The 72,089-nt window shown below is 37.2% G+C and overlaps 3 protein-coding genes across 3 annotated transcripts; 1 reads left to right on the forward strand and 2 right to left on the reverse strand.

Moving 5' to 3' along the window:
• Positions 1-7,355: 7,355 nt before the first annotated feature.
• On the reverse strand, positions 7,356-10,833 carry LOC143549142 (E3 ubiquitin-protein ligase ORTHRUS 2-like). Its single transcript, XM_077040124.1, has 9 exons — positions 10,326-10,833; positions 9,553-10,085; positions 9,289-9,414; positions 8,947-9,046; positions 8,784-8,845; positions 8,582-8,684; positions 8,319-8,463; positions 8,035-8,252; positions 7,356-7,953 (listed from the first exon to the last, which is right to left on the reverse strand). Exons 1-9 carry the CDS (start codon positions 10,791-10,793, stop codon positions 7,630-7,632), a joined length of 2,079 nt encoding a protein of 692 aa, XP_076896239.1. The 5' UTR covers positions 10,794-10,833; the 3' UTR covers positions 7,356-7,629.
• A 3,477-nt stretch (positions 10,834-14,310) lies between these two features.
• LOC143549143 (E3 ubiquitin-protein ligase ORTHRUS 2-like) lies at positions 14,311-18,609 on the reverse strand. The gene is made up of 9 exons (XM_077040125.1): positions 18,027-18,609; positions 17,020-17,552; positions 16,678-16,803; positions 16,180-16,279; positions 16,017-16,078; positions 15,833-15,935; positions 15,591-15,732; positions 15,231-15,448; positions 14,311-14,896 (listed from the first exon to the last, which is right to left on the reverse strand). The coding sequence occupies exons 1-9, from the start codon at positions 18,501-18,503 to the stop codon at positions 14,660-14,662; spliced, it is 1,998 nt and encodes a 665-aa protein (XP_076896240.1). The 5' UTR covers positions 18,504-18,609; the 3' UTR covers positions 14,311-14,659.
• A 14,783-nt stretch (positions 18,610-33,392) lies between these two features.
• LOC143549148 (uncharacterized) lies at positions 33,393-34,349 on the forward strand. The gene has a single exon (XM_077040128.1). It carries the CDS (start codon positions 33,393-33,395, stop codon positions 34,347-34,349), a length of 957 nt encoding a protein of 318 aa, XP_076896243.1.
• Positions 34,350-72,089: the final 37,740 nt, after the last annotated feature.

The raw sequence follows: 72,089 nt of genomic DNA on the forward strand, positions 1-72,089 counted from the left end.
ATTCAAGATTTATGCCTTAAATAAAACCCACATATTTTCGATAACCAATTCTAAATATTCTATATATATATATATATATTTGAATTCACATTGTAAATTATTATCATTATTATTTTTGGTTTGAATTAGCAAGTAACTAATGTAACCACAAAACATCTTTGTTTCTATTCGTTTGCTTTCTATGGTAATAATGAAGTTATTTGCCCTCCGGTAACTATTTTCTGTTTAATATTACAGTATGACCGGGTAATATTAGCCCGGTAGTTAGCCCAAACAATAATTAATGCATGTGTATAAATTTTAAAAAATTAGCCCGGTGATATTTATGTGTATAATTAGCCTAAAAAATTAAATAATTATGTGTATAATTTTTAGGGATTTATACCATCGAAATGACTGCATATTGCCCGGAGAAGTAACTTTTTTTAATATAGGTATTCAAATTTCGTCAACATTTCAACCAAAACAATCAAACTTTGGTCACCATTTAATTAAATGTATACAAGTATGTTTGTGATGTTAAATTTCCCTTACCTATTGTTATGAACTTAATGATTTATATCGTCACTAAATCTAAATCTAACTGTAATTGCATTTTGACATGCCTTGGAATATTGTAAGATTAATTTATCCAACGATTTATATTGAAATAAAGTTTGTAATGTCTTCATTAGTGCTATTTTCTATGACAATTCGATTTTGAAACATAACATTTTTTTTCTATTGCCTTCATTTGTGATATTTTTATCATTCAAAAGTATATATATATATATGTGTGTGTGTGTGTGTGTGCGCGCGCGTGTTTTTTTATCATAATTACATTTAGTTATGTTTATTTTGTATCACCATATTATAACCATAGTCCTCAAAGTTTTATGTCATTTTAATAATTTTATAAACTTTAAAACTTTAAATTGTAACTAAAAGGTAAATTTTGTAAATCAATGGTCAAACATTTCATAATGTGTAAAATTACTACGATTGAAACTTATTATATTTAAAAAGATTTTTAGTTTTAAATTTTAAACTTTTAAATTTAACTGGTCAAACATTCCATAATGTCTAAATGTATCATGATTAAAAATTCATTATTACTAAAAAGATATCCAATTTTAAATTTTAAATTTTAAAATTTAAAATAACTTAAATATTTTTACAATCTGGTAAAACAATCCATAATAAACCTATTAATGTAATTATGATATTAATTATTTTAATTATTATTAGAATTCAAAAACATACTAAATCATCTCATTTACATTATATAAATCTTAAGGTTGAAAATTCTAACCATTATAATCTCTCTCTCTCTCTCTCTCTCTCTCTCTCTCTGTTTCGGATTACTATCTCCATCATCGCCAATTCCGATAAGGGAGATTAATTTTTTTCCGGTAAGGTTTAATTTGATACTCTAATAGTTCTCATATTATTCATTATTTCATTAACAATTCTTTTTTATTTTCCCTTTCTGTTTGTATTGATTTTAATTATTATATAATTTTCTTATAATCTCTTTAGGGTCCATATCAAAATAAAATTTTCAATGGAGATGTTGAACTATTACGGTTTTCTGGTAAGTTATTATGAAAAATACTATAATACCAGATGGGTTATTAGCATCTTGAGTTGAAGTCATATCAAATTCAAGTCAATATTAGAGTGTATACAAGTTATGGCTCTATGAATCGTTAAACAAGTCATATAAGCCAATTGATGTTTCTAAGTGTTTAGTTATTAGCTATAAAAAAAATTGTTCCTTTTTATATGAATCTTTGACAACAACGAAATGCTACAAATTAAAGTATAAAAGGAAGTATTTAGGGAATTGTAAATATTAAATTTATGACACTTTTGTTAAATAAATAGTTCGATTGTATAGACTTTTGTTCGTGTTTATTTTAAATTACACTTCAATAAGTTCTTCCTACATCTTGTCAAAGTGAAATGTACTTAAACTATCAAAAAAACACGAGGCTCACAGTTGGATGTCAATCATTACATGTTGAAGAGATAAAATAATTTGCGAATTAATTATTGGATATAGGTGAAGGGAATGTTGGGGGTGGGGGTCCAAATGACGACAAATGAATGTACAAATTATCGATGATCTTCTAATTAACAATTCATTATATCCAGTATATGATTTAATAGACTTTGTGTATCCTTCGACTTTAGACAAGTTCAATGAACTTACTTTCAAGAATGGGCGATATTGTCAGTTAAAATGATTTGTGTATATTAGACGAATAATATAATATTCAAATATATAATCAAATTTCTTTACGTGACGAATTTTCTACTTTCCACCAGTGTACTACACGAGTTAGTAACCTAGTTTACACTGAAATAGATTCTCATAAATGAGATTAATTTAAGTATAATAGTTCAAATGTATGTTCGTCTTTAAGAAAATAACCAATGTTTTCTTGCCTAAAGCCTGCGCGTGATTTTGAATTATTCAGTTTTAATTTTCATGTAACCCTAGGCAGTCATTAGGTCCAAAATACTACTTTCACTTAATGAATTTTTTTTAATAGTGCCATTGATTTATTTCTATAATGTTTTGTATTTTATTTTTAACATCTCTACGCTCTGTTCCCGAGTTTCATTTTCATTTGTTGTGGGAAAGGAAAGGAAACAATAAAATGAGTATGTTCCCAAGTTCTTCTTTAGAGAGAAAGGAAAAGAAAGATAATTTTAATGTGTTCTTGAGTTTCATGTAAAGGAATAAAAGAAAGGAAAGAAAAGAAAAGGAAAGTGATGTGTTTTAAAGTGTAAAATGAGATGGATATGTTTCCTTCCTATTTGAAAGGAAGAAGGGAAAAGAAGGAAAGACAAGAGAGAAAAGGAAAATTAAGAAAATGATTCATTTTCTTCTTTTTCCTTTTCTTTTTCTTTGTAAGAATAACTTGTGTTCACGAGTTTCAAAAAGAAAAGAAAGAAGAATGAATGGATGGAAATAATGAGATGTTTGTGTTCTCAAGTTTCATTTAAGGAAAAATTGGAAAGGAATGAAGAATATTTGTGTTTCAGAGTTTCATTAAAAGAAAGAAAACAAAGGAAGGGAAAAGAAAAAGTAGAGAAATAAAGAGTAAAATGGTGGGGTTTGATTTCTTTCCAAATTGGAAAGAATAGAAAGGAAAGAAAGTTTGGGAGAAAGGAAAAATGAGAGAAGAGAAAGGAAAGATAAAACATACACTTTCTTTTCCTTTCTCTTTTAACTTGGGAATCCCTCTAAAATGGGAGGAATTGAGGAAAGAAAGAGAAAGAAAGGAAGATATTTTATTTCTTTTCCTTTTTCTTTTCTCGTTAAATGAACTCAGGAACACAAAGTTATTTCTTGAGTTAAAAGTTCAATGGTTTTAATTTAAACACTACGTTACGTATCAAATACGGCCATGTGGGGTGCGGTCGTGTCATAATAGGATCTTTTAAAGTAAAAACTTCATTTCGCTAAATTAATAGTTACACCAGGGAGAGTAAAAATTATATGGTCGTGTACCAATAAATTCAATGTTCAATATATTCCTTACACAATATGATATTTTGTCAATAAATGTTAAGGTTGAAAATCCTAACCATTATATAAATCTTAAGGTTGAAAATCCTAACCATTATAATCTCTCTCTCTCTCTCTCTCTCTCTCTCTCTCTCTCTCTCTGTTTCGGATTACTATCTCCATCATCGCCAATTCCGATAAGGGAGATTAATTTTTTTCCGGTAAGGTTTAATTTGATACTCTAATAGTTCTCATATTATTCATTATTTCATTAACAATTCTTTTTTATTTTCCCTTTCTGTTTGTATTGATTTTAATTATTATATAATTTTCTTATAATCTCTTTAGGGTCCATATCAAAATAAAATTTTCAATGGAGATGTTGAACTATTACGGTTTTCTGGTAAGTTATTATGAAAAATACTATAATACCAGATGGGTTATTAGCATCTTGAGTTGAAGTCATATCAAATTCAAGTCAATATTAGAGTGTATACAAGTTATGGCTCTATGAATCGTTAAACAAGTCATATAAGCCAATTGATGTTTCTAAATGTTTAGTTATTAGCTATAAAAAAAATTGTTCCTTTTTATATAAATCTTTGACAACAACGAAATGCTACAAATTAAAGTATAAAAGGAAGTATTTAGGGAATTGTAAATATTAAATTTATGACACTTTTGTTAAATAAATAGTTCGATTGTATAGACTTTTGTTCGTGTTTATTTTAAATTACACTTCAATAAGTTCTTCCTACATCTTGTCAAAGTGAAATGTACTTAAACTATCAAAAAAACACGAGGCTCACAGTTGGATGTCAATCCTTACATGTTGAAGAGATAAAATAATTTGCGAATTAATTATTGGATATAGGTGAAGGGAATGTTGGGGGTGGGGGTCCAAATGACGACAAATGAATGTACAAATTATCGATGATCTTCTAATTAACAATTCATTATATCCAGTATATGATTTAATAGACTTTGTGTATCCTTCGACTTTAGACAAGTTCAATGAACTTACTTTCAAGAATGGGCGATATTGTCAGTTAAAATGATTTGTGTATATTAGACGAATAATATAATATTCAAATATATAATCAAATTTCTTTACGTGACGAATTTTCTACTTTCCACCAGTGTACTACACGAGTTAGTAACCTAGTTTACACTGAAATAGATTCTCATAAATGAGATTAATTTAAGTATAATAGTTCAAATGTATGTTCGTCTTTAAGAAAATAACCAATGTTTTCTTGCCTAAAGCCTGCGCGTGATTTTGAATTATTCAGTTTTAATTTTCATGTAACCCTAGGCAGTCATTAGGTCCAAAATACTACTTTCACTTAATGAATTTTTTTAATAGTGCCATTGATTTATTTCTATAATGTTTTGTATTTTATTTTTAACATCTCTACGCTCTGTTCCCGAGTTTCATTTTCATTTGTTGTGGGAAAGGAAAGGAAATGAAGGGAAACAATAAAATGAGTATGTTCCCAAAGTTCTTCTTTAGAGAGAAAGGAAAAGAAAGATAATTTTAATGTGTTCTTGAGTTTCATGTAAAGGAATAAAAGAAGGGAAAGAAAAGAAAAGGAAAAAAGTGATGTGTTTTAAAGTGTAAAATGAGATGGATATGTTTCCTTCCTATTTGAAAGGAAGAATGGAAAAGAAGGAAAGACAAGAGAGAAAAGGAAAATTAAGAAAATGATTCATTTTCTTCTTTTTCCTTTTCTTTTTCTTTGTAAGAATAACTTGTGTTCACGAGTTTCAAAAAGAAAAGAAAGAAGAATGAATGGATGGAAATAATGAGATGTTTGTGTTCTCAAGTTTCATTTAAGAAAAAATAGGAAAGGAATGAAGAATATTTGTGTTTCAGAGTTTCATTAAAAGAAAGAAAACAAAGGAAGGGAAAAGAAAAAGTAGAGAAATAAAGAGTAAAATGGTGGGGTTTGATTTCTTTCCAAATTGGAAAGAATAGAAAGGAAAGAAAGTTTGGGAGAAAAGAAAAATGAGAGAAGAGAAAGGAAAGGAAAGGAAAAACATACACTTTCTTTTCCTTTCTCTCCTTAAGTAAACTTGGGAATCCCTCTAAAATGGGAGGAATTGAGGAAAGAAAGAGAAAGAAAGGAAGATATTTTATTTCTTTTCTCGTTAAATGAACTCAGGAACACAAAGTTATTTCTTGAGTTAAAAGTTGTGTTAATTTAAACACTACGTTACGTATCAAATACGGCCATGTGGTCGTGTCATAATAGGATCTTTTAAAGTAAAAACTTCATTTCGTTAAATTAATAGTTACACCAGGGAGAGTAAAAATTATATGGTCGTGTACCAATAAATTCAATGTTCAATATATTCCTTACACAATATGATATTTTGTCAATAAATGTTAGACGATCATGTACTATAGATTTACTAAATCGCAACGGGTTCAAAAAAGGAACACATTTTTCGTGAATGGCCAAAAGATATTTTGTTTCCAATTCATAGAATGTTAAAAACATAATTCAAAATTAAAATTATTTAGTTGCTTTCGATCTTTATTTTACAAGAGAGTAGTATTTTAGATTCGTTTCAATTGAGAAGGGATAATAGAATTTTAATTAACCATTATTTAGGAAATTATGTTTTGGAGAACTAAAGACAATTATAGTTGTACTTTAAATTTCTTCATTCCAATATTTGAAATTACCTTAACCATTCTGGTGATTGTCGTAATAAAATACAACCAATATTCTTTGCTATTACTGATAAGGGTAATTTATTATCTTCTAAAATTTTATTCAAACGGTTTTATTCTAGATGTCATTATCTACAACTAGAGGTTTTCATCTTTACCCAATATGGGTAGCAACATTCGTTGATGAATAGTTCTTTTGTGATGGTCTTTATGAAGTAATCGTTCTACACTTCTTACATGGTGTAGCTTGTTACATAAATCATGATTTGAAGCTTAGTTTCCGTCAACCTTAGATTGTTGTTGCATATATAACTCTTGTTCTAGCTACATGCAACTATGATATAGAAAACATGATGCAGTATCATTTTCTAACTTTTACCATGAATCAACAAATACATAAAATAAAGGTGCATAAGAGTTGACTTTATATCAATTCAGCAATGTATGAAAACTTGTTCATTCCCGTTAATCATTTCCCATTCTTGACTTTCAAATATGGCAATGTCTTTCATTTACACTCAAACTAAGTTCATTAATAAGCTCGTGATCAAAACACATATATGACTAAGATTTGACTTAACTTATAAATCCAACCCGTGACTAATACTCTTTCAAATACAAGATACCTCGTTAACATTATATTCGATTACTTTTAAAGGTTATGACTATTATGAACAACTTATTAATTGACCGTACTTACTACTTTTACAATTTTATATATAGCTCACAAAACCCAGGGCCAATTGTTACGAACTTGTTAGTTGTGATTCATAAACTCACAGTCACTAATGCATTTCACCTTTTGTTCTTCACATCAATCCTTGGCCAATTCATTTTTTTTATTGCAATCATTGATACATATCCATGTTTCCGCTCTTTGCCAAACCATCTTATTGCATAGGCTCGATATTTGTCATTCTATACATGTGTGTAATTTTATTCACCAATTTTATACCTTCATGAGGCCCCACTATCTGTCGATTTGAACAAGTTACATACTTTTCATGTTTTATTATTGTGTAAATTGCATTTTCTCAAGTACATTTTGCTGGCATTTCAATGAACTCAAGAAAAACAAGGCACCAAATATTTGACAATATTAACTGAAATAGTCATGAGTTTAAAGATTTGGCACCAAATATTTGACAATATCAACTGAAATAGTCATACGAGTTTAATGATTAACAAAATAGCAAGAGAATGCATGGCCTAAACACACCATAAAGTCAACACCACACTAAAATATAGCATTGATTTCCAAAATTGCCACCATCAATCTGCAGCCATTTAAAAATCACTAAAAATTCAAAATTAAAAATAAAAATAAAAATATGGGATGTCCATTGTAAGCCTAAGTTCATACGAAGTCATCAATCACCACCAGTCACCACCCGACTCAAGCTAAGCTTTCTTGCTTCGGGTCGTGCCTCATGCACCCTTTCCCGCTTCATCAACTTTCACTTTCAGTCACACCTGGTTTTACAACTTTATCCGTGACCATGTCATCATCAGTCTCTTGTTGTAGCTTCTTACTAGGGGCGTTATCGTTAACATCCTCAGCTTTCCTTTTCTTGTTAGCTTTAGGTGAAGGTTTTGCAATAGCTTCATTCTCATCGCTTTCCTTAATATCTTCATTAGCCTCAGAATTCACATCTTTAACCTCCTCTTTATCTTCCTCTGCATTCAACATTTCTTCTTCCGAGGCTGCACTTTCCTCCGCCTCTTTGGTCTGCCTCTGAAGTGATTCTATCACACTCATCAACTCTCTATTCACCTGCAACATATAATCTATTAAACGGCGAATCATAATTAATTATTTAATTAACTAAACCTGTATTAGATGATGCAAAATTACCTGTGGATTTTGAAGGTATTCAGAAATGTCATTAGTGCATGATGGGCATTTCATTACATTCTTTTGTGCCCTTAATGTTCGTCTACCTTCACAGTTTCTTTCCTTAATAAAGGTTTGGCCAGCAAAAGCACCCTGCAAACATGACTTGCAGAAATTGTGTGCACATGGAGTAGTAAGCGGCTCAGACATCACTTTGTGACAGATAAGACAGCAGAACTCTGCATCACAAAACGTTATTAGTTGGTAAAACTAAAACTAAATTTTATGTAACTGAAATAACTGACCTTTAAGAAGTCGTTCACTCACAGACATTATGTGTGCCTTACGTCGAACTGTCGTAATTTTTGTGACATCCCCAACATCATTAGTGTGTGCTCGTTTTCTACTATCGGGTGGAGGAATTTTCCACAACCAGCAACCTTTCTCCTCCTGCAGACAAAATTTAAATAAAACGATTCATAAAATGTCATGACCAATTTTAAAAAAGATAATAACATCAAAATTCACAAAGATTGCCAAATCTTTGTATGAGGTTACACAATCTTACATCAAAATCCCAAGATGGAGGACTCTTCCTCTCAGTTACATCAGTTGCTTCGTTCAGCTCTTTAATGACTGGCAATGGTCTCGGGCGATCCCCATTTTCATCACTGCAAAAATTGTGACCAAATGTAAATAATTAAATTCCACTTTAGAGTTTTCAATGCTGGGAAATATCAGAATCATGAAGGTAATGACTAATGACAGACCTTGTCCATGGAGCAGGATCATTGTCACAACGAACAAAAAGATACCGGCATACCTTAAATCCCTATATGAATATATAAACGTGAGCCAAGTGTTATAAAAAATAGTTGTACCAAGTATGCCATCAGTAAGCATCCACTATCAACAAATAGTTTGAAATCTTACTTGAATTCCTGGTTTCCTCCAGCATTTTTCAATCCTATATACCCCATCATAACGAACTCCAGTTTCGGGTGCATAGGCAGAACGTTTTTCTTTGTGGGACCTATCCATTTAGTTAGAAACAAGAGTAAACAATTAAATATGAAAAGCAGGACATTTTAAGAACCATCAAACTAGCAGTCATTCATGTTCTGTAGTTAGCAAACTACAACAAAAATATGTGAGATCATTGATTTTAATTATTTACAACGACATAATTCAGTGAATTATTTGTGAAAATTTATGTCTACAAAGATTAAAATTTGATACAGCGAATTACAATGACATCATGTATTAGCATCATACCTCACTACACGCACTGGATAGCCCTTTTTGCAACTGACCCTTAAAGCTTCATTGGACTTATCAAACTTCTGATCAAACGACTGTGTCTTGTTTGTCCTTTTATTCCCACTCAAATCTCTCCCACCACTGTCGATAACAAATAAAAACATTAAAAATTTATGCAGCAAAAGTTGAAACTTCAAAAAATCAAAATACAACATAAGAATATGCCAACTAAAAACTTAAAAATTTTAACTTTCAATAAAAAAAATGTGCGTAGCATACCTTCCGGTGTACAAAAACCACTCTCCATGGTCCTCATCATCTTCATACCCTCCAGATAAAGCAACAGATTGTGCACCATAATCAGACTGCCCACATATCCCAGCAACATGAGGAAGATGAGCCCCCCATTGCCTACATTCCAAACGATCCTCCCAAGTTTCACCTACCAAAACTCCCATTCCTCTCTCGGGATCATTCTCAGCAAGAATGGGTCCAAAATGATCAGGCGGAACCGTCACAAATATCTTCCCACTGCAAGCATTAGCCTTCCCAGTTTTCTTCGCCCGTTCAGTAGTGTACGCTTTATCTGGCTTATTTTGGTTTAGCACAGAATAGTAAGGCTTAGGTGGCCCAGAACCAGAATTCGATCTAGTCATCTTTGCCATCCTGATTGCAATTACAAGAGACGAGTTGATGCGAGGGTTACTCGCCATTTTAGCAGGAATCGAAGTTCGACAAATGACACACGTTCGTTTCCCCTGACCAACCCATTTCTCAAAACACTTCAAACAAAAGTTGTGACCACATGGCGTCTGAAACATAAACAAACAATCAACTTAAAACACTAAACATAAATAATTTCAAAATCTTGACATATGCAATGCAATTTTCCATAATATTAATAATGTAAACTACTTACGATCTTCTTCAAGCTACTAACTAATAAACAGTTTAGACAAACATTTATTCATAGATAATTTGCTTCTATCAGTCTGTATAAAATTAAAATGTATACAATATAACTTTCATTTAACCTAATAAAATAAAATTACCGTGACAGGTCTTTCAGGTAACTGCATACAAAAGGAGCAGTTAAAACTACCACTAAGAAGCTTCAACACATCATTACCACTACCACCAGCAACCTCCACCGGTTTATCATTATCATCACCGTCGTCAGATCCTTTTCCACTCAACAACTGCTGACGTCGTTTCGCCTTCTCTTGATCGGAAAGTGACGCATCGGACTCAATTGCGCGAATCGCCGCCACAAGCGTGTCAGACGGTTCAGATCCTGTTGCGACGGCGGACGGCGGCGCGTGAGAGGAGACGAGGCTGGTGCAGTCAGGGCAGTCCCATTGTGCGGCGTCGGCTAGGGTTTTGGGGCGAGAAGAGAGGCAGTTGACGTGCCATGGAGTGACGCAGGTTTTGCAGGTGATGGTTTCTTCCGCCGGTGGAGTGAGTTTGCAGATCATGCAGCGGTTGTCGCCGTCGCATGGAAGGTCGGATTGAGTCGCCATGAGTGAGTGAAGAGAGTGATGCTAGGGTTTATTATTATTATTATGATGAAGAAGATGATGATGGAGGATATATTATTATAATAATAAGATAATAAGAATAAGAATTGGTGGTGATCAACTCAACAGTGGATTTGAAGGAATTGGGGGAATTTGAAAAGTGAAAAGGGTTTGGATTTGAATTTGAATTTGAATTTTCCCTCTTCTTCTATGAGGTTCCAAAAATGGTAGTATATATATTTTGAAACTCTAAACCATACTGTTTTTAGATATTGACGAGCCCATCTTATCATCTTTCTTTTTCGAGTATTGAGTCTTGGGTAGCGCGTCTTAGAAGGGAAGCTCGTATATTAGTCTGTTATGCATCATATGTGAGAAAACTCTTTGACCCAATGTTAAACATATGTACTTTTGTCACACGTGGGACTCAAACCCCAAACCTCCACTTTTTAAATGAAGTCTTTGGATGTCTAAGCTTAATTTTTTAAGTTATAATAATAGTTTATATATTCAAATCGTTTTATAACAGTTTTACATTCAAATTATTTTTATATAGACCTATTCAATTTAATACAAACCCTAATGAATATTATTTTAGCTTTGTATACTTACTGTTTGACACGAAAACATAAAAGTGTTTGACCTGTTATTGTCTTATGTTAAAAATTCATATGCTTGATTTATTTGTATTTATATTTGAGCATGATGATAAATTATATGATCTTTTTTATGTTGAATAAATACGTTGGTTGTGCATACAGTTTGTCGGTTCGAATGTTTAGAGCTACACATTTGAACCACACATCTCATTTAAAGCATACTTTTTAACGAGTAATTGATAGATGATGGATGACATTTAAAGAAGTTTCATTTGAAAGATATATGATAACTAACTAGCAAAATGATATGTGTGACTTTTTTATTTAAAACGAAAATTTCAATAGATGACATTAAACTTCGGTTGTTATTAATGACATGACGTATTGTTTAAATAAATAAAAAACGGTTACTAACTATTGATATAGTCAATGTCATGACATAATATTATAAAATAAATTATAAGTTTTACACCGTGCCCACTCTTACGATGAATAGTGGTTCCCATTATCGCATCATCTAGTCTTTCTCATTTTAAGAGACAATATATTGATATGAAAGTTGATAAAATAAAACACTACGCGGTGAAAAGCATAAAACCTATGGATTACTTGTATATAATTTCATACCTTCAAATTATTTTATATATTGGATTTGTTTTAATTCACATTCTTATTAAAAATTACTTAAACTTTGTAAGATCTAACACACAAACCCACTTCCAATACTCTTAGACTAAGTGTAAGGGCATTCACTAATCGCCAAGTCATTGTCACGTAGTCATGGGGACATTCACTAACAATCGTGTATTGGTTTAACTAAAAACACAAATATTATTTATATATTTTTTTATAAAAATGAGAGTGGTGTATTGTGATTGGTTGTATTTGTAACCGGTCCCACCATCTACAACCCCTTGCTCATAATTGCACTAGCGCCCAAAAAGGCGTTTCCTTGTTTGGTTCTTGGGTGGTGTAATGGTTTGGTGCAATTCGGTGGGGATGTGACAAGGATTGGTGCTCCAACATATTTCGTTACATTTGGTCTTATGGTAAAGATTAGTTGTATATACAATTTATTGTTTGAAACGCACGTATTATATAAAACACACATCTTTAATAAAGCACGTTTTTTTGTGTGTGTGTGTGTGAAATTGATCAATGTCACTTAGCATGTTTTCTTTGAAAAATACATAATCATTAATCAGCAAAATTACTTTTGTGATTTTTTGTTAGAGATAAGTGTCATTTTAGTACCTATGGTTTTATCAACTACGCAACTTTAATATTTTTTTTGAATTTTTTGCAACTGGTTACTCCATGTTTCTAAAACTGGCCATTTTAGTACTTTTCTGTAACCCCGTTTAATTTGTCCGTTAAGTCAAGGGTAAACCGGTAAATTTGTTATTTTTCTTTTTTTTTTTTATTTTCTTTTAATCAATATATCTTTCTCCTCTCTTTCAATATTATCTTGCTCTCTCTTTACACCTATACACCAACACCACTTGACCACCATGAACACACAAGATCCATCTTCTTTGTCTCTCCACCCACAAATATAGTCATTGCAAACCACCACCACCACCACTATTGTTATTCATCTATCACCTCCGTTGAACTACCACCAGTTAACCACCACTGCTCCACGCCGCAATTTCCACCACCATTTAACCACCACAACCGCCGCCACCACAGCCGCCGGCAGGCCCGACACCACCACACCCCTCCCATCTCAAATCCGACATAACGAAACTCGGCCACCACGACATCCCTCCCCTTCTCTTCGTCTTCCCCTATTGCTCCTCTTCATCATGCTAACTCAAATTCACCGAATTAGGGCTTTATAGTGTTGATGAAGGTGCATATGCTTTCGTTCCAAAGCCATTGATTTGGGTGGAGTTTGAGGTTTTTTAGGGTTCTTGGAGATTTAACTGAATTTTTTTCTCACCGGGTAAGTCAAATTATGATCAGGCTATGTCAGATCTGAGAACACAAATCGAGCTTAGGATTACGGCTTTCGGTGGATCGACGGCCGGTTCAGGTTATGTCAGATCTGAGAACACAAATCGAGCTTAGGATTACGGGTTTCGGTGGTTCGACGGCCGGTTTAGGGATGTGAGGAGGGGGTGGTGGTGACCGGTGATGTTTAGATCTATGGTTTGAAGATATAAAGGGGTTAGGTAATTAAAGAAAAAAGGAAAAAAATAAATAAAAAATGAAATTACCGGTTTACCCCTGACTTAACGGTGTAAAATAGACGGGGGTTACGAAAAAATACTAAAATGACCAGTTTTTGAAACATGGAGTAGCCAGTTGCAAAAAATTCAAAAAAGTACTAAAATTGCGTAATTTATAAAACCACATGTACTAAAATGACACTTAACTCCTTTTTTTTAACATGATAATTTTAATAGATCACACGGTAAATTTACTTGTTATTAATAAAATAACATACCATTTTAAAAAAGAAAAGACTGTTTTCATTCAAGGACATAACACCTTACTCATAAAAGAAACCTAACCATCCACAATTCATACCATCTTCGTTCGTTAGCAGTGAACATGCATGTCCGATTGTCGCCCTCACATGAATCACACAGTTAATTTGTTTGTTATTAGTGACATGACATATCATTTCAAAATGAAAAGAAGATTACTTTCAAACATCAACAGCATGACGTATTACTCAACAAAAGAAACCCTAACCCGTTACACCGTCTCAGCTCTTTACTGTTAACCTGTGGGTCCCATTGCTGCCCCACATTCAAGTTTTGTCGCTAGGTCGGTTTAATACATCTATTAACAATCTCCAAAAACAGCATACATTATAAATGTTACAAAAGCGCACCTCGAACACCACCACCCACAAACCTAAGACAACTCTTAACATGCTAGCAAACACGCCACGTGCAACCAATTTACACGCGGTGTCCAGGTCATGATTGCTCAATAGCATGTTTCTTAGGGATCAGCGACCCTGGATACCTATTTTAGCACTATATATGCTGGCATTTAGAATTGCAATGCCATACCCATACACCACTTTCAGGATGAAGATGAAAACACACCAAGCAGAAATTAGACAGTCAAAATGTAAGACTTTGCTCAAACACATAAAGTCATAAACTCATATATCATTCATATTTTATGCCATAACAGCATCATAAGATCATCTTGCTAAAATACGCCATATATCCTATAACTCCCCTTACGAAAAAAAAAACAAATTACGCATATATATACATATACATATGTATATATGATCAAGTAAACTCATGCAGTAACACCATCATCAAGCTTCTCTTTCTCGCTACTTGCTTCAACTTTTGCCCCCGATTCATCAACTTCCATATTCAGGTTACTAACCTCAGCTGTCTCCAAATTCTCATCTTTAACATCATCATTTTTCTTATCTGAACTCGACATTTCTTCTCCTGAAACTGCATTTTCCTCCACTTCTTTGTTCTGACTCTGAAGTGATTCTATCACACTCATCAATTCCCTGTTCACCTGTAGAATATTTAATGACGATGCTTATTAAAAACATCCAAATACACTAGATAATGCCTTGTTTTAGCATCTATATTGCGACAAGGATTTTACCAGAAGTAATGATAACCATTTATAAGCGGGTCAGTTTGGCTTAGAATTATAATGATAACAAGTCCGCTAAAATGGAAACAAATCAGGTATGGAAAGTTGCGCAAGCCTCAAAAGTGCATTCAAAATGTATAGAATCTTCTGAAGATTTTTGTTGAAATACATTATATTCTACTTCTAAAAATATAACTTTTTAAATCATATTTAACTGTTATATAACTAGAAAAACCAAAAAAGCGCTTACCTGTGGATTCTGAAGGTATTCAGAAATATCATGAGAGCATGATGGACATTTCATGATGTTTTTCTTGGCTCGCAAAGTACGTCCTCCTTCACACGTTCTAGCCTTCATAAAAGTTTGACCCGCAAAGGCCTCCAGCAAACATGACTTGCAAAAATTGTGTGCACAGGGAGTAGTGAGAGGCTGAGTCATCACATTGTGACAAATAAGGCAGCAGAACTCTGCATTGCAGTACACATCCTTAAAATTCGCATTTTAAGTTTTTAACCAACATATTGAGAATACATGCACAAAAACGGGTATTTTCATGCATCAAGAATCGTAAACTATACCTTTTTAATACAATAAAGAAAAATAGCATACCTTTCAGTAGCCGTTCACTGACAGACATTTGTGTTTTACGACGGGTTTTTCTTGTACTACTTCCATCCTCAGCATCCTCGTTACTTGCATGTTTTCTGCTTTCCGGTGGAGGTACTTTCCACAACCAACAAGCTTTTGGCTCCTACAAACACAAAAACAAATTATGTAAAGCTTAAAATGTAACAAACAATTGCAAGCATTGACATAATTACAAATAGTCACAAAAAATTGCATCATCTCACGTCATAATCCCAAGATGGATTGCCCTTTCTGTCAGTTACATCAGTTGCGTTTTGTAGCTCTTCGATGGCAGGCAGAGGCCTCGGACGGTCACCAATTTCATCGCTGCAAAATTGTGATTAAGTGTAAATAATTCAAATCACAAATCTATCTAAAGATTTCATATGCTAGAAAATAAGGACAAACCTTGTCCATGGAGCGGGAGCATTATCACAACGAACAAAAAGATACCGGCATACTTTGTGACCCTAATAAAATCAAAATATGAGCCAAAATTTAATGGAAAGAATAATATAAGGTATGATGTTAACATTATTATATAATATCAACCAATAGTGGCATATCCTACTTGAATTCCAGGCTTCCTCCAGCATTTTTCAATCCTATAAATCCCATCATAGCGTACGCCTTTCTCAGGCGCATAAGCAGAGCGTTTTTCTTTGTGTGACCTGTTTATATAAATAAAGAAAGTTCACGTAAAAAATAACGAATAAACCTTTCAATAGACCATGATATGCATTTTACCTTAAAGGCCATAGGTTTAATCTGAACTATTAAGCAGTTTCCTTATGAGGATTGACTTATATTAAACAATAAAGTGTGTACATGTATACATATCATAGATTTACACATGAAATGCATAGGGCAATCCTGTATATTCGAAGTAAAACCATACAACATACAAAAATAAAAGTACAAACATTTGAAGACCGTAAATTTATTATTTTTTGCTATTTGAAGAACAAATATTTACAAGAAAATGCGCAATATGTGTGGAGTGATATTTAGTAATTTAATGCACAGACTCAAGATTAAGTCCACATGTAAACGTGTCATGAAACCATACCTAACAACACGAACCGGGTAGCCTTTTTTGCAACTAACCCGTAAAGCTTCATTATATTTCTCAAACTTCTGATCAAAAGATTGAGTCTTGCTTGTCCTCTTATTTCCGCTTAAATCTCTACCACCGCTGTCAATAGCAAATCAAGAAGGATTTATGCACAATAGTCAAAACTTCTATAAAATTTAAAACTTATATAACAAATATAGCTTTTTTTAAAGTAAAATTTTTCAAAAGGTAACATCGTGCAGTAGATGGCAAAAAAATCTTTAACAAAGAACACATCTTGCAGCAAAAAAAATGATTATTCAGCTAAAATTGTTATCAGTTTGGAACATCAAATACCTTCCTGTGTAAAGAAACCACTCTCCATGATCTTCATCATCTTCATATCCACCAGACAACGCCACAGATTGTGCACCGTAATCAGACTGTCCAGATATCCCAGCAACATGAGGAAGATGAGCCCCCCATTGTCTACATTCCATACGATCCTCCCAAGTTTCTCCAACAAGAACTCCTGTTCCTCTCTCAGGATCATTCTCAGCAAGAATCGGACCAAAATGATCAGGTGCGACCGTCACAAATATCTTTCCACTGCATGCATTAGCCTTCCCCGAATACTTAGCCCGTTCAGTGGTGTATGCTTTGTCCGGTCTGTTTTCGTTAATAACAGAATGATAGGGTTTAGCCGGTCCAGAAGCAGCATTTGACTTGGTCATCTTTGCCATTCTAATAGCAGTTACAAGCGACGAGTTGATTCGAGGCTGACTTGCCATTTTAGGAGGAATTGCAGCTCGGCATATGGCACACGTGCGTTTGCCCTGACCAACCCATTTCTCAAAACACTTCAAACAAAAGTTGTGACCACAAGGTGTCTGCAGCATAAACAGATGAACTTTAAGTTAAGAAAATCTTGAAACAAATATATTGAAATTTAGCTAATAAGATCAGTTTTAAAGTTCCTAAACTGGATTTAGCCATTTATAGTTGGTTCCAATTAGAAGTAACTCAACAAGCTTTGTACAACATGAACTATTAGAAAGTTGTCAGAGGATCCAAACAAAACAGTACAAAAAAGTACCCAAAGTCAGACCATGCATACTTGACACATACATTCCATTTCTAGTGATATTTACTGTGACAAAGGACCACCATTTTACCAAATCCTCATACATCATATTTTTAACCAATTTCAGCAAAAAGGACCAAATGTTTCTGTATCAGCAGTACTTAATAAAACACATTCATATACTGCAAATAGATATAAATCACAAACAACAAACTAGGGTTCAGATACAATAAAATGTACAAAATTAACATATTATTTCACAATATAATATAATATATACCGTAACAGGTCTCTCCGGTAACTGCATACAAAAGGAGCAGTTAAAGCTGCCGCTAATAAGCTTCAACACATCGTTATCTCCGCCGCTGTCCTCGATCTCTTTACCGGCGTCTGTCTTATCATCGGATCCTCCGCTCAACAACTGCTGACGTCTCTTAGCCTTTTGCTGATCGGAGAGTGTGGCATCAGACTCAATGGCGCGAATCGCAGCAACAAGCGAATCGGACGGCTCAGATCCCGATGCAACCGCCGTCCACGGCTGCGATTGATCGGAAGCAACGAGAATAGAGCAGTCCGGACACTGCCATTGCGCGGCGTCGGCTAGGGTTTGTGGACGGACGGATAAGCAGTTGAGGTGCCACGGAGTGACGCACGTGTTGCACGTGAGTGTCTCTTCTACCAGCGGCGTGAGTTTGCAGATCATGCAGCGGCCGTCGCCGTCGCACGGGAGGCTGCTGTTGTTGCTATCGTGCGCCATGGAGGAGATGGAGTGAAGGTGAAGTGGTGAAGGATAAAGAGTAAATAACAATCAGCAATAGTAATAGTAAGGGGTTGGTGATTATTATTATTACTTTTTATGAATTGATGATGATGACGATTGTGGAGACAATAAGAATTATATTATAAAAATTGGATATGGTGTTTGTGATATGAAATTGAAATTGGAAGTGGGTTTGAAATTTTTTTCCTTCTTATTATAATTTGTGATTCCATAACCAAAAATGGAAAATGGTGGAGGGAGGTGTCAGTGTCATCTAAACCTCTGTTTTATGCTTCCTCCCAGCCGCTAGATGCTTTCTTTCATTTGTGATATGGTGAGTCTGTATGAAATGGATAAAATCCAATAACCAAAATAAAAAATTTATATAAAATAAATAAAAGCAGCCGATTTGGTTTTATATTTTTGTAAATAAGTTTTCGGTCCGGTTTTTGTTTTGTATGTAAGAAAATCGAACGATATTTAAGATTTTTATTGTTTATTTTTAGTAATGAGTTAAGTGCCATGTTAGTACATATGGTTTGTTTAATTACGCAACTTTAGTACTATTTTTAAATTTATTGCAAATGACTACCTCACATTTCTAAAACTTGCAATTTTAGTACTTTTTTTAACTCCGTTTATTTTTATCCGTTAAGTCAGGGGCACTTTGGTAACTTTATTATTTTATTTTTTTTAAATTAAATTCTTCCTTTTATAGAAAATGTGCATCATCTTCATTCACGATTCCACCCATTTCCCCGTTGCAATAAAATAACAAAGTTACCAAAGTGTCCCTGACTTAATGGATAAAAATAAACGGAGTTATAAAAAAGTACCAATATTTCAAGTTTTAGAAATGTGAGATAGCCATTTGCAATAAATTTAAAAATAGTACTAAAGTTACGTAATTAAACAAACCACATGTACTAAAATGACACTTAACTCTTTAGTAATTTATGTAAGTTTGATAAAATAACGTAAGCTAAATATTTTAGCTCATATATTAATAACCCGTTAGTTTATAAATTATCGACAAAATATAGGCATAAATACTTTATTTTGGCAAATCTTTTCGGATCAAATATATAAGCCCGAATGGTAAAATTCGAACCGAATTCATACGACGACCGAAATGAAAACCAAACGTTTTCAAAACCACAAAAACCTAATTTCGGTTTATTTTTTCATTTTTGATAATTCATAAAAGTTCATAAATTAATGTAACTCAGATATTTTAGCTCATATGTATAATAACACATTCGTTATTAATTAACGAAAAGATATAAGCCGGAATTCATAATTTTAGCAAAATTTTCGGTCCAAAAATATCAAGTCTTAATGACAATAACTGAAACAATTAAAACCAAATCGTTTATCAAAATTTTGATATTTGGTTCGGTTTGATCTCAAAACCGGACCAAACCAACACATAAACACCATTTGATCAATACAGGGTGTTTGAATGTGTTTAAAAGGCATAATCAAAAGCCAATAAAAAAGTGTGGTATAATTGATTATCTTATTAGAGTATTTAATGCATATTAATTATCTTCTTACTTTAACTAATAAAATTAAAAATGGTATATTTAAAGCATCAAAATATATGGATATATATAGTGAAGTGAATAAAAAGAAAATACTAAAATTCGTATAAAGCTAGAGAAATATTGGATCATTAAATAAAGCGGTGACAATATATCACTTCGAGAAAAAAACGTTACAGACACGAATAATGATTTTTTTTTCAGGTTCAACTTTTCCTCTTAGATCATAGGTGTCATCACATGGACATGAGGCGTGGAAAGTGTTATATAAGTGTCACGTTTTTTTTTCATGAGTCTAGATCAGTGTTTTAAAAACCGGCTCAAACCAGCTGGTTGAACCGGTTAAACCGGATTTCACACAGTAGGCCGGTATTTTGAGTCCGGTATTTTTGACCGGTTTGCGTGAATATCGTACCGGAGGTTTTTGTCTAAAATACCGGTTTTTACTGGCAAACCGGTTTTAAGCCCGAGAAATTTTTGATATTTGCGGCCCATATTTTTTGAAAATTATTTTTAATCCAACAATTAACATTCAAATGTGTAACTTTAGGACTATTTTAGTTAAAATTGAGTGCTTTTGCATTATTATTTTAATATGGATTAACTTTTCGATTATTTTTTGTATAGGAATCATTTAGTTTTGGGTTATTTTTTGACTGAAGTTATATTTATAGAAAATTATAAGGTAAACTATTCAGCCGGTTGAACCTCCCGGTATAACCCGGTTCAACCGGTTGTACCATTTTTTAGCCTAATCCGGTACAGGTAAAATACCGGTTTTTAAAACATTGGTCTAGATATGGGATTTAGAAATTGCCATGTCATTTTTATTTTAAAATAAACTAGTGATTTTTCTAGGTCGAGTTTACAAGAAATCGGTCGGTATCGATTACGTTTTTTACGGCATCAGAATTAAACCTAAAAATAAATTCGTTAAATTAACATATAAAAACGTTAAAATATTTTATAATGGTGTTTATTCGGTCGGTAAATCCGGACGTTGCTTGTAAAGCCCGATAAAAAATTTAACATATTTAAAACGACATTTATGTAAGGCCCTGTTACCGGTGCCCTACTTTGGACGTTGGATTTACTCATAAACACATATCTACAAATCAGAGTTTATTAAAACTTTCGCGGAAACATTAACTTTAATCATTCGATACAAAACATTCGATCTTTTCTTTAAAACATAATATACAACATCATATTTAATACATCATTTCTCTTCCATCTTCAGATGCCAACCATTCAATCCATGCCATGTGCCCTCCCCATGCTAGCTCATTAAACATATTTACCTGCGTGCATACTAAAAGTCAGCAACGTTGAGTGAGTTCTAGTTAATCAGGCAACATACATTTCATTCTCATACATTCATTCACGTATCCGAAGATACATATTATTACTTAAACCTTGTATAAATATCCGTAAGAGGAACATCACAAAATATCTATTAAAAGAACCATTACTATTACTCATACTATATATATTCTCTATAGAATGAACACTCTATATACTTTCCATAGAAGGAACGCTCTATATACTTTCCATAGAAGGAACACTGTATGTATTATCCATAGAAGTAAAACTATATTATCCATTGAATGAACACTCTGCTATCCATAGAAGGAACATTATACATTATCCATAGAAGAAACTCTATATTATCAATAGAAGGAACACTGTATATAAGTTATTATTTAATTATCCATGTAAGGAGCTAATCACTTCCCTTGGCAATACGTGCAATATCCAAAGATCATTCACGTATCGTCAAGCAATCATTCATACCTTTCACATAATCACATAAGGCATACACTTATCTCTTAGGATAAATGTATTAACAATCACATCGAGTATGCACACAACCCCAAAAACATAACAAGGAATGGGGCTAGAAACTCACCTGGATTCTGTTCCTTTCTCTGTTTATCGTTATTCATTTCTTTAATTGAGCTCTGCTAACTGTATACAAGTTACATGTATCAATACTTGTCCTATTTGTGCTTCTATCAAAATGGTTAAGTCTGGTGAAATCCATTGGCCTTGTTTTAGATTACAATTACTTAGAATATTCTCATTTACTTTAATATCTATCTTCTTTCTTTCCTTAGTATTAGCTCACATTTACTTAGAATATTTTACCCCAGAACACCCGTCATTCCCGATTACTATTTGTTTGTTTGATTACAATTGTACCCGGGTGTTTCTAAGTGTTAAGGTTTCGGGTATTTTATGTATTCAATTTATGATGTACATGCTCTTTCTTCCTTTGCTTTATTTCTTTGCATTCATTTACTTAGTTCAAGAAAACCTCTCTTTATGTTTAAATGAGACAATTATATAATCAAGTTGGGCATGGTATGCAAGGCATACAATGTAATTGAGTCTAAGATTGTATTCGAGTCCTAGGAGATGTACTCAAGTACCCAAGTAAGCGAGTCTAGGGTATAGTAATCATTGTAAGCGAGTCTTGTGTAATCCAACTCATTGTAAGCGAGTCTTGTATATTTCTAAGTATTGTATGCGAATTTTATGTATGCAATGTCCATTTTAATACTAAATATTGTATGCGAGTCTATATATATTTATCTAAGTATTGTATGCGAGTTGTATGTATGCAATGTTCATTATAATACTAAGTATTGTATGCGAGTCTATATATATTTAGCTAAGTATTGTATGCGAGTTGTATGTATGCAATGTTCATTATAATACTAAGTATTGTATGCGAGTCTATATATTTATCTAAGTATTGTATGCGAGTTGTATGTATGCAATGTTCATTATAATACTAAGTATTATAATACTAAGTATTGTATGCGAATTGTATGTATGCAGTGTCCATTATAATACTAAGTATTGTATGCGAGTCTATATATATATTTATCTAAGTATTGTATGCGAGTTGTAGCAATGTATTCGAGTTCCAAGGGATGTAATCGAGTCCTTGTATGCGCATACACAATGTAAACGAGTCTAGAACCCGTGTAAGCGACGACTTGACCTCTAAGGTTACGGTTTGGCCCTAAACACCATTACCTCGCGCTTAACTTAGCCTTAGCACCTTGTTATAGCTCGATATGGATACACCAACGTTGCACTAATCGTTTCAGACCAAAACTTGGCCCGAAGGATCATAAAGTTTGAACCTTTGAGCTAGAAATGTTCAAAGCTAGATCTAGGGTTTCTTAAACGAGCCGTTCGTGTTCATATGTTCGTTAAGTTCATTTCTAACATCAAGTTTACCACTTTATGTTTCGTTTCTACCCGATCCACCTTATATTTGAGTTTCAAGGCCAACCGTTAATGAAATCGGCATCTTTAAGGATCAAGAACATACCTTTTCGTGTTCGTTTGGTCTCGGTTAGCTTGTTTATGAACCTTAAACCTTGGATCTAACTTGTATATTGAAGATCTATTAATGTTCAAAGTTCGTTTAACCTCGAATCTTCTTCTTTCTCTTGGCCATTTATTTATAGTAAGGAAAGTGTGTGTATGTTCTTGAGTGTGTAGAGACCATGGAAAGATGGAATGAGAGTTAGGGTTTTAGGATGGCTTAAGGAGATATTTATACTCCTTAAGGCCCATGGACCTAAGGCCCATCACCCTATAATCCATCCTAATTTTTCCAAGTCCATGATCTTTTCTTTCATTTAATACTAATTAAATATTAACACACGTTTTTAAATCATAAACTCATTTTATTTGTTATTATAATATTCGGGATGTTACAATTTATTCGGTCGGTAAAACCGGGTGTTGGTACAACTTGAGTGTTGCGTAAAGAATCTATGTGAATTCGATTGGTATCGGTTATGTTCATTACAATACCAAAATTAAACTCGAAAATTAACATATAAAACGGGTTTTCTCAGTAGATAAAACATAGTGTTGGTAAAACTTAGGCGTTGGTAAAACTCAAGCATTGTTGGTGAAAATGTAACACCCAGACTTTGGTAAAAACCCAAGCATTACAACGACAAATTAACACGAAATTGATCGGTATTGGTACTTTTGTTACATTGGTAAAACCCGGGTGTTGGTTAAACTCGAGCGGTGTTGGTAAAGCACAGACATAGGTAAAACACGTGTGTGGAAATTTGACGTCGATAAAATCGAAGTGTTGTTGGTAAATCCCAGGTGTTGGTAAAACCCAAGTGTTACGACAACGTGTCACGCGAATTCAATCGATATTGATTACGTTCGTTACAGTTTAAATGAACCAATAGGAATCTTACGACACCAAACTTTATTATTAATGTTTTGCACTTGTAGAAAACTAGAGAGGAGAGGATGAATAGATTTTCTTGTATACTAGGGTATAGCCCGTGTTACACGCAGGTGGAAAAACATGTCAACAAACATAATAAATTTAAACAACAAATTCAAGCAACACAAAACTTCTTCAAACTTTCGGACCAAAACGTTAAACATTTACATTGCCTAGATATTAAAAGTTAAAAGTTACAATAAGTTAATGTACATCGAACAACCAAAAAACATCAACAAAAGACATATACATGTTCTTTCATATTAAACCATCATCAACTTCTTCAAGCATTCTACAAAAAAAAAAACTCATTTTGCTTCACCACCTGAAAATATGATAAAACAATAGCATCCAAATTAAATATACATAATAACATATTTAATAATGAGTAACATTTGAACATTAATAAAGTTGTTTTTATTAAAATAAAATAACATATAACAACAAACAAAGTAAAATGATAACATAAAACATCTTTCTAACTTAAACCATTAAACAAAAAGATATATCAATAAAAACCTTTTTTGGCCGTCATTTTATAACTAACAAATTTGATACTCTTTTAAAACAACCTGTTTTGAAATATTTTCAAAATAGTTATAAAATATAAAAAAATTGGAATTAGTCAACTTCAAAAAATTATGATTTTTTTTTATTTTTGACCAATATTGCAACAAACTTTTAAATTAATGACATTAATATTTTGTTAAACTTGCAAAACTTAAAAACGTTTTACAATAAATGAATTTTCAAATAACTTTGAAAAGATTAAAAAAATTTATGTTGACTTTGAAAATAATTAAAGGTGAAAAAATATGATACAAAATCAATGAAAACCAATATAAACGTATAAGAAATAAATTATCAAATATTTTTAATATTCTTTGAAAACATTATGAAGACTTAGACTATCAAATTGTTTGGATGTTATAACTAGAATATTTATATTATGTTTAAAAAACTTATTAGTTAAAATGGGTAAAAATATAATACGTGTTTATTATACATTATTGAGAAACTTAGTGACATTAATCTTTGTGAAATGTATATTAATAATTCGTTGAAAAATTACATGGTTGCAGCGAAAATATTGAAATTTAGATGTAGTTATGATGGAATATCTATGAATAATACGATATCGAATGGTAAACTTATAAGTGACAGAAATTTAAGTTTAAATTTGGTCTTTCATGTAAAGAAAAAAATAATTTGAAATATCTTGATTCATGAGAATAATAATATTAATAAATTATGAAAAGTTATCATGTTTAATAATATTCACTAAATCATATGTGCCAAATAATATTTATAAATGATGATAAAACGGTTATTTAATTTATGATATATTAAGTATTGATTATTAGAAATTATGTCAATTTGAATATTATGTTCTAAAATAACGCGGTTATTATTTTAGTATTAATTGATAATTAATATTCATGTAAATTAAAGTAAGATTACATTACAATTATGGCAAGTATTTTTAGTTTGACAATCAGTTTTTTGAATATTAAAATAACTTATTCTAGTTAATGTCAAATCACAAAAATTAAAATCAAATTGGTTATAATTTTACTAATATAACTAATTAATTTAGAAATAATTATAAAAATGAAAATCAAATCGCTTAATTTAAAAACTTCAAAAAATTATGGAAAGATTTTGAAATGAGTTTAAAATTATGGAGAGTATTAAAACCTTTAAAATTTTGTTTAAATATTGGTCAAATTCCGAATTTAAAAGAAGTTTAAATAGGTTAATTATATTTTGTAGTTAAATATATTAATAAATACAAATCAGATCATTTTGTAAATTATGAAAATATGGCTGTTAATAATACAGTCAAAGTTTAAATGTGTAAAGCTTATTTTTGTAAAGTTATTATTACTCAATTATTTTTGTAAAGTTAAATATTAATATAAAAGGAATTACCAGAATTAAAAATAGTAGTAAGAAAAGTACTATAAATATGTAAATGTTATTTAATATTTAAAACGATTTACCTTAATGAATGGTCAAAAACGATTTAATAAAAATGATCAAATAGTAAATGAGGTCGGAAATGTGGTTAATTTTTTCAATCGATTTCTTTATAAAATAAGGAAAGTCAAAGTATATAAAATGTAATAATGGGATAATTAAACTATATTAATTACAATATATATGTAAATGTAATTTAAAACTAAAAACTTATTTTTAGAAATGGTCGGAAAACTTATTAACTTGGAAAGTTAATTAAGTTGTTAATTAGTTATTTAAACAAATAAGGATAGTCAAACTCAATAAATTGTATTAATGAGATACTTAAATGTGTAATTTATGTATACTAAGGCACGCCGGAAAAAAAATATATACATAAAGGTATATCCGATATAGATCAATATATTATTTTATCTACAAATAATGAATATAATTAAATATTCAAAATAGAAATATAAATCAATATAAAAAATATATCTTATAAAGTAATGTTTAATCCATGAAAATTAGCTTGTATCAGTCGGGACATTAACCTGAAACTATAAAGTAGAATATTAATGTTGATATTATGAAAAATTTGATATTTAATTTATAATTGGAAAAATTGAATGTCTTACTGGAAAAAAATATAATGATAATAACCATGGTATCTCGGATTTAGATTTAGAAGGTAAACTAAAATATTCCGTAAATCAATCGGGTAAATAATCTGAAATAATAAAGTTTTGTTATAACAACCGGGTAATTTAAATGTGTCTTCCAGGAAAAAACGAAATAACGATATTGCTCATGGATGAAGCTGATTTTTAGTTAAAACCTAGAAGAACAACATATAAAACACACAAACAGGAAAGAAAAATATAAAACTTCAAATAAATATAAAATAACCATTGTTATAGGTATAACATATAACCGGAAAAACTTAACGGAAAAAGTTACCGGAAAAACGTAAACACGTCCACATATTAGCTTCATCGCCATTTTTTATTTACAACCTAAATCGATTTTAATAAAATCAGTTAACAATGAAAATAAAGATAAAAAGGTTAGAGGAAACAATAACCGGAAGAAAATATAATGTTGCCGGAAATACATATATCAAAAATCAGAAGTTTATTATAAAATATAAACTTACCGGAAAACGATTAATACAACTCTAGATCTAGATTAGCCGGAATATATGAGAGGAAAGAAAAATATAAAACTTCAAATAAATATAAAACAACCATTGTTACAGGTATAACACATAACCGAAAAAACTTAACGGAAAACGTAAATACGTCCACATATTAGCTTCATCGTCGTTTTTATTTACAACCTAAGTCAGTTAACAATGAAAATAAAGATAAAAAGGTTAGAAGAAACAATAAACGGGAGAAAATATAATGTTGCCGGAAATACATATATCAACAATCGGAAGTTTATTATAAAATATAAACTTACCGGAAAACGATTAACACAAATCTAGATCTAGATTAGCTGGAATATATGAGAGGGTGAAAGGAGATCCGGCTAATAGAGAAAGAGAGAAAAATATGTTTAGGGTAAAAATTGTGAATTGTTAAGTTTAAATATAGGGTGATTATATCAATGGCATCATAGGTGGACAATTTGTAAATGAAAACTTGATGACTGGGCTGCATATGTGGACAGCCTAGTTGAGTGACTTGTGGACCATGTGTTTTGCTTTAATAGTATTGTTAGATTATTTAAGTTTTTTAAAAGTAAAATAAATAAGTTTATTGATGACTTCTTATTGAAAGTGTAAAGTTTTATTGATTTTCTCGATGTATACTCGATAAGTGAATTGTTATTTAAGGCTGATTTAATTTGAGAATCCATATTAGTTTCAAGCAATTGAAAATTAATTATGTGGATGACACTAAGTCACATTATAAGTCCATTAAAAAATAAAAAAAAGGTATTATAGTAAACTGTTTTTCCTCTCATTCTAAAAAGTCAACCATGAATTATATGTTCATTCGGTTTTTCATATCTAATCAAAATCGTATAAGAATTTTTATGATGAGCATGCCTCTCACCAACAATTCAAAAGGAAAAGTTTGTTTTCAAAAATTACTTTTTAATAATGGATATACCAAAGGGATTTGTTTTTCCAAGGTGAACAACGTGTAATTATAAAAAATTATTATTATATTTTTAGTGTGCTATAGACATCCTTAAATTTTCAAAGTTATCTATTTAATTAATTCTTTTAGTTTTTAAAATTCTCTCTTCTTATACTCTCGTGTTTCCTGGCTTGAAATTTAAGCGCCTGCATATTATGTTATTTTCTTGTATTTTTGGAATTGGAACATAATGTATAGAATACACTTAAATCCATTTCTAATTCTTTTTATAAATTCATGATTTTTGAAAGTCAAATTTAAGTTGTTTTATGTTAATTTTTATAAAAAAATATGGGATGTAATTATGTATATGTGTTATTTTCAAAATTTTATTAATATATTTGTATTCTTTGTAATAAGATATTACATTTGTATTATCTTCTTTTAATTTGTAAAATTAACCTTTCTTATGTAATGTTATGACATAACCTGTGTAAATGCTATTATATTAGTTACACTGTATGTTTTAAGTAACGTAGATATTTTTTTAACGAAATGTAACTTGTGTAACTGCAACTAATGTAAATGTATTTTTAACGAAATGTAACTTGTGTAAATGTAACTTATGTAAATGTTATTACATAAGTTGTCACAAATTTTCTTTCCATGTAACTGTGACTAGGATGATATATAACTTATGTAAATATAACTCATGTAAATGTTATTGCGTATGTTATCATAGTTTTTTTTAAAAGGGCAAATTGGATTTTAATAATCCCAACTTAATGCAGTTAGCCGATAATAATCTCAACTTTAAAAATAGCTGCCACTGGTCCCAACTTTCACACTATTTGTTTTCTTTGGACATCTGTTAAAAAAAAAACTTAACGACATTAACTTATTTCCAAATTCAAACTGATGTTTTAAGGATTTTGATCGGAATGAGAATACGAGTCGATTGATGTAAAACTTACGTTCGAATGATGGTCCAAACGACCGAAGGTTGCTTCAATTCCGGTGCTTAAACTTTTAATTAACAAAAAACAAGTCGTTTGAAGCGTCGTTTCGAGTTAAGTTTTACATCAATCGATTCATATTCTCATTCCGATCAAAAACCCTAAAACATCAATTTGAAATTTGGAAAAAACTTAACGTCGTTTAAAATTTTTTTAACGGAGGTCCAATGAAAACAAATAGTGTGAAAGTTGGGACCAGTAACAACTATTTTCAAAGTTGGGATTATTATCGACCAATTGCGTTAAATTAAGATTATTAAAATCCAATTTTCCTTTTAAAAGAGATGTAACTTATGTAAATGTTATTACATAAGTTATCACAAAGAAATGTAACTTGTGGAATGTATGCAATTATAAAAAGTCTACTTTGGTTTGAAAAATTAGTTTTTTTTTTATAAAAAATTGATTTGGTTAAAAACAATAATTAAATATGAAAAACAATGAAAGATAACATGAATCGATGATTTTGTCCTTTTTGTGTGCATTTTGCTTAAATAACTCTTTACAATTTAATAATATTAATTCTCTATTTCTTTAAATTTATGTTACAATTTAATTTAGAAACACAAATTCTTACGTAATTAATTAAACATATGGTCCATATTTAGTTTCTCAAAGTTCTTACAACTAAACAAAATTTTAAATTATATCTCCCTTTGTTATCCATTGATTATAATTGAACGCATGTTTAATTATGAGATTTGAAAATTTGTATGTATACATAAAATTCTTTAATCATCAAAACTTTATTACACACAAAGTGTATTATTCAAAAAATGTACTTATTTTTCAGCATCAGGTACAATGTGTATTTTTAAGCAGCTTAATAATGGTTATTGTGTTGTTTCTTCTTCAAAATCAGTTGTATATTTGGATGCTCTGGCTTTCTTTAGTTGCTATTCACACTTGATCCCAAATCATACGTTAGTTTTGTTGATTTTTTCCATTTGTTGGTTTAGGTACTCATTGTAGTTACCCCTTGTTGAATGTCTTTAGTTTTCCATTTAAACCCACATCAATTATACATTTCAAATTTCTTGTTGTTAAACCCAAGTCTTTGCATTACAAATATGTTGTTGTAGGTTTGATTTAAAAAACAAACCCAATTCTTAATACTCAATTCATACATTATCATTTTCTTGGTTTGCCTTACTTTTAATGACTTGCCTTTTCATTTATGTTTATAATTGTCAGTGGGTTCTTTGTATACATGTAGTAATTGTTGAGATGGTGAAACGTTAGCAATATACTATAATTCAAGCCAATTGTTTGCTTATATGGTATAGAGGTAGGGTACCAAAAAGACCCAAATACTTTTAAGGACTACCCGTGGGTTAATCAGAAGTCCCTCATAAGTCACCCGCGGGACATATAAACCATCTGCATAATCATCTGAGGAAGGAACACCCTCATAGCGCATGCGGAAACACCACAGCACCCTCAAAGGTCATTTGCGGGAAGAGCCATCCTTCCGCGTAAATAACCACGAGGTAAATGCTCTGGGACAGCTGTCAACACATGATTGCCTTCTAGAAGATTTACCAAGATGCTTTCTTGGGCAATACGTGAGCCCCCGGCCAGTCAATTGATGACAAGTGGCAAGGACGTTATAACCGTGCACATGGCCAATATTCCCCCATTAGTCAATGGGAAAAAGACACGTGTCCAGGTTGTTATGCATGCACATGCAACGTATAGGATGAACCTATCACATAAGGACATGTGTCCAGACGGTTATGCAGACATCTTCTTAAATGACAGCTGGCCCCAATCACCTTCTCACAACCTTCGGCTATAAATACTCTCTCAACCATCATGAGGTATTCATTCACTCTCACTGTACTCTCTCGATTTACTTAAGTGCTTATCTTCTACAGAACAATACTTATTCTCACGCCGGAGGGTGGTTACGGGAAGACCCCTCCTCTTGTCCTTCCCGTAATGAGTTCACGGTGTCTGTTTTGCAGGTGTTCGTCACTGGACTTTAGGCAATTAGGTTCATATCGTTTGGTAGTTAACCGTATCCTACCCTGTTGACTCATCGGATCCAGGACCCATACCCGGGGAGAGGATCCGTGTTTCTTCATTGGCGTCATCTGTGTTTTTGTTAGAACAACAAATTTTGTTTTCGAAGTCACGATATGAATCAAATTCCTAAAGGGCCGACGGGGACCTCAGAACAAATCCCACGTGTTACTAACCTAGAAACACGTGAGAGAGCAACGTCATTGTTCGCTCAGAATCTTACTCCAGATGAGTAAGATGATGTCGTGACACCTGGAGGTTTTACTTTGGGTGGTGCATCAACTCGAAAGCATCGTACCCCATTGGCAGACGCTGCTCCAGTGGGTACAAGAAATGTAGTAACACCAGCTGGTACCCCGCCCAACGATTTGGGAGGGGTTACAGCTCAGAGAGGTTCCAATTTGGGAGATCTTGAGCGAACTATGAGAGAAAGTCGCCGGACCCACCCAGAATTGGACCTCGAAGAAAATTCAGGTGACTCAGCCCTGAGGAAAACTCATACAACAAGCCACAGATCTGAGGAACTCTTGTCTCCGGATGAGTGGTTCCGTATTCAACAAGAGAGTCTAGCCGCTGAATATGGACGAAGGGTACGGAATGAGCGACTTCACACGCGTACCCTAAGTTATGATGACCCTCCTAGGAGATCTATTTCTCCTCCAATAAGAGGAAGTCATATTCAGTACAGTCATCCAGAAGAGCAATACCAGAAGGAAATCCCGAGGTTACGTCCTCGTCCCCGCATAAATATGCGAGTACCGTCTTACGAAGAAGAACTAGACGGACACGACTCAACATATCATCCAGGAGGTAGTTATTACAGCGGAGACAGCCGTTTTCTTCCATTCGGAGAGGCTAGTTACCCGCGATCGGCTATTTGCCACGCAGAGTATTACAGCAATGCGGAACACGACTTCTCCAAACCATACCGCCCAGAGTCATTAGCAGAAAAATCCAAGTTCATTCCGGCCATCGCGACAGCTTTATTCCCGATAAACGCGAAAATACCAACATCCGTTGGGACATATAACGGGATGACGGACCCCAGTGATCACTTGCTAAGGTTCGAAGCGGTTGGAGGAGTCAGTGGTTGGAATCTTCCGTATTGGTGCCATATGTTCGCATTGACGTTTACTGGAGCTGCGCGAGAATGGTTTGAAAAATTGCCTTGCGGACACATTAAGAGTTGGAAAGACTTCGTAGCAAAGTTTTCCCAACACTTTAGTCAACAAAAGAAACACACTCGTGACCCGTCTGAAATACTTGATGTAGTAAGGCGAAATAACGAATCCATTGAGGATTTCATTACTCGTTTCAATAATGAGAGCCTTAATATTGGCGGAGTCAGTGAAGACATACTGAGAGGAGCATTCCGAAAGAATGTAAATAGTGACACCCTGATTCGTACTCTAACCGGAAGAGATGGTATGCCCAAATATTGGGACGAAATCATGACGTCAGCCAAGCTATTCGCAAGAACTGAGAAAACCTTGGGATCCGGTACTCAAAAACAAGTGCCAAGAGTCGAATTCCAAACCCCAAGACCAAATAGACAGGCCAAGGGGCCAATTTGGTCTAGACTGCAACCAAGTACAGAAGCACCAAAGCAGTTTGATGCGAGATAATTGATTAGCAATAAGAACAAAAGCAACTTTCCCGCACGTTCTTCCAGTAACAGTTGGACTCAGCTGTCAAAATCTCCATCAGAAATCCTCACGACCGAGAACCTAACCTTCCGCAAACCTCAACCAATATCGAGGAAGTCATTTCTCGACAAAAACAAACACTGCTCATATCATGAAGACATTGGACACAACACAAATGAATGTGTAGCCTTAAGAAATGAAATTGAGGCAGCAGTGAGAAATGGAAAATTGGAACACTTGGTAAAATGCGCAAAGGCAGGGGGTGGCAAACCTCCCGAAAAGGATAACCAGGGCCCGTCAAAAAGGCAAATAAAGGATCTGAACGTTCATATGATTCACGGAGTTCAGCAGACCAGCGGGAAGAGAAAAGAATTTGAGGACGAAGAGTGGAAAAATGAGCCAGTCATTTTTCCTCGTATCAAAGGAGGACCATGTAACAAGAACCCTTTGATAATTACTGCCTTGTTCGGACACTACCGGTCGCAATATGTGTTCTTCGACACCGGTAGTACATCCGACATTATGTATGAACAGTGCTTTGAACAGCTTGAAGAAGAGGATAAAGAACGATTACGACCTATTCACGCACCCGTCTCTGGGTTTGGTGGGGAAATAATGCACTCGCGGGGTGTCATTACTTTCCCGGTTACACTTAGTGATGGAATTCACTCACGAACCGAAGAGGTTGAATTCTTAGTTTTACCGGCAAGGTCCAAGCATGATATTATCCTCGGACGGGAGGCAATTGGTGACTTCAATGCACATCCGTCCACAGCTCATGGAGCAGTAGGTGTCCCAACCTGCACTGGCGTAGCAATAATCCATGTTAACCGACATTGCTACACAGCTGAAAGTTCAAGACCGAGCAAAGTTTCCAAACAAAGCCAGAGGACTGAACCGGAGAAGTGGATCCTCAACAAGAAATTTCCCGACCAAACCGTAGTAATTGGTCCGGCTATCTCTGAAATCGTCCGAACTTTTCTGCAACAATTATTGACAAAGAATATCGACATTTTCGCATGGCAACCCGCGGACATGGCTGGTGTCCCGCGGAACATTTCAGAACACAAATTGAAGGTGAATCCGTTAACTACCCCAATTGTGCAGAAGAAGCGAAAAATGGGTCCCGAACAGACAAAAGCCATGAACGAGCAAGTACAAGACCTTATTCACGCCGGAATCATCCGAGAAATCAAGTACCAAACATGGATGGATAACCCGGTGATGGTCCCACAAAGATCTAAACAAGGCACGTCCGAAAGATTGTTACCCACTTCCGGAAATTGACTTAAAGGTAGATGCGGTAGCCCCATTCAAATTCAAGTGCTTCCTTGATGCCTACAAATGGTATCACCAGATTCATATGGCGGCTGGTGACGAAGACAAGACAGCGTTCCGCACCGACCAAGGCACATTCTGCTACAAAATGATGCCTTTCGGATTAAAAAACGCGGGGGCCACGTATAAAAGGCTGATGGATCAAGCCTTCAAAGGTCAGATAAGTCGAAATCTTGAAGTTTACATGGACGATTTAGTAATCAAAAGCATCGAAGAAGATCAAATGCTGAGGGACATAGAGGAAACTTTCGAAACACTGAGAAGTATCAACATGAAACTCAATCCGGCAAAGTGTTCCTTCGGAATGGAGGAAGGGAAGTTCCTCGGGGTAATCGTTACAGGCACGGGTTTCAAAGCTAATCCAGACAAGATACAAGCAGTAGCCCGCATGCCATCCCCCGCATCCCTCAAAGAGGTCCAAACACTTAACGGGAGATTAGTAGCATTAAATAGGTTTCAGGCAAACCACGCTGCTAAATCTTATCCGTTCATTTCAACTCTGAGAAATTGCCTTAAAAAGGCACAGTTCAGATGGACCCCGGAAGCCGAGCAAGCATTCCAAGAAGTCAAGAAGTGTTTAATAGAATTACCCACGTTAACTGCTCCACACGCGGGTGAACCATTAACACTATACTTGTCGGCATCTGACATGGCTGTGGGGGCTGTTCTATTAACAGATAGGAAAAATGTCCAAACTCCAATCTATTACGTTAGTAGAACATTATCGGACCCGGAAACAAGATATTCAATGTTGGAAAAACTGGTATTGGCGCTGATCTATGTAGCCAGACGACTCCGCAGATATTTCCAGGGTCACCCTATAAATGTGTTAACCGGGCACAAACTCAAGAACGTGTTGAGTAAGCCTGAATTGTCCGGTTGGCTGGCAAAGTGGGCCATTGAATTAGGTGAATATTCAATCGAGTGTAAACCAAGACCGACAATCAAGGGGAAAGTGCTGGCGGACTTCGTCACAGAAGTTCCGCAACACAAAGAACAAGAATGTATGGTCGAACAACAACCCCAAGCACCTCCGGAACAAGGACAAGTCTGGTCATTGTTTACGGACGGAGCTTCAAGCAGTGAAGGATCGGGCGCAAGCTTAAGGCTGGTCAACCCCGAGGGGCATGAAATTACATACGCCATCAAGTTGGACTTTAAAAGCACCAACAATGAGGCAGAGTATGAAGCCTTCTTGGCAGGCCTGCGGATAGCGAAAAAGCTCGGGGCAAAACATTTGGAAGCGCGGGTGGATTCCATGCTAATTGCGGGACAAATAAATGGAAAATATGAAGCCAAGAACGACGTTATAGCCTCCTATTTGTCCCAAGCAAAGGTCTTGATCCGCCAATTCAACTCTTTCAATGTTGTTCACATTAAGAGGAGCGAAAACAAATCGGCGGACGCCCTTAGCAAACTAGCTTCAACGAATGTCGAGCATTTCGCTAAAGATATTCAGGTAGAAGTCTTGGATTATCCATCCGTTCACCAAAATCAAGTCCTGGTAATCCAGACCGGTGTCGAGTCCTGGATGACACCCATCAAAGCTTACTTATCTTCCGGAGCACTCCCAGCAGGAAAAGCTGAGGCTCGGAAGATCAAGCACAAAGCTTTAAACTACCAGATGACTGATGGCATTTTGTACCGGAGATCATTCCTTGGCCTACTGTTACGATGTGTAGACGCAGAGGATGCAAATTACCTAATTCGAGAAATTCACGAGGGTATCTGCGGACTACACGCGGGGCCAAGAATGACAGTTGCGAAAATTATGAACGCGGGATACTATTGGCCCGGCATGCATTTGGACGCTGTACAAGAAATCAGAAAGTGCGATTCCTGCCAACGCCATGCCCCCAATACCTTGCGTCCTAAAAACGAATTGATCCCGGTCACTTCTGCCTGGCCGTTTCAAAAATGGGCTATTGATATTATGGGACCTTTCCCAGAAGCCCTGGGACGAGTCAAGTTCTTGATAGTGGCCATTGATTACTTCACCAAGTGGGTAGAAGCCAAACCATTCGCCTCAATAACGGCATCAAATGTTAAGAAATTCCTGTGGGAATTCATCATTTGTCGGTTTGGCCTCCCGCAACAGTTGGTAAGTGACAATGGGACCCAATTTGCTGATAGCGGACTACAAGAATGGTTAAGAGAACTTCAGGTAACCCAAGTCTTCACATCTGTAGCTCACCCGCAAGCAGATGGTCAAGTCGAAAGGACCAACCAAACTATCAAGGAAGGAATTAAGGCGAGGTTGGGTACTAAACGGACTGGTTGGGTTGACGAGTTATCCTGTCACACCCGGCCCTAAACGGCGGAAACAGCCGGGTGCGCGCGAGTGGGAATTGATAATCAAGCACGGGTCATTGCAAACATTCAAATAAATTTTCCATTGCGCATGAAATGTCTAGTACAAAATACATTACATTGTTTAGAATTACATATAAAAACATCCACATATGAAAAACGTTGAAGATTTTCGCGCCATATCCCCTTACACGGCGGGAACAACCACGCGTGTGGAAGGGATAGAACTAAAATCTTCCAAAAAACCATTTTTATAGATGTTCTGCGTGAAGTGCTCTATGTGTGACTCCTTGCGCTACTAATTATCACCTGAAAGACACGTAAAAACATTTGAATCAGTATAAACTGAGTGAGTTCACAAGTTTTGGTGACTTGATAAATCGTATTGCATCATATCCTTGATAAAACCATATTGAAACATATTTCTGATAACATCATTAAAACATATTCTTGATAAAACCGTCCCGCGGGTTACGCGCGGACATTTCTGAAAACCGTGCTCGTCCATGCAAAGTGGCGCTGCCACTACGAGCGAAAATAATACCGTCCCGCGGGTTACGCGCGGACGTTGTGCTCGGAAAACTAGGCGCTCGTCCATGCAAAGAGGTGCGACCCCCACGAGCGGGCTTTACAACCAGTAGTACTACCCCATGACCATACTAGGCACTCGTCTATGCAAAGAGGTGCGACCCCTACGAGTGGGTTGATCAAACACAGTAGTCCCTACCCTTAGAGTTCCATTGACGAAGTGATCACTTTCTTGTTCTTGCGCACTCACATTGAAAACCAAGATAAACACCATGAATAGATAATCGTTTGCATTGCTTGTAAATATACCATGATAAAACATAATTTAAACACGTGTCCCTCGCCCCGAAAACAGTTTAAAAACAGTGAAAATAGGGGCTGTGAGACTCACCTGTGATTCTTGTTAAGTGATGGTTTAGAGAGAGATTAAACGAGATTCGGGTTTCCTGATGTTAGCCTCGAAATTGGAAGTCTAAAATATGTTTAAATAACAAGAAATATGTATATTAAGATCAAGAAATCGAAGAATATAAGGGTTGGTTAGAAAAGTAAATCTTAAGACTAAAGTTTCGGCTTACCTAGTGATGGAAACGGAACTGGAAACGGATGCTCGGGAGATGGTTAGTGCAGAATTATAGGTTTAAGAGAGGAGTTTGAAGTGTGTTTGTGTGATATTTTTATTCAAGAATTGATACTTATTTATAGGCAAATTCAAGGGAACACAATCCCTTGATTTAGGGGATTGAAATCTTATCATATTGGGTGTAATGATGACAAGGTATGGGGTTTATTATTATTTATTTTAGGGATGGGGGTGATGGTCCTAGGGAGTGGTTATAAAGATTCTGATGGATTTGACAGTACATGCAGGACTGTGGTTGGTGAGAGTAGGTGCGGCTGACAGCTGACATTTCGTGTTACAGTATACTTTTCCTGGTACTGTTGTCAGTGTGCAGTCAAAAGGTAAAAATCTCTGAAACACGCAACTGGTTCTTTCTGGGCGGGGGTAATCCCCTTACATCTGAAGAATAGACTAAGTGTTTTGTGCGTGTAGCCTTGCGCGTATAGCCTTCTGCGTGAAGGCCATTTCTTTGAACGTTGTGGGCGCGTAACCTTCTCGTAGTCAGGGACGTTGAGTTTCATTTGTAGATTCTCCATGAGGTCTTGGTATTTCAACATAGTGATCAGTTATGTTGAAGTCAATTCCATCTTGGAGCTTCAAACAAACTAGCTCTCAATGTTCCCTTTTTCCGCGCGCGCATAAATGATTTGGGTCTTAATTTGAAAATTAGGATATTGTTTGAAAATAGTTTTACTTATTGATCATTGAAGAGGTATGCAACCCATTAGACAGAAACGACATAAAATTAAGTTATGAAAACACAAAACCTGTGCGCGTGGCGCACATAACATATGCCCGCGCTGATCCTAACATGGCGTGCATCGCATCCGCGCATGGCGCATAATACATATGCCCGCGCTGATCCTAACATGGCGCGCATCGCATCCGCGCATGGCACATATAACATATGCCCGCGCTGATCCTAACATGGCGCGCATCGCATCCGCGCATGGCGCATATAACATATGCCCGCGCTGATCATAACATGGCGCACATCGCATCCGCGCATGGCGCATATAACATATGCCCGCGCTGATCATAACATGGCGCACATCGCATCCGCGCATGGCGCATATAACATATGCCCGCGCTGATCATAACATGGCGCGCATAATATTCACAATCACCTAATAACTAGGTTGATTACTTGGTTTATGGGATTTGGGAAATTACCGGGTGTCACATATCCCATGTACTTTGGGCCTTCCGTACCCAGAAAAACTCTAGTAATTCAGAAACGCCGTTTAGCCTAACATATGGCACTAAAGCCATGATTCGGGCAGAAATCGGGATCCCATCCGCGAGGGTCCTGTTAATCAACGATAACGACCGTGAACTCCGGATGAATCTCGATTTGCTCGAGGAAAGACGAGAATTAGCATCGATTTGCGAGCACAATACAAAAGACAGCTTCAAAAATACTACAACTCGCGGGTCCAAATATGCGAATTCGATGCGGGAGATTTTGTCTTCCGCAACAACGAGGCATCCGGATAGGAGCCTCCGGACAAGTTAGCCCCAACTTGGGAAGGACCTTATAAAATCAAGCAAGTGCTGTCCAAAGGTGCCTAGAAGATGGAGAAATTAGATGGGACCAAAATTCCTCGGATGTGGAATGCAGCACAATTAAGGAAATGCTACATGTAGTGCTCCTAGTTGTCTTTTATTTTCGGCCTGCGCGCCCACATAGTTCAGTAATTGTATAATTTCCTTTGACGGCTTATGCCTAGTAAGAAACTTATGATAGTTATGCACTATTTTGATATGTTGTAATCTTTTATTGACGCAAACGAAGTCCCGGATAGACACTTATATTATGGTACATAAAACAAAGTGCACCGGAAGAAAACAAGACTTCTTATCGGATAGTCAAATGAGATTACAAGCAGAAAGAGGATTTACAATAAGAACCTATACACCTATGGTATAGCATCTTCTTCCGTGGTGGCATCAGCTTCCGCTTCTCCCTCATCAAGGTTCCACAAATTCTTTAATTGATCTATAGCATCTTCTTTGTCCGCAAGCTCCGATATATGGTCGGAGAAGGAAAATTTCAGAGTATCAAACTCCGTGGTTTTCTCGATAAGGATAGAGCCAGTATCCTTGCCGACTAACACATGCTCCTCCGGAATCCGGCCTGCAGAGCCAAATTCATATTCTTCTTCAAAGCCCATTTGTCGGCCTGCTTGCTCAGAAGCACGGAGGAGTATCGCAACGCAATTCCCGAGATCATCACTATTCCGAATGTCAGCAATAACCTGTTAAGCACAACAAACAGATGTAAGGTCATACACATCTGAACTGATTAAGTCAAACAGACTTCGTACCTTGGGAATAACTGTTGATAGAAGCCACTTCTTATCCACCTGAGCCCGGATAAGATCCATTTTGTGCTTATCACACTCCAGCGCTTGGTCTCGACTCTTAGCATTAAGGTCAGATAAGCGCTTGTCCTTAGCTGCTGAATCGGCTTGAAGGGTCCTAATCAGCTCATCTTGGTCATCCGGCTGTTTCTAAAGAGCGACCTTAGCTTTCTCAGCAGCAAGTTGTTCGGCCTTCGCCACTTCCATAGCTCGATGACTGTCTCGAGCATCAGTTAATGCTTTGAGAGCCTCCTTCTTGGCATCAAGCAAGTTCCGCTCGGTTTCCTCCAACTCATCATGCATAGCAAACCAATCCCGGCGAAGTTCCTGGTTGGTAGACACAGCGTTCGCCACGTGATAAGAGTTGGAGTCGAACAGATCTTTGCGGATGCGGCGACGTTGTCGTTCCTTCTCTGCAGGGGGAAGACTCTCTTCGAGATATTCCTGGCAAACGTCCGCATCATTCAGCACCGAGTTCCGCCGTAACGTCCATCGGGGATGATGCGGAGCAGTGTCTTCACCTACTTGAAAAGAGGAAGTTTGCCCTCTATGTCTAAACACATTAACCCCACCCTGTTTTTGGAAATCATGCTCATCGTGGGGTGGAGATGCGTGGAATTGATCAACCCCACCAACCTCTTTCTCCCTAATCGGAGAAGAATCTGACAAATTGATCGGTGAGGTCGGTGGAGTTAGGGGTTTGGTAGCAACAGCATCCTCCAAACCTGGAGTATTCCAAACAATGAAAATCGTCAAGTTACCAAGAAGAAATAAATGGAAGAACTATTATAAAGGTTTAAAGCTTACCTTTGGAAACATCCCGGGAAACAAGTTCTCAGAGGCGAGCACCTAGGTCTAGAACCTCGGTTTTCTTTTCCTTCTTCTTCTTTTTAGGAGGCGCGGCGTCGGCAGGATGCGCTTTTCACTTACCAGCAGCCTTAGAGCCCTCCGCTTCCGTTACCTGAGGTTTGCCCTCAACGGTCTGAGAACCACCTCCCTCACCAGTTGCTGGGTCGGTGGCGGCCTTCAAATCTGGCTTGTGGGTCAAACCTGCAGAAGAGGGAGAAGGATTAGTAGCACTAAGTGGTAACCCTCCTTCACAGAGTGACGAATCTTCGCTAGATGACAAAAATACGAACACTCCGCTTGAAGTAACGGCGGTTATAGGGCGAGGTTGGGAAATACCTTCGCACTTCTTGACAAATTCCTCACCTTGTGCATACATTGCCTCAGAGACAATGGGCTCCGGGGTGAGGGTGGTGGAAAACAGGAAGTTGTCCCGTGTGCCCTCTAAAAATGGCACGTCATGTCGGGCAATAGGGTGGTGCACCATCATGCCCCCACCTTGTCCAACAAAGTGGACAAAACTATACCTTCACCTGTAACCAGTGTAAAAGTTTAAATAACATAACGAAAAAGCCCCGATAAGCACAAGTATCAACTTACCTCCGGCAGTGTTATCATAGTAGGGTTCCAAAGCAGGAAACGGCCACAACCGACTCATCCTCGCATAAACCATCGCCCCTTCATGAATAGGGCGCATGGGCGTTGGCGTCTTGGTCAAAGTGTCAAACCATCTATGACCCTCATATTCAATAGCTGGAATCTCAGGGGCCGCATCTTCCGTCTTCCGTCGGGTCAGGCAAAGGGAATGGTGTCCTCGTGAATCCAAAAGAATTTGGATTTCCACCCATGAAGGCTCCAGAGCCACTCAAAGCCAACGAAACCTTTACCAGTGGTAGCGAAACTATACCACCCTTCACGGTATGTCATCTTGTAGAAAATGGCGAACATATTAACGGATGGGTCATAGTTGTAAGATTGACAACAGAACTCGAAATGACGAATCCTCAACATCCCAAACGGGTGAATCTGGGACAGATGGAGCCCATAGGCCCTCATTATAGATCGAACGAACTTCGTCACAGGCAAGCGAAAGTAACATGTGGTAAAATGGTCCACGTAGACGGCCATTTTCTTCGCCGGGGGCTCCGTTGCAATAGCCCCTCGTGACGGACGTTCGGCTTCCCATTTAGGAGGGAAGCCGTACACGTTTTTTACGTCCTCGAAGTCTTTCTCTTTGATATCACACCCGACTTCAGTAATAGAGGGAGGATTTTTCTTCTGGGCAGCCATTTTTATGGAAAATATGTAAAACAAATATCAGAAAGAAGAAGTTCTTTGATATGAGTAAGAGAGAAAATATGTAAGTGATAAGAATGGATCGAAGACTTCAAGGCCAATTTATACCCATCGCAATTAATGCGACTGTCAGACTAACAGAAGAAAGAGAAATTCCGGGCCACAGGATGACTGACACGTCAGGCGGGAGATTCGAAAACAAGTGCATACAGACTGTCAAAACAGGCGTTTTACACGTCCTGTCAGCCACCGGCTAAAAACCTCTCTCTGCCACGTAATCAGTATTATCTACCCAACTTGCACAAATTCAAAATTCAAAGAAAAATATTCCACAAGAGATAATGCGTGCATGAAATTCTTTTCATTAATATCAAAAAACAGTGATTACAAAAACATGAAAAGAAATTACAAGTGTAAATTCTAGCGCCTACACATAACCTAAGGGTTAGCAGTATGAGCCTCGTCTTCCGCCTTGTCATCATCAGAGTCATCATCATCAGATTCTTCATCAATGTATACCCGTAATTGCTTCACACCGTCTTCGGATGAAGCAAATTCTGGAAGCATATTCTGTAACGGGAAGACAAGGTTATCATACTCTTGAACCCGCATATCCAACTCCTGCTTCGCGTCGAGGCCATAGAGCGGGTGACTCTCGATAGGTTGTCCGGATTGGGAAAACGCCAATCCCTCATCAAAACCTTTCACCCGGCCAACGCCTTCCGAATCAGTAGTCAGGTTCACGAAGCAATCGGTAAGGTCCGTACTCCTCTTGCTATGGCCGATGACCTGCGAACGAGACTTGTTAACATCATAAGATCAAACACACACAAAATAAAATGTACGCGAAGAACACTTATAGAGCCAAGGCCACGGTCAAGGAAATATTGCCTCTCCCGCTCTGCGCGTTCCGCCCTGTTGCGCAGTTCTTGCATTTCGGTGGAAGCACGGTTCTCTGTCTCAGCTTGAGATTGCAAGAGGGAATCATACGCAGACTGCATGTCAACAATCATCTTATCTTTCAACTCAGCCTGCTCCCCTTGCAATATCAAAGCTTCCTCGAGCTCTTGGATTCGGACATTTTGTTGTGACAATTCATCCTATGCCCTCGATAATTCGTCCTTCTTCCTTTGAGTCTCAGCTCGGGAAGCTTCAAGAGTGGCATTAGACCTTTCAAAGGCCTCTTTCCAACTCTTGGCAGCAGCATCACTTCAGTCTTTCTCTAGCTTGAGTGCAGCCTCAGCATCGACCTGCTTCCATTTTGCCGCAAACGCTGCCTTCCGCTGCTCCTCAGCTTCTCTTTCCGCAGCCTTCACGGCCTCGGAAGCCGAACCAAGCCTCCCACCCATTGTTCTCCACTCCCGCAAGATCTCTTGACTACAAGCTAAGCTGTTAGTCAAAGAAACGGCTAAGTTAGTATGAAGATCTTGGCGGGAGCGAGTCTTCTGATACGCTATCTCAGCGGGTGGCATGCAGTGTTCGACAAAACTCATACAAATTTTTGGGTCCGTAAATCGCGACCCATTGACAATGTCCCAAGGTGGGACAAACAAATCATAGTCTCCTCCTAATTGAACATTCCCAAAAACTTGAGAACTTGAAGTCCCAAGACGGATAGGGGAGGAGGAAGTCTGCGGGGGAATATTCTGCGAAGAACCTCCCCCAATCTCATGGACAGATGGTCTAAAATGGAATTCTCCTTCCTCACCCGACATAAAATGATAACCTCAGGGTTATCATGTTGAAAACTAGCAACATCCCCACCTTGAAAAAGGTAATCTAATGGCCCAGTAGTCGCCGGTTGAACGCTAGACCCCTCCACAGTCGTTCCAACAGGAGGGGTAACAGACTTCTCTGTTTCTTTCTCCGGAGGAGGCAACGGTTGCTTTTAAACATTTGGTTTCGGCGTTGATAGCCTACCAAACACGTGACCCTTAACGATGGACGGATCTGCATAGCATAATCAAAGTCAGATCTCATTGTCTTATATAACAAAAGCTAACATATACGAACTTACTGGTCACGGTCCCCAGTCGCTCTGAAAGGATGGGTGGTAGTGGTTTCCTCAGACGATGTGTCCGGCGTTTCTTTGTTTTCGGCTCCTTCCCGGCGTCCGCTAGTACCCACGTCACTCGCCTGCGACGCATGGAAGGACCTCTTCCGGTAGAGTTCTGCCAACAGATGAGAGACAGATGAAACTTCAGTGGCATCATCTGAGCTTTCCCCCTCAAGAATATTAGAATCGTCACTTGGAATGACGATTATCCCATTGAAGGTCAGCATATTAAGAGGCGGAGGGTTCAAGATGTACGCACCTGTTTCAAAGATATTATCCGAGACAACTGGATCGGCCCGCACACTCACAGGAAAGAGGAAATATTTGGCATTACTCTCCATGACAGACACTTGCTTAACGTCACAGATTGTTTTCCCAACACACCCTTTGTCGTCATACAAGGCGTTAAGCATAGATCCGAAATCTGAAAAACAAATGTAAGAATTAAAGTAACAGAAACTTTGGAAGATCACATAAAGAAAACCAATAAAACTTACGACCGTTCGGTTCGACGAAAACAGGCTCCATATCGGGAGCAGGCCATAGACGGCTCATTCCCGCCCAGACAAGGGCCTCCTCAGGACACACCCGCATTGGTGTTAGCGGGACAGTCAGCTTTCGAACCCAATCACGGTTCTCGTGGGCAGCTAGAGTAAGATTAATCAACGGCTCGTTTCCTGGCCGACGAACCATGGTGTCCGGTACCACGTTTTCTGATATCTAGAAAAACTTCCTCTTCCATTCCTTGGATATCGTCTCAACCTCTTGACCAAACGCCCTGTCAGTCGACGAATGACAAGAAAACCACCCATTCCGACGGGTCATCTTGTAGAAAACAGCGAAACGGTCCAGTCGTGGTACCATCCCTTGAGCCATGCATACGAACTTGAAATGGCGAATTCGCATGACAACACGGGGATGAAGTTGGGACAAGTGAATCCCAAACGCCTTCACTACCTTCATAAAAAACTTCGTGACAGGAAGACGGAAGTTTCCCAAAACAAAGTAATCGGCATATAATGCCATCTTCCCAGGAGGAGGGAAACTGACAATGGAACCGGCAGATGGGAACTCCGGTTCCCATTTTGACGGAATTCCATAAGTTTAAATAAGCTTTTGGTATTCACCATGGTCCCATTGTACTTCTATCTCATCAACCTCTGCCATCGTGCTAGTCATAAAGGAAAATGTCTGGTACGATAGTAAAATCAAAAGAATATGCAGAGAATTTCAAAGAAAGATAGAAGGAAAATAATCAGAATGCAAAGACAATAAAACTTCCAAAAGAAGTTAACTCCACGTATTTATACCCACCGCAATTAATGTGATGGGATACAGACAGTAGAGAGAGAAAAGGCAACCCAGTAGATAACTGCCACGTCACGCGGGAAATTCGAAAAAGGGAAAACGTTGAACAGTCGGGTACAGTTACAGCCGTCATAAACGTCCTATCACCTGCACACGTGCCTGCGAGTGGCCAACTTGTCCTTTTTTATCATTATCCACAACCAAAAAGAGATATTTTTCACCAGCTGGCAAGTCAAAAACCCCCAAATCCACAATAAGTCCAGAATTTCACCCGCATAAAATACTTCACACGGAAGAAACACTGGATTGGGGGGACTTATAGAGGTAGGGTACCAAAAAGACCCAAATACTCTTAAGGACTACCCGCGGGTCAATCAGAAGTCTCTGATAAGTCACCCGCGGGACATATAAACCTTCCGCATAATCATCTGAGGAAGGAACACCCTCATAGCGCATGCGAAAACACCACAGCACCCTCAAAGGTCAACCACGAAAAGAGCTATCCTTCCGCGTAAATAACCACGAGGTAAATGCTCTGGGACAGCTGTCAACAGATGATTGCCTTCTAGAAGATTTACCAAGATGCTTTCTTGGGCAATACGTGAGCCCCCGGCCAGTCAATTGATGACAAGTGGCAAGGACGTTATAACCGTGCACATGGCCAATATTCCCCCATTAGTCAATGGGAAAAAGACACGTGTTCAGGTTGTTATGCATGCACATGCAACGTATAGGATGAACCTATCACATAAGGACACGTATCCAGACGGTTATGCAAGCATCTTCTTAAAGGACGGCTGGCCCCAATCACCTTCCCACACCCTTCGGCTATAAATACTCTCTCAACCATCATGAGGTATTCATTCACTCCCACTGTACTCTCTCAATTTACTTAAGTGCTTATCTTCTACAGAACAGTACTTATTCTCACGCCGGAGGGTGGTTACGGGAAGACCCCCCTCTTGTCCTTCCCGTAACGAGCTCACGGTGTCTGTTTTGCAGGTGTTCGTCACTGGACTTTAGGCAATTAGGTTCATATCGTTTGGCAGTTAACCGTATCCTACCCTGTTGACTCATTGGATCTAGGACCCATACCCGGGGAGAGGATCCGTGTTTCTTCATATGGTTAAATGTATATGTTAGGTTAAACTTTAGGGGTTCTTATTGTTACTTTTGGTGCCCTGGTCTTTGTTGTTTTTTATTCGTTTGCGGCTTGGTTTTATTGATGATAAGTATATAGTGGGAATCCACATATTTTGTTGTGGCTATAGAAGTTAGAAATGGGGTAAATTTGATGTGTATTTCAATTAATGCATTTGATAATCACCTCACATGTTTTTATTCCTGAACTATGTATACACATTTATAATGTAAACTAGGGTATAGGCCCGTGTTACTCACGGGTAGAAAAACATGTCAACAAACATAATAAATTTAAACACATTCAAGTAACACAAAACTTCTTCAACTTTCGGATCAAAACGTTAACCATTTACAATGTCTAGATATAAAAGGCTTAAAGTTACAATAAGTTAGTGTACACCAAACCAACAAAAAACATCAACAACAGACCTAAACATGTTCTTTCATATTAAACAACTATTAACTTCTTCAAATATTCTAACAAAAGAAACTCATTTTGCTTCACGATGGAAAATATACTAAAAGTAAACAAAATATTATATTACATTCAATTATTTCATATAATAACTTTTATTTATGAAATTTTTAGTAAGTTTTCAATATTTTATGCACTGTTCACTTTAAATTGCAAACCAAATCTTAACGTTTAATACACAACATTTGTAGTCCTAATTATTGACTTCCATCCTTTAATTATACATTGACAACCAATATAGTACACGTGATAGACAATGTAAAACAATATAATTCATTCAATATAAATAGATGCACTAATGGCATCTAGCATTTCTCCAATTACTTTACATTGATGGCCCTTGACACTTACAAAAATTTATTGAATTTTAGACATATAATAAATTTTCAAAAGGATAACAAAAATAATGATAATACAACACATTAAATAGAAAAAAGATTGCATTATACCTACTATGCCTTCATAACATGGATACAAAAAAAAACTTTGATAAAACCCCTCAATTTGTGCTTCTGGCCCATTTGCACCTTGATACGTTACCAAAAGATTGATCTGAAACCTTTTGAAAACTATTACTTATCAAAAATACCATAATAAACTCTCAAATCTGCTAAAATCCTAACCTGGTAGTCAAAACAAATATGAATAAAAATTCCTATATCACCCTTTTGTAGTAAAAAAATTATTGCTTTACCCATAACTTCAGTTTCATGTTAAATAACTTTCACTTTTGACTTTCAAACGTCTTTACACGTGTAAGACCCTATTACCGGTACCCTACATTTGGTCGTTGGATTTACTCATAAACACAGTTCTAATAATCAGAGTTAATAAAAACATTCGCGAAATATTCAAACATTCTTAAAAAGTTACACGTTAATCCATAACTTGTCTTAATAAGCATATTCCACCCAATCGTTTGGTGATGAGGCGATGTATTGGTGTTACCGAGAACTCGGGTCACCGAGAACTCAAGTCACCGAAGACCCTCGTTGATCGAGAACTTGTGCTGGCCAAAAACTCAAGTCTGATGCTTTCAAGTCATATTTTCTATCTTTTCATTTCTTACCTAGCTCTGATAACTGTTTATCGGTCCATATCATAACTTTTAACCACCGTTTTCCATTTTCCTTAACCGTTTTATACCCAATATTATTACAACATCAAGATCTAACCCATCCTAGGTATAAAGTTTAGTCCTTCCACTAACAAGTTGATTAAGTCCATTTTTAACGTCAAGTTCACATTTTTATTGCATAAGGATGACCGATCCTCCTTCGTATCAATCCTTAGGGCAACCATACTATAAAAATGCAACCTTTAAGCTAAAACATACCTTTATGATGCACTTCCAGCTACAGCTAGGGCTAGTATGTGATCTTGGACTTGTTAGCTTGCCTGTATGATCGAAGTAACTATCTTGCTTGGTTTTGGGTTCGGATGATGGCCGACGGCTAGGGAGGTGTATTTCGCTTAAGTGTGTGTTTTAAGGTGGAGGCTATGGTCTAGAATGGATGGAAATGGAAAGAATTAGGGTTTAAGCCCATTGACCTAAAGTCCATCCTTTTTGGTCCATAATTAATTCCATCTAATTAGCCTACTCTCCTTTTCATATTTCCTATTTTATTATTTCTTTATCAACTCAAGTAAACTTGTGTATCATAAGAAATAATATATAAAACATTATTATTTGAAATTTTGGGATGTTACAACACGTTGAATTTTTTTATTGCAAAATAAACTACATCTCCAAACAATAGCACAAACAAAACCGGTCTTTAAAATCCAAAACCACTACAATTTATACCAGTATAAAACTTTGACTTTCCTGAACAAGCATCCATTTTTTATTCGAAACAAAATGTAATGCTTTAACCAGTAATTTACATTCTAATAGGTACCTACTCTTGACCAATTTATACATGCACCAAGTATGAAACGTGACTCGTATTAGCAATTAGACTTTTTCAATATGCTATGTAACCAAATTAATTCCCAGAATACCCTTGTAAGAGTTTTGTTCATTAAAAACCCAAACCAAACAAATAAAAAATTAAATTGAACCGAATCAAACCGTAATTAACTGGTTCAGGTTTGGTCTTTACCGGATGAATGAATTAGGTTCATCTAGATTTGCTACGGATGATGGGACTAGAATGCAACTCAAATTTTACACGGACTGGTTGGTAGATGATTAAACACAACACTACCACAATATTGAAGATATATTTAAATATTTGTGACATAAACTTTCAGTTAATCAAGATTTATTAAAACCAATAGCTACTTAGAAAAAAACAAATGCAACACCATGGCCATCACAAGATCATTATATTTACATATTGACCCACAGGATTAGGTTCATTTCAGAAGCATTTTTATTGTGAGAAGTGCGAGAAGCTGTTTCAACCAATCAAAAAATTTCTTTTTCTTTTATCTTTAAATTATGTAAAAGGGTATACTAGTAATATCTCCATGTGTTTTGTCTTGGTAACTATTAAATGTTGGAGTAGTTTCAAATTGTATTATGTGTTTTATTTGTTTATATCAATTTTCAAAGACTTTCATATTACTAGTTCATCAACCCTTTCCATAATCCTAAATTCAAGCATCACCATCAACAATAATAATATCCAACATAATATTATTATTTAATCAAAAAATTACGTTCTATGAAGTCTTTCTTATTTAATTATTTACATTCTTTTAGTTCTTAATAATTAATTATTTTTTTTATTTACGATTTTCAAACAAAGTTGAACAAAAAAACACAGAATCTATTGTATTTCATGGAGTATATATAGAAATCAATTATTGTTATGAATATATAATAATATTTTATTACAATTTACAAGGTAGGTTTTTGCCTTCAAACGTATGCGCTTATTTAAATTGTCCTTGATAAAAAAATGATTAAAGAACTTATATCATCCTTGATTTGACACAGATTTACAAAATCATTAAACTATTGATATAAAACAATAAAATTCGTTTAGTAGAGTTCAATTTTTATTCAAATCACATAAACGAGTTTACATTAATTAATAAAAAAACACTAGGTGTAACACCCCGTAACCGCAGCGGAAACTTACACGGGATGCAACAGACACATCTGATATCAACAGCATTGCTTATAAAGAAAATACCACTACATTAATTTATAACATATTACATTGTTGCGAGTTACGTTACTGTCTAGGTGTTACACACATATATTACCAATAAGACATTAATATATATTCATTACAAAATACAGAGCAGCAAGCTTCCAACAGGTAGCACAGATAGTTAAGCACATATCAATCATTCCAACCTGGGCATACCTAGAAAGCATGTAAAGAAAACGGGTCAACTACGAATAGTTGGTGAGTTTCACTAATTTAAATAAACCATAGATCAGTATAAAAATCATATGTTAATGATGAAATTATGCTAAGCCCGTTAATGAAAACTCTATTAACCCAAAAACACATTAAATGACCCCTGGGGACACTGTTAACCCAGAACATATCCAATAACCCCTGGGGACACTGTTAACCCAGTACATATCAAATAACCCCTGGGGACACTGTTAACCCAGCACATATCAAATACCCTCTGGGGACACTGTTAACCCAGAACCATATCCAATAACCTCTGGGGACACTGTTAACCCAGAACCATATCCAGTAACCTCTGGGGACACTGTTAACCCAGAAACATATCCAATACCCTCTGGGAACACTGTTAACCCAGGACAATTCCACCCGATAAACAAATTATCTATTCTATGCATCATACCATATATATATATAAAAATATACAAGTGTTTCCATACGATCGGTATGTACTTAGATAATTTAACACAATCATGCTTTCCGCCCCGGGAAAATATTTAAAACAGTTCATTAAAAGGGGCTCGTGAAAACTCACCTTTTTGTGAGTCTGTGGGTAATACAATGAACAGCTACGTGCCTGGATCTGTAATATAATATCTAGTCGTTACTATATAATTCCCATAAACTAAATCCGTATTAATCGGTACATCTGGGGACATTGTTAACCCAGTATTGTACTCGATCCGGGGACAACGTTAACCCCGCGACACTTCTAAGGACTCAGATGGTAACATTGCTCCCAAATTTTTCTTGGATGATCTCTGTCATCCTCATAACTTCCTGGAATTTTTCCAGATTTTAAAACTCATTTTTCAAGCCATTTTCACCCAAAACCGAGCTAGAAAGCCCTAGAACTCGTTTCACCGAAAAGCCTACTTAGACTTTTCCAACTGAGCTAAAATTTTGTGGGTGACTTTTATATGTTATAAAAAGCTTATCTTAAATTTTCCAGAATTTTTCATCATGTTTAGCTATTTTTCACTATTTTTGGCCAAAACCGAGCATTAAATTCACCAAATATTCATCTTTTATCCAAAAATTACCAAAAATTCACAGATCTCATATTTTCATGTGTAGATCATCTCTGTGAAATTTAGTGACCCGACTCTAAGCACACGAAAATCTGTCCAAATTTCATATACACACGAAAACCGAACTATCTTGTGTTTTCTAGCTTTAGATCGCAAGGATCTTGGTTTCTAGCCTTTGCTAGCCGCTAGACACAACACTTACAAGCACAATAACACTATACCAAGCAAACTATACCAACAATCAAACCATTTCTTTCATAGTGTCGGTTTTTAAGTAAAAACAAAGGTTTTAACCGTAAAAATCCGTTCTCGACTCTTTTTACTCATTTCTTGGACCAAGATCCCTTGTATAACATGTATACATCTCTTGATCATGCAAGAGTCGGTTTCATCTCGGGTTTTCACCCATCTTTCACTTGGAAATCCATTTTAACAAGATTTTAACCGTAAAATTTTATTCTAAACACTTTTAACTCATTACTTGGATCAAGATCCTTTGTATAACTTGTATACGTCCCTTGATCATACGAGAACCGGTTCCATCTCGGGTTTTCACCCATATTTCACTTGGAACCTTCCTTTTCTCAAGATCATGGAGTTAGAAGTAGGATTCAAGCATCAAAACATGTTCATACCTTGTGATTTTTGGTTAAAAACTCAAGAGCTTGGATGTATGTTTGAAGATTTGAGAGAGTTTGTGTGAAATGTGTTGTAAAAAAAAGAAAAATGGATTGTGTGGGTGTATAACCATGGCCGGCCTAAGTGGTGGTGTGGGGGGGGCCCCACAAGTTCAATATTAGCCACACATTTGGATTACACAATCCGGATAATGTTGTGGATAGTCTGGTTCAGTTCGTTTCTCGTTTAAACTCGTAATTCGGCTTAAAACGAGCCTAAAATGGTCGTGTTTCGGGTTAAAATGAAACTTACATAAAACTGATTTAAAAACTTTAAAAACTTAACCCATGACATTAAAACATCATATTATTAATAATTACGCATCTTTTTCGGCTTGATTGATCGTCTCTCGCTTGGTTTGGTGTTAAAGGTTTCGTTTAGCGCACCGACGTACCATTAAATCGAAATCCTTTTTCTGTGCTATAATTTACTTATCCCGAAGCATTAATACTTCGTAAATATCACTAAACATTATATACTTCGTCTATAATGTAATTCCCGATTCGTTCGGGTTTCAATAATCGTTCATTGGTTAATTGTAATTCCAATACGATTCACTATATAATTGAGTATGATTCATACTTTTGAACCATATATATTCGTATAAACGTGCTATAACTCATATAATCAATATTAAATAACACGTAAATAGTATATTCCGGCTAGGGTATACCTGAATTTGCCGGAATCGTTACATTCTCCCCCCGTTATAAAAATTTCGTCCTCGAAATTTTACGCGTCAACTACTTCCTTTTGAGGAAATAGGTGGGGGTATTTCTTCCGAAATTCGTCCTTTCGTTCCGAAGTAAATTCTGGGCCTCGTTGCGAATTCCATCTAACTTTGACCAACGAGATCTTATTGTGTCTAAGTTGCTTGATTTTACCGTCCACTATTTCGATGGGCTCCTCTACGAAGTTGAGCCTATCACTTATTTGAACACCCTCTAAGGGTAACACAGTTGTCTCATCCGCCAGACATCTTTTCAAATTTGACACATGAAACACGTTATGAACTGCACTTAGTTCCTCAGGCAGTTCTAGTCGGTAAGCTACCGGGCCGATCTTTGCAGTAATAATGAATGGTCCAATATATCTAGGGGCCAACTTCCCCGCCTTTCCAAATCTGACCACTCCTTTCCAGGGTGATACTTTCAGATATACTTTTTCACCCTTCTTAAATGACAATGGTTTTCGACGGGTATCGGCATAACTCTTCTGCCGGTCCCGCGCGGCTTTTAGGTTGTTCTTAATTTCAAGAATCTTGCTGGTCGTCTCCTGGACCAGATCCGATCTAATGACCTGCGGGTCTCCCACTTCAGACCAGCAAAGTGGTGATCGGCACTTCCGCCCATACAATGCTTCATAAGGTGCTGCCTTTATACTGCTATGGTAACTGTTATTATAGGAAAATTCAACGAGTGGGAGATGTTGATCCCAATTTCCCTTAAAGTCCAGTACGCAGGCACGAAGCAGGTCCTCCAAAGTTTGAATGGTCCTCTCAGACTGACCATCGGTCTGAGGGTGGTAAGCTGTGCTTAGGTCAATACGTGTTCCCAACGCTTCTTGGACAGCTTGCCAAAGTTTGGAGGTGAAATGGCTATCCCTATCGGAGATGATCGAGATGGGGATGCCATGACGAGACACTATTTCATTTATATAAATTTGCGCAAGTCTCTCGGTGTTATAATTGTTTCTAATCGGAATAAAATGTGCCGATTTGGTTAATCTATCCACGATTACCCAAATTGCATCATTTCCCCGGGATGTCTTAGGGAGGTGTGTCACGAAATCCATTGTGATTTGCTCCCATTTCCATTCGGGAATCTCCGGTTGTTGTAACATTCCCGAAGGTTTCTGGTGCTCCGCCTTAACCCTCGCACACGTCGTACACTTGCCGACGTATGTGGCTATATCCTTTTTCATACCTGGCCACCAGTAAAATTCTTTCACATCCTGGTACATTTTATCAGATCCCGGATGTATGGAATATTTCGACTTATGCGCTTCGTCCATGATTAATTCACGAAGGTCATGGAGGGTCGGGATCCAAATCCGATTTTTGAAATAGAGAATTTCGTCCACACGCTGTTCGAAATTCTTCTCATTCCCGTAAAGTCCTTCTTTATCCAATTGGTCCTCTTTCAACGCCTCGCGTTGAGCGACTCGAATCAAATCCGAAAGGTTTGACTGGACTATCACCCCCAACGCCCGCACTCGCAATGGTTTAACCCGATCCTTCCTACTCAAGGCATCGGCTACGACGTTAGCCTTGCCGGGGTGATATCGAATGTCACAGTCATAGTCACTCAGCAACTCGACCCACCTTCGTTGCCTCATATTCAGTTCTTTCTGATCGAATATGTGTTGCAAACTTTTATGATCAGTGAATATGGTGCACTTTGTACCGTAGAGATAGTGTCTCCAGATTTTAAGTGCAAAGATGACTGCTCCCAGTTCCAAGTCATGAGTAGTGTAGTTTTTCTCATGAACTTTCAACTGTCGAGACGCATAGGCTATGACCTTTTTATTTTGCATCAACACGCATCCTAACCCTTTACGGGATGCGTCACAATATACAACAAATCCATCGTCTCCGTCGGGGAGACTTAAGATTGGTGCTTGACACAACCTTTGCTTTAGCGTTTGAAACGCCGTTTCCTGCTCTTCTCCCCATTCATATTTCCGATCCTTTTGAGTCAGGAGGGTTAAAGGTTGGGCGATGCTGGAAAAGTTCTCTATAAATCGACGATAGTATCCAGCTAAGCCTAAGAATTGGCGGATTTCCTTCGGAGATTTAGGCGCTTGCCAATCCTTAATTGCTTCAACTTTACTCGGATCAACGTGTATTCCTTGGTGGTTTATAACGTGACCGAGGAATTGCACCTCTTGTAACCAGAAGTTACACTTGGAGAATTTTGCATACAACTTCTCCTGATCCAAAAGCTCCAAAATTAACCTCAAATGTCGCTCATGTTCTTCTTTACTTTTTGAATATATCAAAATATCGTCAATAAATACAATGACGAATTTGTCGAGGTAGGGTTTACAGACTCGGTTCATGAGATCCATGAACACCGCTGGCGCATTTGTTAGCCCAAAAGGCATAACTAAAAATTCGTAGTGGCCGTAGCGAGTCCGAAACGCGGTTTTTGGGATATCCTCCTCATGAATTCTAACTTGGTGGTATCCCGATCTAAGATCAATTTTTGAGAAACAGCTCGCACCTTGTAGTTGGTCGAACAAATCATCGATTCGGGGAAGAGGATATCTATTTTTGATGGTTAATTTGTTCAATTCCCTGTAGTCAATGCACATTCGAAGGCTTCCGTCCTTCTTTTTCACAAATAGTACAGGTGCACCCCACGGGGAATAACTGGGACGTATAAATCCCTTATCCAACAATTCCTGCAACTGGTTGGATAATTCTTGCATCTCGGACGGTGCAAGTCTGTAAGGGGCCTTAGCAACAGGGCCGGCTTGAGGTAATAAGTCGATTCTGAATTCTACTTGTCGGGTTGGCGGTAATCCAGGAAGTTCTTCTGGGAAAACTTGTGGAAATTTGCGTACCACGGGAATATCGTCCACTCGTTTTTCCTCAGAATCAGTGGCCGTCAGGCTCGCTAGATACGCCACACATCCCTGACGCATATATTTTAGTGCCTTGAGGTGAGATATAAATGGCATCATATTGCCCAACTTATCACCCTGCACTAATACTTCTTCGTCATCCGACACCCGGATTTTGACGAGTTTCTTTTCACAATTTATTTCTACCTTGATGCGTGCTAACCAATCCATTCCCACTATCACATCAAAACTACCCAGTTCTACAGGTAACAAGTCAATCAGGAAGGATTGTTCGTTTAGAATAAAAGGACAATTCCGAACAATTTGATTGACTAACATGGTCTTACCGTTAGCAACTTCTACGGTATAGGGTTCTATGGATTCACTAACCGGCATGTTTGCTAATGACAGGAATTTAACGGAGACGAAACTTCTATCAGCACCCGTATCAAATAATACAGAAGCGTAATGGTCAGAAACAAGGAATGTACCTGTCACTACGCTGGGGTCCTGACGTGCTTCGCTCGCCCCTATCACGAAAGCTCGGCTTCTCGCCGGGTTGGACGACGATGCCTGACCCGCGGGTTGCCGCCCATTTCTTCCTTGGTTCAGCTTCGGACAGTTTTTCTTGAAGTGATCTGTGCTACCGCATTCGTAGCAAGCACGACTGGTGGTCACCAATTGGTTTCCTTGGGGGTTTTGCTGTTGGGTTGGTTGGTTCCTAAATGATTGCGCACGGATAGGTTGCGATTGACGGTTCAGGTTGTTCAAGTTTGTCCTACAACTGGGTGCGTAGTGCCCAATCCTGCCACACCGGTGGCACACCACCTCTTTGCACACGCCACCATGGTGGTAACCACATTTCCCACATTTAGGAAACGTTCCCCTCTGCGGTTCTTGCCTTCCGCCCGAACTAGTCATGGCGTAGTTCTGGGCAGTGGGTCTAGCACGTTTACCTTGCTGCTTCTCCCGGATCCTATTGTCATACGTACCTCGCTTTCCTCCAGCCGACTCTCCTGTCGCCTTTAGCGATCCACTCCTTAAGCAATCATACGTGACAATACCAGCCTGTGTCACTGCACCCTCATACGTCTGGTGTCCTCCCGCGTTAACTATACTCCTCACTACTGGAGTAAGTCCCCAAATATAACGTTCCACCCTCTTTGACTCTGGGGTGACCAACCACGGCACTAATCGTGACAGTTCATTAAACCGGTTGGTATATCCCAAGTGGTCCGCCCCATGCATCTCTAGGTTCCACAACTCATGTTCCAGTTTCTGCAATTCATTCTTTGGGCAGAAATGTTTCAAAACAAGATCCTTAAGCTCTGTCCAGGTCATGCGGTTTGTCGCCGCCTGACCTCGAGTCTGTACTATGGTGTTCCACCATGTCAAGGCATGGTCTGTGAACGTACAGGTGGCATACTTAACGACACAATCCTCGGGACAGTTGCTGATATTCACCACTGATTCTATTTTCTCTATCCATTTCACTAACCCATTCGGTCCTTCCGACCCGTTAAACTCTAAAGGCTTGCATAACATAAAGTCCTTGATTGAACAACCCCTGGATGGTCCAGTGCGGTTGGTCTCTACGGTAGGTATAGGGCCATTACTGTCGGTAGCGACCACCGTAGGCGGTGCGTCATTACTCGGAATCGTGTTATCGGTAGGTGGAGGATTAGCATTATGTTCCCCGCCATTATTTATGGGCGTTTGATTGCTCGGAGGGGTTGGATTAGATGAATTATTAATACTGGCGGCAATGCGCGATACTATATCCGGTATCGCCGCCTCCAACTGTTGAGCAATCAAACGGCTCACATCTACTTCCGATATTTTCGTGGATCGTTTCGGTGCCATTCTACACAATCATCAAAGAAATATATATAATCAATACCATTTCAAAACATAAAACACAATACATATTTCATTCATTAGTAAACATTGATTCACATTACACAAACATCAGTTTACATACTTTCAGTCAACATTACATAACTAGTTTTATTACAAGGGCCCTATGTCGGTATCATCTCGACATAACCCGCAAAGGGGTCAGTGCTTGAATGATACCCAAAAGTATCTATAGTGATATGCCCTACAAGAGACCCACCCTAGGGGCCAGTGGTTGTACTACAACTAAACAAGATTCACTCCGTGTTAGTATCACCACTAATTACTTACACGGAGTATCAAAAAGCGGTTCAAGATTCTACCATCTAACACATCTACACATGGTGGTAAACCAACCCCACCAACACCGCCACCAGCACCACCAACACCGCCACCATAACCCGGATTCGGGTTTCCATCTGGCCGATCAACCAGTGGGAGTATGAGCACTCCCTCTTTAACTGGTTAATAGCATACTGGTGGTCCAGTATGCTGTCCCCGAGGTACGCTCGCCTCTGTACCCCCACGACCAGGGCGGCAGAGTGCTCGTTCACCTGTTCGGTGAGAACACGTAGCCAAGCCGCCAAGTCCCGTTCCTGCCTCGGAAGACCCCACACAGGTAGGGTCGTAGGCTCGGGTTGGGGGCGGGAAGACTCGCCCCGGTGGTATGTGGATCTGGGTGGGGTAACGGTGGGCGGGACATACGGGGCACTGATCCGCGCCGTGAGGCGGGGACCGTGTCTGGGGGGAATCGGGGCGGTCTGTGGTGCGGGCGGGGTAGGAGACCTGGTAACCCTAGCAGGGGAGGGTAAACTAGCACTCCTAGCTGGGGTGGTCTGTCTAGAAGTACTATGACTAGCCTCTGAAGGCTCGGAGCTGGGTGCTAAACTTGGGCTTCCAGAGGCCCCGGAACTGACCTCTTCCGGGTCCTCTTCCGTCGACACACTAGGTGTTCTTGCCATTTTTACCTGCACACAAGTTAACAAACATATAGTCCCTTTCCATAGTGTAATTCATAATTAAATTAATCATGCACTTACTTATACAATTTTGCCACATAATAATATTATTATACATTTACACATATGTTGCCAATTTTACCTATTTAAGTCCCCCGTGACTTCCCCTGAATTCCCTCGTGCAGACAAGTCTGTTATTATGTTCCGGACCATAATAACCCACTTGTCCAACCAAGTTCATCCCGATCTCGTCACTATATATTATTAGTTGATATTCAGATCCTATAATACTTGAGCTACTGGTTATATTTTAGGTATCTTTTTCAGACATCCTAATTCTTTATAACCAATGGCTCTGATACCAAGTTCTGTAACACCCCGTAACCGCAGCGGAAACGTACACGGGATGCAACAGACACATCTGATATCAACAGCATTGCTTATAAAGAAAATACCACTACATTAATTTATAACATATTACATTGTTGCGAGTTACGTTACTGTCTAGGTGTTACACACATATATTACCAATAAGACATTAATATATATTCATTACAAAATACAGAGCAGCAAGCTTCCAACAGGTAGCACAGATAGTTAAGCACATATCAATCATTCCAACCTGGGCATACCTAGAAAGCATGTAAAGAAAACGGGTCAACTACGAATAGTTGGTGAGTTTCACTAATTTAAATAAACCATAGATCAGTATAAAAATCATATGTTAATGATGAAATTATGCTAAGCCCGTTAATGAAAACTCTATTAACCCAAAAACACATTAAATGACCCCTGGGGACACTGTTAACCCAGAACATATCCAATAACCCCTGGGGACACTGTTAACCCAGTACATATCAAATAACCCCTGGGGACACTGTTAACCCAGCGCATATCAAATACCCTCTGGGGACACTGTTAACCCAGAACCATATCCAATAACCTCTGGGGACACTGTTAACCCAGAACCATATCCAGTAACCTCTGGGGACACTGTTAACCCAGAAACATATCCAATACCCTCTGGGAACACTGTTAACCCAGGACAATTCCACCCGATAAACAAATTATCTATTCTATGCATCATACCATATATATATATAAAAATATACAAGTGTTTCCATACGATCGGTATGTACTTAGATAATTTAACACAATCATGCTTTCCGCCCCGGGAAAATATTTAAAACAGTTCATTAAAAGGGGCTCGTGAAAACTCACCTTTTTGTGAGTCTGTGGGTAATACAATGAACAGCTACGTGCCTGGATCTGTAATATAATATCTAGTCGTTACTATATAATTCCCATAAACTAAATCCGTATTAATCGGTACATCTGGGGACATTGTTAACCCAGTATTGTACTCGATCCGGGGACAACGTTAACCCCGCGACAATTCTAAGGACTCAGATGGTAACATTGCTCCCAAATTTTTCTTGGATGATCTCTGTCATCCTCATAACTTCCTGGAATTTTTCCAGATTTTAAAACTCATTTTTCAAGCCATTTTCACCCAAAACCGAGCTAGAAAGCCCTAGAACTCGTTTCACCGAAAAGCCTACTTAGACTTTTCCAACTGAGCTAAAATTTTGTGGGTGACTTTTATATGTTATAAAAAGCTTATCTTAAATTTTCCAGAATTTTTCATCATGTTTAGCTATTTTTCACTATTTTTGGCCAAAACCGAGCATTAAATTCACCAAATATTCATCTTTTATCCAAAAATTACCAAAAATTCACAGATCTCATATTTTCATGTGTAGATCATCTCTGTGAAATTTAGTGACCCGACTCTAAGCACACGAAAATCTGTCCAAATTTCATATACACACGAAAACCGAACTATCTTGTGTTTTCTAGCTTTAGATCGCAAGGATCTTGGTTTCTAGCCTTTGCTAGCCGCTAGACACAACACTTACAAGCACAATAACACTATACCAAGCAAACTATACCAACAATCAAACCATTTCTTTCATAGTGTCGGTTTTTAAGTAAAAACAAAGGTTTTAACCGTAAAAATCCGTTCTCGACTCTTTTTACTCATTTCTTGGACCAAGATCCCTTGTATAACATGTATACATCTCTTGATCATGCAAGAGTCGGTTTCATCTCGGGTTTTCACCCATCTTTCACTTGGAAATCCATTTTAACAAGATTTTAACCGTAAAATTTTATTCTAAACACTTTTAACTCATTACTTGGATCAAGATCCTTTGTATAACTTGTATACGTCCCTTGATCATACGAGAACCGGTTCCATCTCGGGTTTTCACCCATATTTCACTTGGAACCTTCCTTTTCTCAAGATCATGGAGTTAGAAGTAGGATTCAAGCATCAAAACATGTTCATACCTTGTGATTTTTGGTTAAAAACTCAAGAGCTTGGATGTATGTTTGAAGATTTGAGAGAGTTTGTGTGAAATGTGTTGTAAAAAAAAGAAAAATGGATTGTGTGGGTGTATAACCATGGCCGGCCTAAGTGGTGGTGTGGGGGGGGCCCCACAAGTTCAATATTAGCCACACATTTGGATTACACAATCCGGATAATGTTGTGGATAGTCTGGTTCAGTTCGTTTCTCGTTTAAACTCGTAATTCGGCTTAAAACGAGCCTAAAATGGTCGTTTTTCGGGTTAAAATGAAACTTACATAAAACTGATTTAAAAACTTTAAAAACTTAACCCATGACATTAAAACATCATATTATTAATAATTACGCATCTTTTTCGGCTTGATTGATCGTCTCTCGCTTGGTTTGGTGTTAAAGGTTTCGTTTAGCGCACCGACGTACCATTAAATCGAAATCCTTTTTCTGTGCTATAATTTACTTATCCCGAAGCATTAATACTTCGTAAATATCACTAAACATTATATACTTCGTCTATAATGTAATTCCCGATTCGTTCGGGTTTCAATAATCGTTCATTGGTTAATTGTAATTCCAATACGATTCACTATATAATTGAGTATGATTCATACTTGTGAACCATATATATTCGTATAAACGTGCTATAACTCATATAATCAATATTAAATAACACGTAAATAGTATATTCCGGCTAGGGTATACCTGAATTTGCCGGAATCGTTACACTAGGTTCCCAATAGTTTATCTTATACAAAACACAACGTCCCGTTAGTGGGTTAAAACTAGTAAGCATACTAGTCATTCTTTGCATACTCCATCAACAAAACAATCATCAAAAACTAAGAAGGTCTAAAATATCTTATTCTTTAGATGCTATATGTCTTAACCGGGCCTCCATCTTTTACTTGGTAACATGTGAATGTTGAGATAATGTCATTCTGCTTTTGCAATGAAACACACCAAAGTTTTAAAAAAATACTAAACATGTAATTAGGTTTCATATTAGCATATTATTATATATCAAACACTACAAACAAATATACGCAGCGCATACATATCATTATATAAATGCATATGATATATATATACTGAGTATAGTAGCACACATGTACATGTACCTAAATCCAATATCCAATGCTTAAAATCTACAAAATAGTTTTAATTTAAGTATTTGTAATATTGCTCACAGTTAATTCATTAACTATTTACAAAATTCAAATAATGAACAAAGACAAGCATTGGTGTCAACACAGCAAAATTTGACCTGCAATAAAATGAGTTGGTCCATTACCCAATCCGTTCATTTTTCCCTGGCTAGGTTACAACTCATCATTGTAAGAAGTATGAATATACCTACACATTTGTTAGTACATGATGCCAGTAGTTCAGTATCTAGTGTCTGTAATCGTGTTAGTTGGTTGTGTTATGTTTTAGTTAAGTTGTTTCACAAGTTCGCCTGTTATAAGCGAACTTGTGGAACAAGTGAAGTTATTGACAACTTCGCCTAGCATGTTAGGCGAAGTTGTCGAATGATATATATGTATAGCTATGGCTTATTTTGTAACGTTTTTTTCAGTACGTGTAATTGTGATTTGGCTATCACGTGTTAAGGTTGCAACACAACGTGTCTTTTGAGTATTGTAACGTGTCTTTGTGCTTGGTATTAACGTATATCGCGTCTAACACTCGTATCGTCTTACGTAGGGATTCCGCACCTACGTAATACGAGATATTTCCGTGTAGATCCGGTTGGGAACCTACAATTGGTATCAGAGCGTTTGCTCGTGATTGTGTGGTTCGGGATTATCACACGAGTGTAGAAATTGTTCCATTCGACTATTCGCGGAACGAGTTTATGTTGAAATACCGAGTTTTGTGTCCTACTCATCTCCCACTATCAAATATAACCCATTACACCTTCGCATACCTCGCAATATGTCAAATTAAAACCTGCAAAAACCGTTTGTTCATCAGGCGAAGTTGCCGCCACTGTTTGTAGGGTTTAGGAGAAGATATAAGTTTAAGCGAAGTTATCTTTAACTTCGCCTGCCTCACAAATTCGCTTAAATAAGTGAAGTTGTCATCAAGCGAAGTTAACATCAGGCGAACTTAAGAAGAAAGCGAAGTTAAGAGTTTCAGCGAAGTTAAGTATTCAAGCGAAGTTAATCCTAAGTGAAGTTAAGAATAACTTCGCCTACTGGGTACTGTTCAGAATAATAAAATATTATTTTTGAGTTCCTTTGTGTTTTCGAGTCGTGTTTCTTTCAAAGATGACTTCTATAAACATTACGGAACTGGTGAAGATGGAGGTGGAAGCAGGTTCAGCTACTAAGGCTCCGAAAATGCTTAAGGGTACCGATTTCGTGGCTTGGAAAGATCGGTTTGAGCAGTATGTTAAATATCAAGATGCTAAGATGTGGGTGTGCATTCAAGATGGATACATTCCACCAACGGCCTTGTTTGAGGGTCGTGATCAGATTAAGAAGTACAATAAGATGGAAGAGGAAGAAAAGAAGATGTATGAGGCAGAGAGTAAAGCTCATGCAGCAATCACCATGGCTCTTCCACAAGAGATTCTACACACCTTCAAGAAATACAAAACTGCTATAGAGCTTTGGGAAGCTCTAGAAAACCGATATGAAGGTAATGTGGGGATACGTGCATCCAAGATTAAGCTACTAAAAACCCAATTCTCGGTGTTAAAATATTTGAAAAATGAATCACTTGATGATATCATCACAAGATATTATCACCTGATGACCGAACTCAGCAATTACTCCATTGTGTACAAAGAAGAAGAGATAGTCGAGAAACTTCTTGATGCTCTTCCACCGAAATGGGAAATGTACACGGTTTTGATGAGAGAAGATAAAGAGTTTGCCGATATTGATTTGGAAACAGCAGTCAATAAATTACGAACTTTTGAACTAAACATGGTTCGGAAAGAGACACCAACTGATCAGGTTCAGGATCTGGGAATGTACGGTGCAAAAGTTAGTTCAAGTTCAAGTTCAAGATCAGAATCATCTGCTTACTACTCAAAGGGAGACTCAAGCTCAAACTCAACTCATGATGGTCATATGACTCTCAACATGGATGGTGATGTATGTTTTGTAGCTGGAGGAAGTAATTCTTCAAAACCTCAAGCCACAACTGGTAACTTTTCATCAAATTCTCAAACCAACAAATACTCACAGATGCCCATGAGTGTTAAATCAGCTGAACAGCAGTTTGCCCTCTATGCATCTTTCATTGCATCTTATGAAAATTATATCAAAGGTAAAATAGTCGATCCCGAAACTTTGGATGAATACTATGATCAGATTGATGCTGATGATCTGGAAGAGATGGATCTGCAGTGGCAGATGGCGATGATAGTAAGAAGAGTTAAAAGGTTCATGAAGAAAACGAGTAGAAAGTTCGTTGGTGAAAGACCAGGGTTTGACAAGTCAAAGGTTCAATGCTATAACTGTCAACAAAATGGTCACTTTGCCAAGGAATGTACAAATGAGAGAGTCGAACGCAGCCAGACCAGGTCTGCACAACAGAATGGGGGAGATAGTGAGTATAAGGCTATGGTATCTAGACACAATAGTGGGTATAACTGGAATCTACAGGTTGAGGAAGTCTTCGAACAGGCAAATTTGGTGAACATCTAAACTGCAGGAAGTGAGAAAGAGACAGGAGAAATTCAAGCTTACATGGCAGAAGTGAACGATCAGCTTTCTGAGGTAAGTCCTGAACTCCCATGTATGCAATGTGAAAATCTGTCTGAATAATTGAAAACCGTAGCTGATTAGTTTATTAGTTTGGACGCTCAATTTAAAACATTAAAAGAAGATCATCATTACACTAAAACTAGAGAAAACAGTTACAAGGTAAAAATAAAAGCTAGTGAAAAAGATATCAGGAGTCTTAAAGCCAGTCTAGCTGAGAAAATACAAGTAATTAATCTTAGTTATGAAGTCGTAGAAGAGAAAACCAAACTAATTGCTGAGAGGGATAAACAGATAGCTGATTACCAGGTAAAAGTGGTGGAACTGAACAGAAAAATTGAACAGTTTAGAAATTCCTCTGCAATGCTTGATCACATCGTAAGTGTTCAACATTCCCCAGTTAAAAAAGGGGGAATTGGATATTCTGAAGTTCCACCACCATATAATCATAACTATACGTATAATCCTAGTAATCAGAAATCTGTTGATGATGAGATGAGTCAGACAGTTCCTGTCAAAGTTTCAATTAAAGAACCTGAAGTTAGTCGAAGCGAAACAAGTACGCCTGTTTCGGATGTTAAGATTTCTGCTCCTAGTTCTGTCTCATCAAATTCGGACAAGACATCCGAATCTAGTGAGATAAAAGAAGAGGTAGTATTACTAAAACGTGGGGAGGAATATAAGCCAACTGAAAAGATTTCTCCCCTAAACCCGTTTGTCCCACCATATGTTAGACAAACAAATAGTAATGTAGCCTCAACATCTGAAACAACTGTTGAGACGAAAGTTGAACACATGAGTTGTTTCAGATGCAATCAAATCGGGCACCTAATTGCTAATTGCCCTCTGAATCAGAGATTCAGAGGTATGAGGCCTCCGAAAACTGAGAATAAAACTAATAGTAATTACTATAATGGTAAGAATGTTAACTCTCCAAAATTCAGACATTGGACTAATCCAAGATTTCAAAGAAATCGATCTCAGTTTTTCCCAGTAAACAACCGAACCAACAATTATAATTCAGTTAATTCACTAAGGTTTGGATGGCCTCATAGTCAATTCTCAAGAAGGTATCCTTATAGAACTTACAGAAATTATTCTCAAACTGACTTTGAACAGCAAAAGTACGGGATGCCGTTTAACAGATTTAATCGACCCAAGACCTATAGGTCTTGGGTCCCCAGATTTTAATCCTTTGCTTTAATCGTGCAGGAACAGTTGAACAGGACTGTAAACAATCGGTGGGCTGTGGATAGTGGCTGTTCCCGGCACATGACTGGTAACAAGAATTTGTTACATGAATGGAAACCTGTTCAAGGAGGAAGAGTAAGTTTCACTGGAGAGAGCGGTGGTAGGATTACGGGTATTGGAACAGTGACAAATGGTAAAATGAAACTAGAGAAGGTGAATTTTGTTGAGGAGTTGAAGCATAATTTGTTGAGCGTGTCTCAGATTTGTGACAAAGATTACACAGTGCACTTTACTAAAAATGAAGCTATTGTTCTGTATCCTGGTTTTAAGATACCAGAGGCATGGGTAGTGATGAAAGCTCCAAGAGAAAAGAACACATACGTCATGGATATGAGGTCAACTGAGATGGCAACAGAAGAATCATGTCTTTTGTCAAAGGCAACTGAATCGGAGTCCGAATTATGGCATCGAAGAATGGGGCATATACATCTTAGAAAAATGAACTACATTGTCAAGAATGGGCTGGTGCTTGGTGTTCCCTTGAAGAATTTCAACTTTGAAGATCAATGCTTATCGTGCAAGAAGGGAAAACAACACAAGAAACCTCATCACTCCAAGATGGTCAACTCAATTGTCAGTACACTAGACCTACTTCACATGGATCTCTTTGGTCCTGTAAATGTAAAGAGTCTTGGTGGAACTTCATACTGCTTGGTAGTAACTGATGATTACTCTCGATACCTTGGGTGTATTTTCTGAAGACAAAGGATGAGACGGTTCAATTGGTAATTAACTTGATTACCAAGGTTGAGAATATTATGGGGAGAAAGGTTAAGTACATCAGGAGTGATAATGGGACAGAGTTCAAAAACTACCAAATGGAGCTGTTCTGCTTACAGAAAGGGATAGAACACCAGTACAGCGCCCCGTATACTCCGCAACAAAATGGGGTGGCTGAGAGGAAGAACAGGACGCTAATTGAAGGAGCCAGAACCATGCTGGCTGATGCTAAACTTCCCGTGGTGTTCTGGGCTGAAGCAGTTGCCACAGCCTGTTATATCCTTAATCGTGTTCTAACTGTTAAAAGGCTAAATAAAACTTGCTATGAACTTATGCATGGTCGAAAGCCAAACTTGAATGGTCTCGAACAATTCGGGTCCCCATGTACGATATTAAAGACAAACTCTAAATTTGGTGAGAAAGCCGACGAAGGTATTTTAGTCGGATATGTTGTTGGGACACCAGAAGAGTCTTTAATTTATCGAACAGCAAGGTTGAAGTGGTATGTAACACCGACATCACGAGTTACAAACCACCAATGCCCAGCACGGGACCCGCTGAAGTTTTTGACTATGATAAACTGTTCAAATCCTTTAATATTCCTTACTTGGATTTTGCAGAAGTTGATGAGAAAATTGCTTCACAGATTTTGTATGATGAGGAGGAAAATATTGTGCAACGTCCACGATACGACGAAAGTCAACCTTCCACGTCAAGTGACGTTAATGCACCTGCCGCCTCTATTGAAGAAGAATTTTACAACCCTTTTCACTCTCAACATCAATCACCCATTGATGATCTCTCTTCGAACCTGGAAGACAATCTGCAAGTCAGTTCGGTTCCGACTACAGGAATTCACAAAAATCACCCTTTGGAGAATGTAATAGGTGATCTATCTGACGGTGTACAAACAAGACGAAGCTTGAATGAGCACACCTGTGTTTACGCAAGCATTAAAGAAACAGGTATCATTAACGAATGCTTGTACACCTGCTTTATCAGCCAAATTGAACCAAAGAACTATCAAATGGCTCTAAAAGACAGCTCGTGGGTCGAAGCCATGCAAGAAGAGTTAGACCAGTTCGAGAAGATGGAGGTATGGAAATTGGTTGCAAAACCGAAGAATGTGCATGCGATTGGCACTAAATGGGTTTTCAAATGTAAGAGAGATGAGAAAGGAATAATCATCAGGAACAAGGCGAGGCTGGTCGTAAAAGGGTTTAATCAGCAAGAAGGGATCGACTTCAGTGAAGTGTTTGCTCCTGTGGCAAGATTGGAAGCGATTCGTTTGTTTTTGGCATTTGCTGCACACAATGAGTTGAAGGTGTTCCAGTTAGATGTGAAAAGTGCGTTTCTTAACGGTAAAGTCAATGAGGTTGTGTATGTTGAGCAGCCTCCAGGTTTTCCTGACCCATACTTTCCTGATCACGTGTACAAGTTAAGTAAAGCGCTATATGGACTACATCATGCCCCTCGTGCCTGGTACGCAACCTTGTCTGATTACTTACTTGAGAATGGGTTCGAAAGAGGAACGATCGACAGCACGCTGTTTGTCAAGAGAAAGGGGGGAGATTTTCTTCTTGTTCAAGTCTATGTGGACGACATCATCTTTGCTGCATCAAAGGTCGCCATGTGTCAGGAATTTGAAGAAGTTATGAAAAGGAGGTTTGAAATGAGCGCAATGGGTGAATTAACGTTCTTTTTAGGATTACAGGTCGATCAGAAGAAAGATGGGATGTTCATCCATCAAACTAAATATGTCCAAGATGTTCTCAAACGCTTCAAGATGGAGGACAACACTCCATTTGATACTCCGGTTTGCGTCAACCACAAGCTGGGTGCTGATTCAGACAGTGACGCAGATGTGGACCCCACCCCATATCGAGCAATCATAGGTTCTTTAATGTATTTAACTGCATCTAGACCTGACATTATGTTTGCAGTTTGTCTCTGTGCTCGATTTCAGGCAAGCCCAAAGGAATCTCACATGAAGGGAGTGAAGAGAATACTACGGTATCTCAAAGGCAAGCCTAAGCTGGGATTGTGGTACACGAAAGGAGGAGACTTGGATTTGGTCGCTTATACAGATACTGACTATGGAGGTTGCAATCAGAACAGGAAGTCGACGACCGGTGGATGTCAGTTTCTGGGAGGAAGATTGGTTTCGTGGCAGTGCAAGAAGCAGACCGCTGTAGCTATTTCTACCTGTGAAGCAGAATACATGGCAGCATCAAACTGCTGCTCCCAGGTTCTTTGGATACAACAGCAATTGCGCGATTACGGTCTGAATTTCACTCAAACTCCTATTTGCATTGATAACACTGCAGCGATCTCAGTAACTAACAATCCCGTAAAGCACAGCAAAACTAAACACATTGACATTCGTCATCATTTTATACGGGATTGTGCTGAGAAGAAATTAATAGTGCTCGAAAAGGTTGATTCGTTAGATAATTTCGCTGATCTTTTTACTAAAGCGTTTGACAGAACTCGTTTCCAAAACCTTGTTGAGTTTAATGGGATGATCAATCCCGAGTAACCGTATTTTTCATTTTTACCTAAAAAAAAAGTCAATACCGCTTAGAATTATGTCGGTTGCTTCAGTTTGAAGGACATATCTTCGGATGTGTTTGGTCCTCACTTCAACCAGTAGATTATGAGGATAGCCATTAACCAGATGACTGAAAGCGACTGGGGCAGTTTATGATGTGTTTTTATTCTGTCGCTGAAAAATAGTCGTTCATACTTAGTTAAAAGGAAGCATATTCGTATGTGGTCGGTCCAGCTGATCCATTGGATCTTCAGGATAGCCGTTTACCTGATGACTTTGACTTGATCGGGGCGATAGAATTTAATTTTTTTTTGGGAGATGATATAATTTTTCAAGTCTACTACTTCGTAAGAAGTTTCTATACAATGTTTATATGAAAATTGATCCAACCTTGGAAAGTGATACACAAACTATTTATGTGTGCTTAACTAGTGAAGTTATTAGGCCTAAAAGACTCTAGAACAGTCATTGTATGTTATGGTAGCTTTTTATGGTGCGTAAAAGTAGAAGTGATACTAACTACATCTTCTCAATTAAAAGGGACAACTCATTAAGAGTTGTGTATGTCTCCATATATATCTTTCCGAATGATAGGCAGAAAAGTGATTACCCAGTCATACACGAGCCCGTGAGTGTTCTGATTCACGAGAAGATAGTGTGTCAAGAAACTGCAGTGATCCAGATTCGGGACTTGCAGTAGTCTACTGTTTGAGGCTATGTAAATCATAAAAAAAAGATTATTATTAAAGCCTTTTGAAGTCTATTATGTAATACTTATCAATCAAGAGGCAAGAACGAGAACGAGACGAAGACTCTAAAAGATCAAGATGTATTTACAGCTTTATCAGACACTACGGGTCGAGGTCAACTCGGGGTGACGTGGGGAAAGCCAAATACGCTTTGAGAATAGATAGGAGACATCACAATCTCTGATGTGGTGTCCATTTATATTTTGAGCTTAATTGAACCTAACCCGTATCACAGAAGCGATGAAAACCATACTAAGTTGTTTACCTGCTTACAACCTGTTTCTTTATGTCATAATACAGCTGAACATGGATCTATGTGACAGCCATCTAATTAGTATGATTCCTGTTCGGATCTTTTCTAAAACATGTTAGTCCCTGTCAAGACTGAAATTTGATCCCGTGTATTTTACTTCTAAAATTTTCATTGCATATTTTGTTTTATGGTTGAAAACTTGGTTACTTGGTCTTTGATCGTAACATTTAACTCTTTAAAGGAAGTTTCATAAGTTAATAGCATAATGCTAAATTTTTAAGGGTTTGTTATGTAAATTGTGAGCGAAGTTGTTTTAACAGATTTTAAAGGCGAACTTGTTTAACAGGCGAAGTTAAGGGGTAAGCGAAGTTAACCCTAACTTCGCCTGTATAATATAAACACTATATAATGAAACTTTTTGGTCAAACCTTTCATATTCTCAAAAATACAGGCGAACTTATCATAACAACCCTCGGCGAACTTGTCAATCGAATCAAACCTTGTTATTATTCCTCAATTTCAACCCGTATTAAAGGTGTGTAGGGTCGGGATAATGTATAATCAATGTTAATCACGTTAATAAGATGCCGTTCCGGTCCGATTCAAGATCTCGTTCTTGCAAACTTTTAAACACCTACTTTTCAAACTTATTTTAACGTGTTCGTAAATAATGTGATCGTCTAGATCTCTTTAGTATCATGTCTTTATTGTCCACAATCACCAATCTCACCAAATTCACTTCGTTTGGCAGTTAAACCTTTGCCGTTTTAGTTCAGGCGAAGTTATAGTTTAGGCGAAGTTGAGAACAACTTCGCCTAAAGCTTAACTTCGCCTGTTACTTTATATTTTAATTAATCAGGGGCGAAGTTATAATTAGGCGAAGTTATCCTCAACTTCGCCTTAGGCTTAACTTCGCCTGATGCTTTAAATATTATTTGCAATTTAAACTGTTGTCAGGCGAAGTTATTGTATAGGCGAAGTTGTGCTCAACTTCGCCCTATGTCTAACTTCGCTTGCACACTTATGTTTATCTTAACTTCGCTCATGGTAATAAGCGAACTTACGATCTGCCTTGACGATTCTCTAACTTAGACCGTTTGTGGTGCAGATATGGCAGTTGTAGCAGGAGCCGGTGGTGCTGGTGGTGACGAAGGTGGTGATAACAACCGTCAATTTTTCCCGGGGCATAATATGTACATCACACTGGACCCGGATGCTAGCGGTGTTGATGATTACCGCGAGATAATCACTTTTCTTATCCGCTCGTGTATCTTCCATGCTATTACTACAACTCTGCCCATCTCTTTACTAAACATAGAAAATTTCTGGCAGACGGTTGAATATGATTGCAGAATCGAGCCCCCAGTTATGCGTGCAACGGTTAACAATCATGAAATGCAGTTCTCATCAGAACAGATACGGGTTGCTTTGCAGTTTGGGGATGAAACGAGAGATGATCCTATAGACTTCGTGGCTCCATTCAGAGATGGTGCTTTTTTAAGAATGGGCTATTCTGGTCCATTGGGGGATACTCAGAGACGCAAGGGGTTTTTGTTAGATCAATGGCGCTTTCTCATGCACGTGATGATCGAGTGCATGTCGGGTAGAAAGGCTGGTATGGATAGAAT

Source organism: Bidens hawaiensis, unplaced genomic scaffold, assembly GCF_021521415.1.
Source record: "Bidens hawaiensis isolate Kalapana, Puna unplaced genomic scaffold, B.hawaiensis_p1.1 tig00015444_1, whole genome shotgun sequence".
Classification (NCBI taxonomy): domain Eukaryota; kingdom Viridiplantae; phylum Streptophyta; class Magnoliopsida; order Asterales; family Asteraceae; genus Bidens; species Bidens hawaiensis.

Coding starts and splice junctions, on each gene's coding strand:
- LOC143549142 (XM_077040124.1), bottom strand. CDS start 10,793: ATGGCGACTCAATCCGACCTTCCATGCGACGGCGACAACCGCTGCATG. Junction 8,464..8,581: donor CTCCATCTTGGGATTTTGAT/GTAAGATTGTGT, acceptor TTTTGTCTGCAG/GAGGAGAAAGGTTGCTGGTT. Junction 8,253..8,318: donor GAGTGAACGACTTCTTAAAG/GTCAGTTATTTC, acceptor TTTGTGATGCAG/AGTTCTGCTGTCTTATCTGT.
- LOC143549143 (XM_077040125.1), bottom strand. CDS start 18,503: ATGGCGCACGATAGCAACAACAGCAGCCTCCCGTGCGACGGCGACGGC. Junction 17,553..18,026: donor TACCGGAGAGACCTGTTACG/GTATATATTATA, acceptor TTTATGCTGCAG/ACACCTTGTGGTCACAACTT. Junction 14,897..15,230: donor AATACCTTCAGAATCCACAG/GTAAGCGCTTTT, acceptor AATATTCTACAG/GTGAACAGGGAATTGATGAG.
- LOC143549148 (XM_077040128.1), top strand. CDS start 33,393: ATGATTCACGGAGTTCAGCAGACCAGCGGGAAGAGAAAAGAATTTGAG.